Raw genomic sequence first — 72,089 nt, 5'->3', positions numbered from 1 at the left:
ATATTTTAATAATTTGGTTAAAATTTCAAAATTTCAAAACTTTAACACAATTTGAAATTTTGATATTTTAAAACTTTGATCAAAATTCCAAAAATCTAAAATTTCAAAACTTTTTAAAACTTTGAATTGATAAGTGTTACACGGACCGTAACTACATGGTTGTTGGGTGCTATCCTTTTGAGCTCACTTGGCGTCCGTCGTCGTCTGTCGTCGTTAACTTTTACAAAAATCTTCTCCTCTGAAACTACTGGGCCAAAGTTAACCAAACTTGGCCACAATCATCATTGGGGTATCTAGTTTAAAAATGTGTCGACGATCCAGGCAAACCATCCAAGATGGCCGCCATGGCTAAAAATAGAACATAGGGGTAAAATGCAGTTTTTGGCTTATAACTAAGAAACCAAAGCATTCAGAGCAAATCTGACATGGAGTAAAATTGTTATTCAGGTCAAGATCTATCTGCCCCGAAATTTTCAGATGAATCGGACAACCTGTTGTTAGGTTGCTGCCCCTGAATTGGTAATTTTAAGGAAATTTTGCTGTTTTTGGTTAATATCTTGAATATTATTATAGATAGAGATGAACTGCAAACAGCAATAATGTTCAGCAAAGTAAGAATTACAAATAAGTCAACATGATCGAAATGGTCAGTTGACCCCTTTAGGAGTTATTGCCCTTTATAGTCAATTTTTAACCATTTTTCGTAGATCTTAGTAATCTTTTAGAAAAATCTTCTCCTCTGAAACTACTGGGCCAAAGTTAATCAAACTTGGTCACAATCATCATTGGGGTATCTAGTTTGAAAAATGTGTCCGATGACCTGACCAACCATCCAAGATGGCCACCATGGCTAAAAATAGATCATAGGGGTAAAATGCAGTTTTAGCTTAAAACTCAAAAACCAAAGCATTTAGAGCAAATCTGACATGGGGTAACATTGTTATTCATGTCATGATCTATCTGCTCTCAATTTTTCCGATGAATAGGACAACCTGTTGTTAGGTTGCTGCCCTTGAATTTGTAATTTTAAGGAAATTTTGCTGTTTTTGGTTAATATCTTGAATATTATTATAGATAGAGATAAACTGTAAACAGCAATATTGTTCAGCTGAGTAAGATTTACAAATAAGTCAAATGACCAAAATGGTCAACTGACCTACTAAAGAGTTATTGCCCTTTATCACTGGGGTAAAGCGGATGACCGTAACTGCATTCACGGTCATCCCAAGATGTCGGACGAAAAATTAGGTCAGTATTTTTATCGCCTGTTAAGGTGTTTCTACATCATTTTCGTTACAAATCATACATTGGTACGATGTAAATTTATAAAAGATTCACACAGAAGTCACAAATCTCTACCGAGGAACGTGTATAAAACGGGAAATTGGATTTGAAAAATTCGCTAAGATGACCGTAAATCATCTTTTAAATATTTTCAAGATGACCGTAACATATAATAAGGATGACCGTAATTGGTAAAATGATGACCGTAATTTCGAAAGGATGACCGTAATTTATAAAGGATGACCGTAATTTATAAAGGATGACCGTACCTTTCATAGTATAACCGTCATTTCTAAGAAATATCCGTATTTGTATTACCTTTTGTGTATCAAATAATTAATCGTGTTGGTGTAAGACGTATTTATAAGACAACATTAGTTTAAACAATATTTTTTCAGATCATTCATCATGATACGATATTATATCAAGGAAATAATATTCAGGATTCAGAAACAAGCAATTTGCTTTTACAAATCTGTCTCCTTTACAAAAATAATACACTTATTGAACAATACATAAATATAAATAGTGGCATGCTCTGTAATAAATATATAAATATGAAAAAGGTGAAAGAAGGAGAAGAAAAAATGTAATGATAAAAAAATTAAATAACAAACAAACATGGATTGTTGTCATGAATACAGCGTGAAATGCTTTGGTTCCTATTGAGTGATGAAGCATTAACATCAAGGGTTAAAACGTTTACTTTTAATAATATATTTCTGCACCAAACTAAATAAAAGACTATTTTGCTCATCTGAGAGTACCTTTGATCCAAAAAGCAAAGTTTTTGTGTTAACTTGGACAGGAAGAACTGAAACAGAATACAATAGTTCTTGTCTTAAATTAGTATATATAGGACAAGATAACAGGAAGTGATAATTTGTTTCTACATCACCACACCGACAATTTAGAGAGTCTACTAAGTTACGAAGGAGAAGGTGATTTCCTATATAATAATACGCTGGGATCTTACTATTTTGGGTACTAATTTGTTTTTTGAATAATGATAAAGATTCACATTTTCTTATGTTTACGTTAAGAGTGTTCCATAGTTTTGTTGTTGCAGGGATGAAATATTCAGAATATAAACGGGTCCGTGTGTTGACTTGTGAAATATTATTTCTCTGTATTGTATAATGAATATGCCTACTGCCTACTGAATCAGGCAATAAGTCTTTTATTCTGTGATTGCGTCGTCTTTCAGATATTTTTCCCCATCGAGTTTCAACATATAAATTGTTTATACTGGTAAGTTTAGTACCCCCCGTGACGATGCGCGCTGCGTCAAGCTGAATACTTTCAAGTTTAGCAATCCAATTCTGATTTTGAGAGTCCCAAACGATATCGGCATATTCAAGAATTGGGCAAACAAATATGTAAACTTTTTCAAGTCAAAATCTATCAAGAACATTTTTCATTTTTCTCATTATATTTATTCTTTTATAAGATTTAGAAACTATATATTCAATATGGTCTTTCCATGATCCGTAGTTAGAAAAAAAAGACACCTAGATGTTTGTGTTTACTTACTGTTTATAGCTCTTTGGTGTTCATATTTAATGGAGGATGAAAGGGTCTATTTTTTTTGTTGAAATTATCATACTTTCAGTTTTCTGGGCATTAAAATTAACAAGCCATTTGTTTTTACCAATTATAAATCTTATCTAGATTGTCATTTACAATTTTAGCTGTTTCTATTGGATTGTCAACCATAATATATAATGAAGATCAATGAAGTGTCATCTGCGAATAGCTTAATTTGAGCTTGAATGTCTTCTACAATATCGTGTATTAATACAATGTATCAAAAACAAAAGGAGAGGGCCTAGAATAGACCCTTGTGGGACGCCTGCATTTACAGGTAACCATTCGGAACTTGAACCGTTAATAACCACCCGCTGGACTCTATTTGTAAGATATTTTTTAAACCATCTTAGTAAAGAACCCGGTATGCCTGCTTGTCGAAGTTTAAATAGCAGTCCCTTATGCCAGACTCGATCAAACGCTTAATACTTATATCACAGAATACTACCCTGATTTATTTACCGCTATCTAAAGCCTTCCCAAAATAAATGTTTATATACACATCGTTCCATACACATTGATATTACACTCAACAAGGAAATAGGTCTATTAGTGTTTAACATCATTCAGTCTATTAAAAATTTACTGCATTTGCAGGTAACCATTCGGAACTTGAACCGTTAATAACCACCCGCTGGACTCTATTTATAAGATAATTTTTAAACCATCTTAGTATTCTTGTTGTTATAATCATCCTTCGATTTTCTTATTAAACTAGTAACTTCATTTCGTATTTTCTTAAATTTTGACCACTCTGATGGGTTATCATATTTTTTAGCCTTTCTGTGGATTCTTTTTTTTTTTCCTTATCTTTTTTTTAACAACATTTGACTTGTTAGCCATGGAGGTTCATTTTTGCCAACAGTTATTATTTTATTTGGAATACATTTTTCAGCAGCTTCTATGATAGTTTTTGTTATTTCGGTTGTAAATTGTTCAACGTTATTTAAGTTAATTACGGAATCCCAATTTCTTTCAGATAAATTGTTACGATTTCTGTCATAGTCTCCTCGATCATATAGCCAAATTTTCCGCTTAAAAGTTTTTTGACGACATTTTGGAAAGTTCAAAAGACTAATTATAGGACAGTGAGAACGTATTTGGTCTAATAAAGGTGGCCCGACTCCACAGTAATTTATTATGTGAGCATCATTTGTTATAAAAAGGTCTAACAATGATGACCACGATTCAGTAAAATGAGTAGGTTCATCTCTCATTTGTGTACGACTAATTTGGCTTAACAAAGGTGTAATTTTTGAAGACAACATTATCATGAAGGTAGACAAAAATAAGACGTGCTTCAAATACATGGTTCGTCATATGTAGCATCCAACTACAAACCAAAAAGTTAAAAAGAACTAACCGAGCCCCTATTGTGACAAACTCAACTAAAAACAATGCATACAAATATGGATATTTCTTTCAATTGACGGTAATCCTTTTAAATTTAGTCATTCTTTATAAATTACGGTCATCCTTAACAATTTACGGTCATCTTTTAACCAATTACGGTCAGCCTTGTTATGAATCGCTAATCCTGTTACGGTCATCTCGATTACGATTTACGGTCATCCTCGCGTATTTTTCAAATCCAAATTCCCGTTTTCTACACGTTCCTCGGTAGAGATTTGTGACTTCCGTGTGAATCTTTTATATATTTACATCGTATCAAAGTATGCTTTGTAAAGAAAATGATGTAGAAACACCTTAACAGACAATAAAAAAACTGACCTAATTTTTCATCCGACATCTTGGGATGACCGTGAATGCAGTTACGGTCATCAGCTTTACCCCAGTGCTTTATAGTCAATTTTTGACAATTTTTATAAAATTTGTAAATTTTCACCATCATTTTCCACTGAAACTAACTGGACCAATTTCATTATAGATACAGATAATTGTAAGCAGCCAGAATGTTTAGTAAAGTAAGATCTACAAACACATCACCATCACCAAAACACAATTTTGTCATGAATCCATCTGTGTCCTTTGTTTAATATTCACATAGACCAAGGTGAGCGACATAGGCTCTTTAGAGCCTCTAGTTCGTGATTGTTTTGACCATTTATAAGGCTGTAACTACATGGTTGTTGGGTGCTATCCTTTTTTCATGAATTGTTTTGACCATTAATCAGGCTGTAACTACATGGTTGTTGGGTGCTATTCTTTTACGCGATTGTTTTGACCATTTATAAGGCTGTAACTACATGGTTGTTGGGTGCTATCCTTTTTTCATGAATTGTTTTGACCATTAATCAGGCTGTAACTACATGGTTGTTGGGTGCTATTCTTTTTTTCATGAATTGTTTTGACCATTAATCAGGCTGTAACTTCATGGTTGTTGGGTGCTATCCTTTTTTCATGAATTGTTTTTACCATTAATCAGGCTGCAACTACATGGTTGTTGGGTGCTATCCTTTTTTCATGAATTGTTTTGACCATTAATCAGGCTGTAACTACATGGTTGTTGGGTGCTATCCTTTTTTCATGATTGTTTTGACCATTATTATCAGGCTGTAACTACATGGTTGTTGGGCAATATCCTTTTTTCTTGAATTGTTTTGATTATTCAGGCTGTAGGTTTTCTCTTTTAAATCATTTTCCATTTTTTTTGGTGTCTGGCCTTACTCTTCTCTATGTTATGAGTTTTGCTCATTGGTAAAGGCTTATAGGTGCTTATGTTAACATGATTGGGTATATTGATACTATAGCAGCTAGGTAGATTCTATGTTAAGATTTGTTTCAGGAATAATTGTTAAATAATCCTGATATGATCAGCAGACTTATTTTACTACTTACTAACTCTTCTGGTTATAAAAGATAATCCTTCAGGCAAACATGCCATTAGAAGCATTTTGCTTAGAAAACAAGAGGTCAAATTGGTAAAATTTTATTCACAAGTTTTCTTTACATTTTATTGTGATGCATGATGATGATCAAACATTCTGGTTTTTCATAATTCATAATAAACTTAACAAATTTAATTTCTCAATAAAAACATTAAAGATTAATTCAAGTTTTGTATGCTGTATTAAAATACATTGTACACATTTTTACAATTATGACTTTTAAACCATTTCAAACTCTTGAACTCATCCTGATCGTTATGTTGTGTTTTTTTCCCACTTCCCTATATAGTTTATGTAAATACAAGCATAACACAATTGAAGTGTTAAGTTTGCATGGAAATATCAAGTCTTTAAGAAATAAGTCTCAATTGCTGTTTTAAAGTACAAATGTAAGTCCATCACTTCTACTACTGAAGCAGAGTCAAATTTAATATTCATACTTTAATGTTACAACCCCACATCATCTTACATGATAAATGTTCAATCCTGCAAATAAATTTATCATATTGCTGTTCCAATATATCATGATATATATAGCAAGATGCGAATTTATATACTAAAATAAATGATTGATGCATTTAAAAACTGAATGAAATAAGAACAAAATAATGAATAATATTCAACAATGAAGTAGTATATGTAGAGTAAAATTTCTAAAATGCACAAAAAAAGTGCAGTTTCTGATGATAAAAAAATTGAGAAAAAAATCTAGATTTCCACTCACTCAGTCTTGTAGATCATCTTTCTATTTGTGATAACTCTAAAAGATTCATTTTATCAAATAGATGAATTCATTCCAAAGTCCTTCCAAAAAAAATCTTTGAACGCTCAGTTTTTAGTAATGGTAAAATCACCATAAACACAATATATCAGACAAGTCAGTCATGTTGTACATGAATTCAAGTAGTAATAGTATGCATGTCTGGCATGTCTGTTATAGGAAATAAAATGGTATAGTAAAATTTTATTAGGTGTTTTGATGTATGTTCTTAAACAATACACATGAACACATGAGTCTGTACAGTAAGATCTTTTAACAGTACTGTCTTTTAAAAGTTCCTTTCTTAAACACAATTGATCTTGGTAAAGGTCTTCAGAATAGGACTTGTATTGTTTATATCTGTCGCTGTCATTATCATTTCTTTGGAGGTCTAAAAAGATAAATAAAATTTATGCATTAATTCATTAAAACTAACTTTGATTGAACAAAGACATTTTATATAACTAACAAATGTGTTTTTTTCCTTTATAGAATAACATTTAATTTCGTTAATTTAATAGAAATTTATCATCAATTAAGTCATGAAAGTACTATAAATCTTCAAAAATAAATTACTAGTATCACTCATGTTCAATTACATTGTTTATTTTGCAAATTCCATCTACTACAGAAAAATCATTTAAAAATTACTGTAAATTTCAACCACTTCAAAACATCGTCTTAAAGATTCCTGTCAACTGCAACCATTAGAGAACATTGATTTAAAGATTCCTGTCAATTACAACCAATAGTGAACATTGATATAAATATACCTGCCACTATATTAGTTCTAACCACTACAGAACATTGTTAAAGAAGCATTCTGAGAGTATTGCATTGTAATCTATAGACCCAAGCAGTTAAAAATTCATGTTCTAGAACTTAATCATTATGATAACTTGTCATAGTTAAAGTTATATGAAAAATATATATTTTCCCTAAAAAAAGGAAAATTGATGTTGCGTAAAATTTTCAGTGATGACCATAATTCTGCACAAAATCATCAGACCAGACCAAAATAAAAACTCAATCTGTAACTGTGCATGTTATTACTATATACCAAATATCAACTCGATTTCTTCAAGCATGAAGGAAAAAGTGTGAAAAACTGATATGCCTAACTGACAGTCTGTTTGACAGAAGACTTTCAAATCTTAATTCCTTTCGTCTTTGATGAAAATGGACTACTAAATCATTAAATTCTGACCACGTAAGAAAACTTTAAAAAACATACCTGTACATTCCAACCACTACAGCATGGTCTCTCTCGTAAGGCTCCAACGTTAACTGTTCCTGTGGTTTGATCTTCTCTGACTTCAACTTGTTTAATTCTCCTGCAAATACGGCTTCAGGTTCAGCTGTTGAGTCAATACAATTAGCCTTAAAAATAAAATGAATTGTTAAAATTGAGAATAACAAGAATGTGTCCTCAGTACACGAATGCCCCACTCGCACTATCATTTTCCATGTCCGATGGACCGTGAAATTGGGGTAAAAACTCTAGTTTGGCAAAAAAATTAGAAAGATCATATCATAGGGAACATGTGTACTAAGATTGAAGTCGATTGGACTTCAATTTCAGCAAAAACTACCTTGACCAAAAACTTTAACCTGGAGCGGGACAGACGGAGGAATGAACAGACGCACAGACCAGAAAACATAATGCCCCTCTACTATCGTAGGTGGGGCATAAAAATAAGGAATGTGCCAAAGAGACAACAACCCGACCATAGAGCAGACAACAGTTCTTTTTTTCAAATATAGCTTTCTATTTTCTTTTTTTTTCCGAAATGATTTGTAACCTATGAACAAACTATGTCAAATATACTGTCCACTTCTATGGTGTTCCCATAATCTACTAAATATAACATATTACAGCAATGTCGCTTCATTAATCTGTTTTTCTTATTTTTATTCATTTCAGTCCCTTTTCACACTCTTAACTTCTCTTAATTTAAGGATTTAATATAAAAAAAAAACAGGTAATTTACTTTTGATTCCTCATTCATGTAAGCTCGTTTGGAAACTGGACATACATGTATAATAACCATATACATGTATGGTGCTAAACTTAATAAAGGGCTGCACTTCAGCGCATGATACGCCCGTTGCTCTTTTAACGATGTGTTAGTTATTGTCCCAAAATTGGAAAATCCCCCTTTTTTTATGAATAAAGCCCCATTAATCCAAAACTTGAAATCTGAAATTTTTAAAAATTGAAAGGGAGCTTACATCAATAGATATAAACAATTCACTAAAGTTTCATGGACATTGGTGAAAGCCTTTTTGAGTTATTGTCCGAAGTGTTGAAAATCCCCCCTTTTTATGAATAAAGCCCCATGAATCCAAAACTTTAAATCTGAAATTAAAAAAAAACGAAAGGGAGCTTAAGTCAATAGATATTAACAATTCACTTAAGTTTCATGGAAATTGGTGAAAGTATTTTTGAGTTATTGTCTGAAGTGTTGAAAATCCCCCTTTTTTATGAATAAAGCCCCATAAAGCCAAAACTTAAAATTTGAAATTACAAAAAAATGAAAGGGAGCTTACGTCAATAGATATAAACAATTCACTTAAGTTTCATGGAAATTGGTGAAAGCGTTTTTGAGTTATTGTCCAAAGTGTGGACGACGGACGGACAGACAACGGTATACCATAATACGTCCCGTCTAAAAGACGGGCGTATAAAAATAAGAACTCTAGAGAATACCAAAATTCAGGTTTCAACATGACAGGATTTGTTTTCATTATTTTAGGCTCTAGACATTTGTGTCAGTCTTTGTCTAACAATACCTCTTATTTAAAGTAATACAGTATTAAAAGTGCTATATCTAAACAACATACCTTAACTTGGCACTCACAGATTCCAGCAATATAAACTATGACATTTTCCCCAAATCTTATTGTACTTATGCATGTTTATCAATGTATAGGAATACATTATGTATTTATAATTAAATATCATTGCATTTGTTGCTTATCAATATAGTCAGCTTTATTTAATCAACTTCTGCCCTAACATAATAGTTTTGGGGCATTGATTTTTTTGCATCATTTCGATATTGATAAGTTGGATGCTGAAATTACATAAAAAAAATCGGTCAAATTTACATAAAAAATTTACAATGAATTTAGTAAATAAACACACAAAAAAAAAACATTATTAGATTTGAAGTTAAAATTATCATCAGATATTTTCTCTTCATGTGTAAAAAATTCTGTTCAGAAAATGCATGGTTCTAATTTCAGAAAAGTTCATAATCTGTAAATTAAATAACTTTTCTAGCAAAGTTTTAAAATGTGTAATGTATCACTTAATGACATAAGTACTTTTCAACATATTATTCTACACGTTTGCGATTATTCAATATTCAAGGTCTAGAAAAAATGTTTATACTGTTTGTAAAGATTTGTACAACTATTGATTTTCTTCTGAAAGGTGGTAGCATAAAAAAAACTTTTTTGTAAACAAAATATACCTTGATTGAAATAACAATGTGACCAGTATTTTTGAGGAAATTGTGGGCATTGATGGCTACGATTCTGGCTTGGTCAGGCTGTGCTACATCAGCAAATATCGTATCTACCATACCTACAAATACAAATATATAGTTTACAAATCCAGAGTATTTACAATTCTAATCTTTGGTTGGTTGTACCACATTATAAACATATGGATTGATTGAATGATGTTTGTTTTAACATCCAGGAGTATTCTTTCTTTAAAAGAAATTATTCCTGTAAAGTTTGTGTATGAAAACATATGTGCAAGTATATAATTTATTTTTTCTTTGAAATTAAAGATCCAAAAAAGATGCATGAAATTAAGCATGATTTTAATTTTTTTTCATTAAGTATAAATACTATTTCCACTGACATGTTTGTGATATAATCATATAATTGACAAAAATCAATTAAAAAATTGTCATACATGTAACATTGATAATTTTAAGAGTGTCACAACCATCAACTTTCATGTGTGTGCACGTGGTGTAAATCTAAATATGGTGTTTTCCAGATTTTGTTGCTATAAAGATAATATTGCTTTCATTTTACAGTTTTGTGAATTTTAAGATTAAACATTGAATTATATCTAGCTAGGAAAATTATAGATAAGAGTTATCTTCCTTTATTCATGATTGTACATAAGATTCATACTAAGTGTTTTTGAAAAGTATGGGGGAGGGCAGGCCCATAGTTTTTTATCTGGAACAGAGTGATAAGCCTTGACAGATACAGCTAGTCAGTATTATAAGGGTTTTTATTTCATTTCAAGCAAAATTTACCCCAAGAACAGTTTAAAAAAAATATTTTGGCAAGTAAAACATCATTTCTGGTATGGATTTGAATAAAAGTCCAAAAGAACAAGTTAAGTTTTTCTGTGTAATAACTAATACATCAGTTTATGTTCTACTTACCAACCAACATCCTATATTTATGTGGATGTCTAGCGTCTTCTATGATAGGTATGATATTTGTTCTGTGTAATCACCAATACCTCAGTTTATGTTCTACTTACCAACCAACATCCTATATTTATGTGGATGTCTAGCGTCTTCTATGATAGGTATGATATTTGTTCTGTGTAATCACCAATACCTCAGTTTATGTTCTACTTACCAACCAACATCCTATATTTATGTGGATGTCTAGCGTCTTCTATGATAGGTATGATATTTGTTCTGTGTAATCACCAATACCTCAGTTTATGTTCTACTTACCAACCAACATCCTATATTTATGTGGATGTCTAGCGTCTTCTATGATAGGTATGATATTTGTTCTGTGTAATCACCAATACCTCAGTTTATGTTCTACTTACCAACCAACATCCTATATTTATGTGGATGTCTAGCGTCTTCTATGATAGGTATGATATTTGTTCTGTGTAATCACCAATACCTCAGTTTATGTTCTACTTACCAACCAACATCCTATATTTATGTGGATGTCTAGCATCTTTTATGATAGGTATGATATTTGTTCTGTGTAATCACCAATACCTCAGTTTATGTTCTACTTACCAACCAACATCCTATATTTATGTGGATGTCTAGCGTCTTCTATGATAGGTATGATATTTGTTCTGTGTAATCACCAATACCTCAGTTTATGTTCTACTTACCAACCAACATCCTATATTTATGTGGGTGTCTAGCATCTTCTATGATAGGTATGATATTTGTTCTCTTTTTAGCCACATTAATCAGATCTCTACCACTTCTGTGTGAAAACTCTACTGCATAAACCAAACCTTCCTGTAAAACAAACACAACATAAATAATGATAATCTGTCAAATGTGCTAAAAGATGTCTATTTGATTCAAATCAAAGACACTTTCTAGACTTTCTTACAATTTTATAATAATTAGTTTGATTTGTGGACCAAACTTTGTATTTTGGAGGGTTTAAAAGGCACTTCTTAAAATGTTTAACAATCTTATGAATTCTTTAGCCAAGAATACTGAAGTTGATGTGACCGCATTACATACAGTAACATTAAACCAAAACTTGAACCTTTTGTACAATGGACATTTCAATGTCTAATATTCAACAATGGACTTTCAGATAACAAGCCCACTAAATATATGTCGGTTTCCTGCTGCCAAGGCAAATAAATCAGGGTCGGTAGGACGGGATTTTTTTATTATTATTAATATTTTTCTTTTTTGCACTCCCTGCAGTTGTTTCAATGCCATGTTTGGTTAGGTTCCTGTACTCAAAAGTGTGTAAATCTCTACAAAGAAGCTTTATTTGACTTCTCCTTCAAGTGCCAACATTTTTTAAACCTTAATTGTAGCACATTTGTGCTGGGAGCAGCCATTTTTATATATTGGACATAGTATAATACATATCTGAAACCAAAAAACGATTTTTCCTCAGAATTTAAAAAGTAGAGTCAGGGGCATTGATCCAGGGTCGGTCGAAAGCAGGAAACAGACATATATTATTTGTTGGCCTAAATAGTATGCAAACAAATCTGTTCTTGTATTATACATGAAGGTTTCCTCAGTCTCATTAAATCAGTATTTTGCCCTCATTTTGTTCAGGCAAAGTGTGATATCATCATTGAAAACCTTAGCATAAATTCAGGTGTTTAATTAGGTCTTTGGTTTAATCTTCACAACTTAAACAATTTGTGAAAAGACATTTCATAATTTTTCACATCTGTCTAAACATTGTAAAATATTCAACTAGTGACTAAAAACATATTACTTATGAAAGACCATAGTGATTTAACAGTGTTGCTCTGTCATTATATCATTACAACTATTGATATTACACATTTTTCAGTAGTTATTCTTTTTATAACAATAACTTTTGATAGAAAAGTCAAATGCAAGGAACTATACTTTAACTTTTGCGCTTGTGTTGATGCAACTACATGAACAACCTCATGTTGTATGAGATCAGAGTTATTGAAAAAATCTGATCTATTTCAAATGTGGACTCATTTTTTAGCTTTTTTTCAAATTTTTTTTTTTTTAGATATGTTGGAAAATAAAACATTAGCACAAACTTTCATTGATAATTTCTTTTATTTCAGTCAAACTGGAGTAAGCTTCAACCCATTAAATTAAATTGTTTTTATGGCTTCATACCCCATATAAAGTAACTATTTTTGGAAAAGTGCCAAGTTTCCTCAGTCTCATTAAATCAGTGTTTTTGCCCTCATAGATATATCAGGCAAAGTATGATATCATCATTGGAAACTATTTCAATAGCCATTTGGTTTACGGTAACAAAGGGACAAACAATTCTCATGTTAACTGCTGAAGTTTAGAGATCAATGAAGTGTCGTAACAAAAGGAGAGGAAAAATTTGATATACACCTCTTAAATCATATGCAATGATATAAATATTATTTTTCTGTGTGTGTAATTTCGATTCTGATAGCAAGGTAGTGTTACAGTTCTAGTTAAATTAAAACAAAATCCAGAAAAAACAGTCTTAATTGGGAGATTAAAGTTTTCACAACTCTTTTGTAAGCTAAAGTTACTCTCAAAATGACCACACAGCCAACATGTGTACTATGTCCCCTTTATTTTAGTAGATCTATATCAATATTCATGGATTGAAGAAAGATTGTAATTTTGTTGATATTTGATTCTATTTTTTTCACATCTGCATACATTCAACAAGCCAAAAGAAAATATGTATATTGTAGACATATAGTCCAGTCAAACTAAGATTTAACCTCAAACTAATTGCAACAGAAAGTATTTTAGTTCTAATCTATAGCATTATGCCCTTTATATACACAGAAAAAAGTCCCATAAAATCTAACTTGAGGAAAACTCAAAATCAGCATTTTTAATTTCCTATGGAAATTAACATTGGAAGGGGAGATAACTCTTACAAAAATTAGTCTTTTTTGGTCAGTTTTTGGTTGCTTTTCTTGAAATTTATGAAAGGTATGATACTTTGATGGGGTTATAAGTTTGTATTTGACTAAATTATATAATCTTCTGCTCATGAAATGTACAAAACTGAAGTGTTGTGGGTAGTTTTCTTTTTTTCATGTATTTTTCAATAAAGAAATTGCAAATTTGAAATTCTTTGACCATTTTAAAAAAATAATGTGAAAATTTGGTATTGTTTATATCTGTATAATATATTTTTTCAGCAACTTACTTATCTAAAGAATCTTTTAACCACAAAAAGAAGAATACATGCTTAATTATTTTTATTAAATTTGAGATTCTTTACCTGGACATGTTGAAAATTTCAATAAATGGTCAACTAATGAATTACAAAATCTAGATTATAGCTTGATAAAAGATATGAAAACACCTTTAGAGTTGTTTGTTATACTCTAAAGACAGCTAAAAAATCAAGAATCAATACATTCTGATGAATAGGAGCTGGAAAGTTTTAATTTTGCATCAATTTTTATTGATATTTCTGCCTTCTTTGCAAGAGTTATCTCCCTTTTCAATGCAAATCTCTATAGGAATTTTAAATGGTGATTTTTTTAGTCTTCCTCAAGTTAGATTTTATGGGACTTTTTCCTGTGGATATTTAGGGTATAATGCTAAAGATTAGAACTTAAAAATCTTCTGTTGCAATTACTTTCGGGTTAGGGTCAAATTTATGCTAGATTGACTGGACTAATATAAATTTGTGGTTAACATAAACCAACGAAATTCGCAATAAATTTCAATCAACAATTTAATAATGTATCTACAATTTTATTTTTCCAGCAGATTCCATTTAGTGTGTAGCCTAAGGAAATATCTTTGGTTAGCTTGCTTGTTAGCTGAACCGTCAAGTCATTGTTAGATTAGGTAAACTACACTACATTAAGAATAGACTATCTTTCTTTTGGACTATGCTATTTAAAAAGGAGGGTAGTATACCTGACCAAATAATGTCTTCACAGTTTAGCTAACCATCAAGCTAGATATTACCTTTGGCTACACACTCATTGGAATCCATTGTAAGGGTATAGCCTTAAAATTTCCTCAGCCTCATTAAATCAGTGTTTTGCCCTCAGGTTTTCAGGCAATGTATGATAACATCATTGGAAATTTTTTTTAAACTCCAGATTTATATATATGTACTTAAAAAATGTCAAGAAATACTTTCCATCAAATATAAACAATGATCAAGTATGCAATGTTTATATTTCTGTTCGTAAAATCAAAATTATGGTTTTGTATGTTTACTTGTCATGTTAAAAGAAAGAAATAGTTGTGAACCAAAAAAGGTTCCAACAATAGACAATTTAAGGTTTCCTGCACTGTGTGGACAAGTTAAAACAAAGAAACCCCTATGCTGTAGTGTACTATTCCTGTACATACTGGTTTGTCCTGGATTGGAACACTTACTGGGCGGGCCTGAGACATGACTAACTGTGGTTCAAGAGGCTGCACCGAGGTCTTAAACTTGGAACCTGGGTTTTATGTGTATGTTGGATTGGAATACTTACTGGGCCTACAATATCTGAGACTTGACTGACTGTGGTTCCAGAGGCTGCACCGAGGTAAAAAAAATTGGACTCAGGTTTCACGTGTATGTTAGATGGTTATACTTACTGGGCCTACAATATCTGAGACATGACTAACTGTGGTACCAGAGGCTGCTCCGAGGTATAAAACTTTGGACCCTGGTTTTATGTGTATGTTGTCTACTCCACCCAATATGGCTGCTGCCAATTTAGATCTGAAAGGATTCCATGCTCTATACTCAATCTTCTTCTCTCCCTCCTGAAAGATACATTATAATTAGATTTAAATTAGGTAGCTTTTAATTCAAATATTTATTTGATAACCTATACTAGAAAGAGTGACTGAACTTTACCATTGCTTTACAAAAGTTTCAATTGATTATCCTGTAGAGATTATCCTATAGATTTTATCCTGAAATAATTATGTAACTTTTTTTTTGTGTGTTATGGTAGCTGTCTCATTGACATATATCCAGTATGTTCAACACCAACATTCATTCATACATATATACACGGTATAAAATTACATGATATGACACAAGTTTAAAAAATTGCACATCTTGCTACATATGAGATGAGGTACTGCCTCAGTCTCTCAGTCTGCACTGTATGCCACTAGTCTGGGGCCCCAGATTAGTAAAATTTCATTTGGACAAGCAAGTTTTTGCAAAACTTTGTTTGGATCAAGTTTTTTGTACAGACTGCTGCCCATTACCTTAATCTTCAACTCAAGTTTCAAAAACACTTTAATCATTAAACTAAACCCAAATTTAGCCTCTTAATACCATTAATTTTATGTCAATTTTAAATTTATTGTTTACTCTATACATGATATAGATTTTTTTCAGACACAGATTTCACATCTCCTTCACTCCAAAATACTTGAATCCTAAATCTTAACCAGAAGTAGACACATAGTTTTGATTATTGATTTGTAGCTGGTTGCCCTACAGCCAAAAATCCTGCACATTCATGCATGATGATATCTACATGATCTAGTATACACAATGTAAAAACATGACCTAGCTTTGACCAGGCCATAAAAAGAACAGGTTTATTTACCCTAACCCTACCTACCCAGAAAAAAGCTAACTACTCAAGTTCTTTTATTGTGCAGATTTAAAGAAGTTATTTCTTAATCAGATAGGCATGAAGACTAATAAACATCCACTACTTCAATTTCTTTTTTGGAAAAAAAAGGAAAGAAAATGCCTACCTACCTACCCACTGTCTTAACCTAAGGGTAGGGTATTAGGCAAATCAAAATATTTTCAAGTGTGGACCCAGTAAAACACAATTTTATACCTCTACAGATATTTTCTTCTCTCCATATACAGTTTCACCTGGAACCAAATTCAAGGTTACCAATGAATCTTCTTTTCCTCTAGCAATAAATACACCTACAAATTGAAACAAACAAATTATTACTGCAGGAAAACTTGAACAACATATACATTGGAGTATATTATGCACTCCTTCAGACAGTGTTCTACAACTTTGTAAGGATTTATCAATTTCTACTACATGTACAGTACTAAGTAGTATAATTAGTAAGAGCTTTACTTAAAAATAACAAGAAGACTTGTCATCATATAAAATATCAAATTTATTCTCAAACCTGTGAGTTAGTTATAAGATGAGAGCTGTGTACTGTCATAGCTAGGTTATATGATAATCCCATTTCCTAGTGTAACTTTTTTTGAAAGGAGTGCTCAAATATGAAGCATTGTTTCTTTTTTATGGTCAAGTATTGAATGTTTGAATAAAATTCACATCATCTGTCATTTAGTAAGGTAGCAATGGTATTTGCCTGGTCTTTCCCACAAATCAATTTTAGCAAATTGAAATATTTCAACATATATTCAATTTAAATCTTAAACCACTTTTATATTTCTACCCCTTCCACCTACTGAAATAATTAGTCAGGTAAAACTACCCATAATAATTAGTCAGGTGAAATTACCCTAATAATTAGTCATGTGAAACTACCCATAATAATTAGTCATGTGAAATTACCCATAAAAGGCACAACATATTGTTTGTCTAAATGATGTGGCGTAAAGCAATTACCAATCAATCAATGTTCGTCCCGACCATGCAGAACTTATCACATAATTTTTTCACTAGGAAGTGGTAAACCAGATTTGACTTTGCTTCCCTGAAAATTGGTTATATCTGAATTAGATGGCTGATTCCAACATTTTAGATTAATTATCCCTAAACGATCTTACCTTCGTGTCTGTGAGGTTCTACAACAACTTTCTTTCCACCAGCAAACCCTCCTCTGCCACCTACAATCATTAAATCAGCATACAATGTAGGACAAAATTTATAATTTTAAATTGTTTACATTGAAACCAGAAGTGTTACCTTTTAACTTAAAGAAACTGAAAACCCTTTTACTATGAAAGTACTGTAATTCGTGGGATACCATTCTTTAAGGTTTTTAATGGGTGGCTTTATTCACGAATTTTAGTGTAATGAAATATTACAATAATTCAATTCTTACCCAAATCAAGCCATGGAAAGATTCCCATATATATTTAGATTTGATATTAAATCTAGAGAGAAAATTGAATATCAACAAACTCTATATACAGCAATGTTTTTAGTTTGTAGTTGATTTGTTTTTGCCTAGTCAATTATGGCTATTGATCAGCAGTATATTACTGTTGCCTTTATTTATAACATATTTACCTCTTCCTCCACCTCTACCTACAAAAGAAAAAGGTTTCTCATTATTATCCATTGATTGCTAAGTGAATTAATTTAACTCAACACTTATACTAATCTAATATGGAATGAAAATTAACAAACATATGAAAATTTATAACATTGCAGAAAAATAATAAATTTATTTGAAAGAAATTTTTCTTTATATATTTTTTTCTTTCTTCCAAAAACAGCAAACAAAGCAAAGATCACATATTGTTTTCCAAGTATAAAAGCCTCGCAGTCACAATGAATCACAAATTTTACCTAGCCCCCAAAATTGACCAGTTTGTAGGTAATTTTGATAAGGTGACAAATGTTTGTTTTTATCCAATTCCTCAAAGGAAGTTAGCAATTGAATACTGTTAATATGATGACAGGAAAAATATATTCAAACCTCAAATTGAAAAGCAAAATTGGTTTATGATATTATTGAGCAAAATTTTCGACTAAAAGTATGTATTACCTCCTCTACCACCTCTGAATCCACCTCCACGTCCTCCTCGGTCACCACCACCTCTTCCACCTCTAAAACCACCACCTCGTCCTCCCCTGTCACCACCACCTCTGCCTCCTCTGAAGCCACCACGTCCACCTCCTCGATCACCGCCTCCTCTACCACGACCTCCTCTTGGTGAAAATGCTAGAAAGAAATCAGATTATCACATTTTCAGTCAATGGTTTAATAATGATAGACTTGTCTTTTTTAATAAATGTCAGAAAAATTGCAGAATGCTCAAACATGTTAACATTTTTTTCTGTTTTACTCTTTACTTGAAATCAATGTAGACAAGTAAAATCATATCTTAAATTTAAACAATTTCACGTACTAAATACTCATGCAAAGTTACTTTTGGAGTTTTGAGAGCAAATCAACATATTAAAACAAAATAAATATTAACCCACCCAAAATGGAATCATAGCTTTATTATTTCTTTTGGATATTTGTGGAAATATTTTACATCAATAAGCACAAAAAAGGTAGGACTTTGTAACTTTGTAAAAATTTCTAACTGGCAATGAAAATAATGAAAATTTCATGTCAATTTTTAGTGTCAAAGTCCCCCCCCCCCCACAAAAAAAAATTTGCTCTCAAACTCCAGACGTAAAATATGGCTTCAGCGTTGACATCTCAGGAAGGCATCCTAGAAAAAAATTAAAATAGCCTTGGCCTTGCTAGACATCATCATTATTTGGACTATTGTACAAATGTAACTAGAGGTATAACGTGCTGGGAGATGTTTAAATGTAGGTTTTCATTAAAAACAATGTTCAAGTAAATAAGGCTGAAACATATGTACATTAGTTGCAGAAAAGTTTTCAAAGACCACAACCTGTGGTAAAATTTTTCAGTCAAGGCTTCAATCTTCTTTTAAAATTGAAGTAATCTGTGTTTATTTTATTTTTTCTTTGACTTTTTTTTTTAAATAAGACCATTCTTTTAGACAATTGTTCAATATATCATCAATTCTACCCTTTTCAGATAAAAAGACCGATTTTGTTGGTCTGACTCTTTTCTACAAAAAGCAAAATAACCCCTCGTCGGCTCGTGTGAGCAAGGATTTGTATAGTTACATCTAACTATACAAATCCTTGGTGTGAGCGACAATTAATCTTTTCTATATAACGTCTTTATTCACATTTAGCGACATGCATTAAATGTAATATAAAACAGAAATATAAAATCTACAGTTTGTAATAAAACTGCTTAAAATCTTTAACATGTTTAACATTTGAAACCACGTGGTGATGAGCCCCCCTTTTTTCATTTTTCCAAATCCTATTGAAACAGTGAACACTATGACAAATTCGCATGTTTTTAAAGGTTGCCACTGCCAAAGTTATGATTATGCAGTTTCGAATCAAGGTGCAAGAATACATTTGTGCTGAATTGTTAACTAATTCGTACCTGGAAATCCCATTTTGATAGCACGTGTTCGTCGTTGTTGTCGTTTAGTCTACCCAGAATGCATTTGAAAAGCTGTTTCCGCCTGGACGGAGTCGGCAAGCCCCGAGTGTTTTCGCTACAAAATAGTGAACGGAATTGGCCGAGTATTGACGAGTGTCTGGATGAAACTTTGTCTAAACCATTACAATTCATAACCGACCAAGGGTTACAACGTACCTTGAATAAACGACGCCTTTGATGGGATGCTAACTAAATTTGATTATAATTAGACACTACTAAATCATAAACATCGTCATTTTAAAATTAAACAGAAACTTAGGTTTTCATCTCCCTCAGGGAAAGTTGACCTTTGATGAATTTGGCTGTTTTTGTAGACAATATTTTATTGGCACAAACGCATTTCAAGAGTAACAATAAATGGTAATGACCGAATGGTTAAACAATTTACATGGTAGTAAAATACAAACATATATAGACCTATATGTGAATAAAAAGATTAAAGGTATAATAAAAAATCTAATTGCAATAATTTTAAAAAAGATTTTATATCATGGATCATGAATATTCCATATCCTTTTGGTTTTTTTATTAAATAAATAATGCTTCATTCATAGTACTTTTCTCTTATAATTTGCTGCTATAACTGGTTATATGTTTTGAAGTGCTTTATATATGCTTTGAATAAGTTAGGAATATATAGTTAGGAATCTGATGTTCAGTAGTTGTCCGGTTTGTTGATGTGGTTTATAAGTGTTTCTCATTTCTTTTTTCTTTTTTTTAAATAGATTAAACCGTTTATTTTTCCGTTTGAAACGGCGTTTTACGTTTCCGCAAATTGACATTACTTTTCCGCGAAAAAAAGATGACGTTTCCGGAAAAAAAAGTTTACGTTTCCGCAAATAAATATATTACTTTTCCGGAAAAAAGTAACGATTCCGTAAAAAAAAAATCAATCATTACTTTTCCGCAAATAATTAAGGTTCATGTGGACCCTATGGCTAAAATGGCCGTATTATCACCTCAAAATTTACTCTGAGTACAGACAAATCAGCGCATCTGTAAAAAAAATTCAGGCATAGCATGCCCTAGATAAATGAATTTTAAGTATGTTTTATGTTTTAGAAAAATAAAAACTTACCAGGATTTTGCCGTGCACTTTTTTTCATTCCTACAGAAGGTGCCAAAATAAACTAAGTTGGGAAACTGGTTTGAGAACTTCCCCACAGGTAATAATTAAAGTGAGCATTTTTAATTGACATGGACATTAGATGGACAATAGATACCTGACAATAATTGGTTATTTAAACTGTGTACCTGAGTGGACCATATCAAGGTAAACTCAACTGTTTGTTAATTTTATCATCTTCTGCAGAGACGAAAAAAAGTGTACGGCAAAATCCAGTTAAGTTATGAATTTTCTAAATCATACAATGCATTTGAATTCTATTTATCTTGGGCATGTATGGCACGCCTGAACCACTTTTATAGATAATCCTAAATGATCTCAGATAAACCAGGATTTTCTCAGATAAAGTAGGATTATCTCATTTTTTTACATTAAGCTCAGATAAACCGGGATTATCTCGATTTTTTCCAGATAATGCCGGTTTATCTCAGAATTTTCAGATAAACCGGGATTTTCTCCAATTAATGGATTTTCTATATTTTCTCAGATAAACTAGATTTTTTTCGAATTTGAATTAAGCTGAGATAATCTTAGTTTATCTGAGATAAACCGGGATTATCTGAAAATTCTGAGAAATTTGATTAACTGAAAAAAAGGAGCCAATAGAAAGTCACGACACATTGGAAGAAAATTTCATGGTCATAAGGGATAAGGTATAGAGACCATGGAGCATCTATACAGACAGAATAATGAAAGATAAGGCTCTTACGGGAAACGTTTTAGAACGTTTATTTTTTTCTAAATTTTATAAAAAATAACAAGTGATTTATTCAGGATGTACATGTATTACAAGTATATCGATATAATGAAGATCAGAGGGAAGATGTCTTGAAAAGTTTCTTTTAAGAGAATTTGAATGTAATATCCGTTTTTATTTTTCCTTATGAAGATAGTGAAATGTGTTACATAAATCTGACATCCGCACAATTAACCAGGGCCGTGTTCACATTGACCTAAATTCGGTGTTGTGTCAGTGTAACTCACACGTAAACTAAACACAATTGCGTTCCCATTGATAAAACTCAATGTTTACATGTAGTTTAAATCATGTTTTATCTACACACAGTCGATAGTCAATGTAGGCCTTGTGTAGGTCAAGTGTACACAAAACTAGGCATTTAGGACATTAGTTTTATCGTGTATATATTTAAGGAGGAAACTATTTTTGATAATTATTAGTTGTCTAAATTTTACAGATTATTTTTTGTTAAAAAAAAAAATAACGTACTTTATTAACCCCTAATCCAGACTCAAAGCAGCATCATTGCCGAACCCATAAGGCAGCAACTAATTGATTTTCGGGGGGGGGGCTATATTAGTTGAGTATAAAACATAAAAGCAAGGGGGTGGGGGTAGTGGGCTATGGATGTTTTGGAAACAAAAAATGTTTCCAGTTTTTGGCCCTGAAAAAAAATTGTTTGTTTCACCCTCAGCTGTCACTATATATAATGCTAATAATTTCGACTTGTCACCAAAATTTGTCCTGAAAAAAATTAATAGCTCACGCCCACCTCCCCCTCCACAAAAAATGAAGTAAAATAGTTGTTGCCTTATTCATTTGAAAAGGTCTTCCCGAATCGACTTGACGTACACAGAAATATTCGCCACTGGTCTTTACTCAAAAAACGATTCACGCATAAATGCATGACTAAAAAAAGTGTGAGGTAAATGATATGTTTGTCTAGTATCTCAGATCCGTTAAATAACACGTGAAATAAATTAAAAAATCGTTACCCTATTCCTTTACCAAATACTCCTTGGAGAATAAATACCATTTGAAACGAACAGAAAAGATAAAAATGTAGATTTCCCTAATATCTCAATCCTTTTTTCTCGGCTGTAAGAATGCTGTTGCATCTAACGTTTTCTAATGCGTTATCGAGACATCTCTAGTATATTCAAACTGCAAATTATAAAAATGGCTTTCATGAAGTAGCAACCACTAAACTTAAAAAATGGGGGAGGGTTATTATTTTTATCTGAGTCAGATTTTTTTTCGCGCGTACGTTTTTATTCTTTTTTTTCGATGCTGGTGATCAAATACTTTTTTTTCAATATTTAACACTATAATGTATGGGGAAACTCTCGATTCAGAATATTTTTTTTTATCATCTGTATGACCATTTTTTTTTTATTTATCAAATTGGGGATCGGAATATTTCCATTCCCAACCCCCACCCCCTGTTGAAGTCAAATGGTTGTTACCTTACCACTAGAAAAAATTTCCAAAAATTTTGAATTCAGTTCTACGTAATGAACATTTAAATGACATATAGTTTACAAGTGGAAACAAATCTTATGTACAGGTAGCTAAACAAGGTGTATAGATGTGAACAAATGTAATGTGAAACCAGTGTACACTACACTAAACTAATTGTAAACATGTTTACTCTACACGGCGTTTGGTGTGAACACGGCCCAGGACAAATAACTTTAATGTTCAAAATAAGTTTAGCACAGTTTCCTTTTAGAAAGTTATAATCTTAATCAAAAAAGATACCACGCTCCATTATCTTTCCGTAATTTTCTCTATTAAAACAGTGAAATATGGTATCATACATTTTATTGCTTAAATATACATTTTAGTACTTACATTTTGTGTTTAGTAAATTGAAATTTAAAATTTTAAGTGTTTTTTCACGGTGGGTATGGTTGTCCTGCGAGAGAACGTACTGTGCTGGTGATTCGGTCCTGACTGGTGCTGGTGATCAATGAAAAAATGTAAACAAAGACGAAAATGATGATTTTTGACGTTTTCACTCATAAAAAATGGAAGAAAACAGTTGAGATTTTTCAATTTCGTTTCTTATGGGTTCATATATAAACCATTAAAAAAATGACCCTCTAAACTGTTTCAGTAAGCGTAACACAAAAATGCTCATTTTCCGAAAATCTCGAACTGAAAAAATAAAACAAAAATGCTCATAGAGTCCGCTTTCTATGCCGCAATCCACACGACAAAACAATTTTGTGAAAAAAACATTGCAATTTATTAAAATTTAGCATTTTCTCAATTTATTCATGTCCTGATACTGTGCTGGTGGGTCCTGTCATTGTGCTGGTGGGTCCTGATACGGTGCTGGTGATTTTGGATAAGAAGTTGGTCATATTTGAAACAAATGTTACAAAATCAATAAAATTAGCCAGATAATTGTTGCAAACAGGATCTATGAGTCCTATTTTAGCTCTTGTGCATCCATTTGGCTGTTTAATATGTGTTTTCAAATGATCTGAATTTGTATTACATAATAACATAAAAGGGCAACATCTTTCGTCCAATATCAGATAACAATATATAGTTGGACGAGGACGAGGACGTGGGCGTGATTATGATTGATTTTTATTGACTTGTGATCATCATCAGAACTCTCAACAAGTGATCTGATATTATACTATATATAGCTATTTTTCATTGAAATTGTATTTTTATTGCTTGATCACTACTATCAGAGATACTTATATAAGTATACATTATATCTAAGATCATATTAACAAATTACCTTCAGAGCTATATTTTTGTCAATTATAAGCAAGCTCCAAGAAAGAGGTCTTCGTTAGTTTATAGATTATTTTGTACAAAGGTCTGTGAATTTTCTACAAAAATAGTGATATTTTCACTAAATTCTCCTTTTCTACTAAATACAATAATGAACTATAAGTAATAATGCTTTGCAAGAAGTTTCCCCTTGATATATGTACAAAATTATATCTCTATTATTCATTGTCTGTGCTATTTTGATACTATTGCAAATTGCACATTTCGGAATTGACAGGCCACAGGAGGGGTCATAAACCGTACACGAAAAGATAAGATATTGATATAAGTACTTAATTTGCATCTTTGAACCCCGGCTTGTTTTTTTTTTGGAGCCTGGGGTGTCTAAAATGGTCGATTACAGACAGCCGAGTACTCATTTTACTTTCCAGGCGTGTTATTGTTGATTGTTAAAGTCCTGAAAACGGATAGATGGAAACAAAAATGTTTGATATATCTGGTTTTAGATTCAGTTTTTTTTAAATATAAATTAAGGCTACATTTTAATATAATAATTCTATGAATTCACAATATAAAAAAAAGCAGAAAAAAAAATGAATGAAGTGAAATATCTTAGAAAGGAGTCATTTCTACAGAGATGGTGTGTTTGACACACAAAACTTAAAAGCTTAGTGATATTACCAATATTGGAATAAGTGTATTTTAGTTGGGTAGTTTTTCCATTTACTCATTTTCAATTATAATCAAGGCACATTTTATTTTTATTCATGAAAATATTTATATATAGAAAAGAAGGACACATTGTTCACTTCCTCCCCCTTAATTCAAAAATATTTATTTTGAAATGAAAAAAGCTAAGAAATCTTAATTTTATTAGTGTTCTCTAGGTTATCTCGTCTTCATTCTCTGACATATTCTAGCCTGCCTTTTCATAAAATAGTGATTTTTTTTAGTGTTCTGTCGAACTTTCGAAAAAAAAAATACCTGATAACCGTTTCGACCAAAAAAATTGTGTTGGAAAAATCTTACAGCAAGTGATTCTTAATAGCTATAAGATACATTTTTCTTTTACAATACAACTTTTAAATCTTACGGGAAACTGTTCCAAGCTTTCACTGTAACCTCGCTCTAACTTATCCCCACCCCCCTAAAAAAAAACCCACACCAAACAAACAAACCCGCAATACTATTGTCATTCTTATAGTCAGTACTCAATTGTTCACAAACAAATGTGGTTTAAGCTGCTAAAGACATGATTCAAACGCTCAGAAAGTCCTTTGTTCTATATTTTTGCTCTCCATCTTTATGCAAAACCTTTTACATTTTTATTTATGGGTTATTGTTGAAGGTCGTACGATGACGTATGGTTGTTAACACATACTTCCTTTGGTTTCTTATGGAAATTTGTCCATTGACAACAAACATACCACATCATCTACTTTATATAAGTATTGTATAAATTACAACGTATTTTGGTGATCTTGCAAAATGATCGTAATCCCGAAAATCGTAAACATATTTTCTTATCTTAAAAGGGTTCCATTAACAGGCCAATAAATGAGATTACAGTTAGTTTAAAAAAAAATTAGAAATAGGGGTATTTTTTCTTTCATAATAACAGTAAACAGATTCACAACAATGTCAATTTCAAGAAAGCAGACAACAGCTAATAAGTCAATAACAGTACAGCATCAATGATCTTGAATATATGCCACTTTTAACTAAAATATAAAAGCACAGAACCAGGACAAAGGAGCACAGAACCAGGACCGTTTTTCTTATCACCAGCACAGCGTCAGGACAATTCCGTTTAACGAACTTGGACGACTTTTGCAATATAATATTGTTGTAATATACTTTGCATGGTACTTATGACACATCAGAGAAAAATTAAGCAACAAAACAGTCGTTTTATTGCCGTTCTGATATAATGTAAACAAACCCACCAGCACAGAATCAGGACCCACCAGCACCCGTCAGGACCAAATCACCAGCACAGTACGTTCTCTCGCAGGACAACCATACCCACCGTGTTTTTTGTCAATTAGATAATCTAATCATGATGATGGCAACTGCCCAATACCTGAAAAATTTATTACCTTACAACTTCATTATATTGTTTATTTGTTTGTTATTTAACGACACGTGCGACTGCCCAGTGCAATGTTAACCATTAAACAAACGCTGTTGGGTGTTTGATCGGTTCATTTTTATTTATCCAACTTTTTAAAAACTATATGTAGTACAGGTAAAAAAAGTTGGATAGATGAGATCAAAGGTAATCAAGAACAAAGTTTTTTTTTAAATTAGAGTTTGGGTTGAAAAATAAGAGTGAAAATTATACCCGGATTAAATTTTCTGTAGTATTATTTAGCATAGCATGTTAAAATGTGCAACTGACATTTAATTTTCATCCTCGTTGAAGTAGGTGGAATACTGCATCAGTGTTGTGATATACATTGATCTGTCCTTGCTGTAGTCTATCCTTAAGTTGGGTCAGTCTGTTGTCTATGTAGCTGCGGAACCGTAGCTCATAGGTCCTTATGTTATTTTTTGACTATTTGCGGACCATAGATGGTTCGGCAGCTATTGTCTATGTAGGTTTAGGGGCGTTTCCATGATATTTGAAAGAGGGGGCGGGGAATGAAAAAAAAACGGCAATTATTTTTCTCTGCCGAACTTCCTCCATTAATTGTCTATGGTTTGTTAAAATGGTTGGATTGATCTTAAAAGCAGAAGACCAATAACGAGAAATTCCAAACATACGGTATAAGGCGTAACTAAACATTTCAATAGTCCTAGGCCAGGATTTTATGAATGAAAGGCGTAATTATGGTTGTCCTGGTAGAGGGTCCATGAGGAAGCTCAAAAGCTCCTGGGTTTCAACAATTAGCATCAAATTATGAAGAAGCTATACTTATAAATATCTCTCTATTTTAGATAAGATTCTGGTTTCTTTGAACAATTATACATGATACAAGACAAACAAACACTGAAGTATAAAGTTCGTTCGTTTTAAATATTGTCGGATTTGATATGGAATACACGATTGAATATGGAAAATTGACTTTAATGTACAACAGTGCTAAATTAAAGCAATCGTGTCACTGTCTAGTTCCGATAGGTGGTACCAACTAATGGATATTGAAACAATATGATACTACCAAAGGCTATCAAAATTTGGAAGTAAAAATGCTGCTTTTCTGTAAGTCGTCGAACCCCTGATTTGTGGGTTTCTTCTGTATAAAAGATGAAATATTTATTTATTATCTAAAATATACTATAAAACTTTATTTAAAAATAGCTTACTATCGCCTATTTTATATATTTTTTTAAATAGTACAAGTGTGGACACAGATGAGTGTGGATAGTATGTTTGGATGTTTGACAGTGTCTTATGACAATAAAGTTCTATGTTTTTCCTATATGGTGTTAATAACTGTGTTGCACGGTGACAACCGATCTGAGCATTAGGAGTGTTATTTATTTGATATTTTTTTATGTTCAATACAGACATGGGGAGACAGTAATTACATTAGTTACCAAATGATTATGATAGAACATGTTCTACATCTTTGGTTTTGGATACATTTTGTAGCTGGGAATTGTTAATTTCTGTGTCCATTTGGTCTCTTGTGGAGAATTGTCTCATTGGCAATCATACCTCATCTTTTTTTATATGTATTTGCTTACTATTGGTATGGTTCTATTTACATTACTTTGTGGTGGATCGTCAGTATCATTAGTAAAAAAAAATTAAAATGTCGAATTTCTTCCTCAGATTAGAATACATTTATTGGTTTTAAGTAATGACAATGGCTTAAGTCTGACATGATTATTGGGGCTAAATAAGATCGGAAGTAAACCTCTGTGCTGATTTATATCAATTCTTTATATCTCCTCCAAAGCTGGTCGAAGCAAAGACAAATTTTTACCAAAATAAAAATGATTTCACCAAAAGAACCTATGTGAGCATGCTTCAAAGACTCATAACTGCTCCAAAAGTAATCTGATCGAATTTGAAGCATGTCAAGCAGATATCATCAACATCTACTTGAATAAGTCTTAAAATATGTCTAAATACCTAAAAAGCTATTTAGTACTCAAAAGGTATTGCAAAATTATTCCTTTTCATTTTTTGTTTTGTTATATGGATACAAATATAAGTGATACATGTACCAATACAGTATTTGTTGTGGTATGCAAGTGTAGTAATTGGCATTTACTGTAACAATGTTAATTCACACAAATTAAGAAAAAACAAATGAATGGAACAGATACTCCGCAGGGTGCTGCTTTATACGACTGCAGAGGTGGAAACCTGAACGGTTGGGGCTAGTATGGACACAACATTCAAGCTAGATACAGCTCTGAATTTTGATTGTGGTTAAATAGTTGACACAACATAGGTTTCTGACACAGATTGAATGTGGTCTATAAAGAACTTCAACTTAAAAAATTTAAATTGGACATTTACCTATTTTGGTCCAATATCCAAAATCTAAATACATGGTTAAATTCAGAATATCATAGAACCCGAAGAATTCAATTTTTGATCGGACCAACTTGAAAACTGGGCCCATAATCAAAAATCTAAGTACATGTTAAGACTCACCATATCAAAGAACCCCAAAAATTAATTTTTTGTTAAAATCAAGCTGATTTTAAATTTGGACCCTTTGGACCTTAATGTAGATCAATTTAAAAACAGGACCAAAAATTAAGAATCTTAACACGGTTAGATTTGGCATATCAAAGAAGCACAATAATTCATTTTTTTGATGAAAGCAAACAAAGTTTAATTTTGGCCCCTTATTCCTTGGGACCAAAACTCCCAAAAATAATCCAAACCTTCCTTTTGTGGTCATAAACCTTTATAGATTTCTATTAACTTATGCTAAATGTATTGTTAAAAAAACCAAGAAAAATGCTTATTTGGGACCTGTTTTTGGTTCCTAAATCCTACCCTGTTGGGACTAAAACTACCAAAATCTATTCCCACCCTCCTTGTGTGGCCATAGACCTTATGTTAAAATATCATAGATTTCTGTTTACTAATACTTGAGTTATAGAGCAAAAACCAAGAACAATGCTAAATTTGGGCCCTTTTTCCTAAACTGTCGAGACCAAAATACCCAAAATCAATCCCAGCCTTCCTTTCATGGTCATAAACCTTGTGTCTAAATTTCATATATTTCTATTGACTTTTACTTAAGTTAGAGTGCTAAAACCAAATGTCTTTGGATGAAGACGATGACGCCAACGTGATACAAATGTACAACCAAAAAGTTTTCAATTTTTGTGGTGGTATAAAAATGATCTCAAATCAAATTTCTAATGGAGTTTGCAACAATAATTATTCAACTACTCATTTTAATAAAACATTAAGTATTAAAATATAAATGTCATACAGTCATGGTGATGATGCCCCCGCTAGCATATAACGTTAAAAAGGTACATAAAGTGAAGCTGCCAAAAATTGAACTTAAACTGAGTTTAGAGGTAATAAGCATTATATACATGTTTCACTAAATTTAGTTGAGACAAACTTGAGAAATTTTTCCATTTGTGAAAGGGCATAACCCTAGAATGATAATCAAAGTGCTTGTAATCACTGAATGGCTATTAAAGACTGCTTAAATTTATCAGTTGGTAGTAAAGTGAATTTTGCATTGTATAGTGTATATACATGTATAGCATTACTTTAAGTTGATTCAACTACTATTATGGACAGAGAAATCTAAACTCCAATTTTTAAAGAAGATTTCATAAACATGATAAAGCATTGGTTTTAGGTAATTCAACAACCATTCTGGACAAAGAAATAACTCAAATTTATTGTCTGGAATCTACAAAAATGTTTGTTTTTGGCCCTTAATTCCTAGACTGTTTGACCCATAACCCACAAAATAGACCTCAACCTTCTACTTATGGTATTCAATATTATGGTACAATTTCAGAACAATTGAAATACTTATACACAACTTTTTGTACGGACACTAGATTAATGCTTGTTTTGGTCACCTTTGGAACCCTTATTCCTAAACCTTAGGGACTATATATATATAACCACCCAAAACAATCCCAGGCTTCCTTTTATGATTATAAATATTACTGTGGATGCATTATTATTCTTTGGGTACCAATTTTCGTGGCTTTTGTGGCTAGAGTCTTACCACGAAATTAAATGTTCAACGATTAACAAATTTTCTATAGGCTTGTATGCAGACTTCGGCAAAACCACGAAATTAAATATCCACGAAAATGCAAACTTTCTTTAATCCACGAAAATTGGTACCCACGAAAATAAATGAATCCACAGTATGTTATAATCTTAAGGCTTCCTTTTTACTTATACTGAAGTTATTATCTGGAAACCATCCGTCTTGGGAAGACAACGACAGGATACATACATGTATTTCAACTGCAAAAATTTCTGTGGTTGTTTAAAAATTTCAAACATGTACGATGAAATATTGTTTTAGAAATTGATAAGCCTAGATATGCCTTATAATTTTTCCCTGCATAGCATTTACACTCAGAACCGAGTCATCAGTAGGCAGCTAGTAAAGGTGTATTAAAACAACCTAGCATCATATTGCTAGTAGTGGTAGTAGCATTCTCGGGTAAATTTGTTCTTTTTTTTTTAAATATATTTGGTTCAAATCAATATAGAATGCTTTTATCTCCCTAATACTTACATTGTAAATAGAGGTGATACTACTTTGACAAATCCTTGTACATGAGAGTTTTCTGTCAAATCTTTATTTCACAAAGAATGATTTGCATAACAATGAACTGAGCTCAAAGCAAAGTATTCAATAATACACTTAGACAAAGAGCTAAATTCAGTGATATACTTTGTACTACAGGTCCTTCATTAACATCCATCGACCAAAACCACATCTCAAAAACATTCCATACTACATGGTTGGATTCAGAAGTCCTGAAAAAGACATGATTTTTTTTATCATATTTTAAGTATATACACACAGGTTTAAACTTTCTTGTGGTACAATCATTCCGTATCTAGCAACTATCAATTTGCTTCATGCACATATTGATATGTGTTGAGTTTACCTCTGTTGGAAATAAGAACACACAAACCTCCACCTAATTTTAGTCAACGGACAAAACATTCAAAACTATAAAATATTATCTAAGACTTGTCAGTGTCTATTTACCATTGCCACTGAATCAGTGATATATGTACACATAATTATGTACATGCAAGACTAAAATTATAAAGTACACTAGAACAGACACGTGGTATTGCAGGTACATGACTGAGTTAACGTATATAACTATGTGCAAGCCTTATTTTAGTATTAGTATTTTTATCTGATAAAGTTATGCCGATTAAACGATACACAGTTTTCTCTGCTTTCAAATCTTTCTGATTGAAACCGTCGAACTGGAACTTATCAATTATTGGTAATATTAATTATTTGAAAAACAAAAGTTCCTGGAATGGAGTATTTTTTTAATCAACAGCATTGTCATATACATACATGTATTAGTTGTAAATAAAATTGAATTCTTTGATTCGCTGTTTTACGTCATGCCGGCTAACAAATTGAAAACTGTACCTATACGCCTTATTTTTAGTCCAGATTTTAGTATTTGTATTGTTACAATGTATCTTAGAAAGTCTAAACTGATTAAAATTTGACAATTTAGTAGTTTCAACCCTGTGGATACGACCCGTGTATTTAGCATATTAATCCTGAATACACCGTTTGGTGGTGCACCTGTCAGACGCGGAACGTACAAATAAGGTAATCGGTAACAGGTGAATATACTATTAATTTTTTGTATCGGTATCGGACTCGATCCAGAACTTCTTAATTATTGGCAATATTAATTACGTGGAAAAAAAAGGGCCTGGAGTGGTGTAATTTTTAATCTACACCTTTGTACTATATTAGTTATATATAAAGTCGAATTCTTTGATTCGTCGTATTTACGCGATGACAGCTGACAAATTGGACCTCGTAATTTTAGTATTATAGATATATAAGACTAAAACTGACATTCAGTCTTTACCATATCTTCATTCCCAAAGTCATTTTCAAATCTGACTTCATGGTAAAATAAGATTCCATATCTACAAACAATGAAAAATCCCTCTAATAGACTAGCATTTAAATCACAGTTTTCGAAAATGGAAGCTAGGTCACCGTGGAACCTAGAACAAAAAAAAAGGGAAACAATATATCTTAAATATTTCAAATGCATGTACCAGAAATAATATCAATCTCTAAAATTCACCATATTGTTCCCTTTTTTATCTTCTGTTCGATACTGTATATCCAGTGGCGAATCCAGAAATTTTCTAAAGTGGGAGCCCACTGACTGACCTAAGAGGGGGCTCGCTCCAGTCACGATTCAGTGATTCCCTATATAAGCAACCAAATTTTTTCTCAAAAGGCAGGGGCCAACCCCCCCCCCCCCCCCCCCCCCTTAATCCACCTCTGATATCAACCTCTAGATGTCTTTCAATTACATTCAGTTTAGTGTGGGTTGATGTTTGATTGTTGTACATGTTACAATTACATTCAGTTTAGTGTGGGTTGATGTTTGATTGTTGTACATGTTACAATGAGCAAAGCCCATACCGCAGTCAGCTATAAAAGGCCCTGATAAAACAATGTAAAACAATTCAAACGAGAAAACTAACATGTCTGTTTAAGGTTACATCATCAAAATATGTAGGGTAGGTAGGTAGGTCGGTACTTTCTTTTTATTATTTTGTCCATTTTATTTTTTGTGCCATGATTTTGAATTGTGTGGTCCGAGTTGTCCATGGGGCGAGAGTTCCCCTATTTATAATGATTGGATTATTTCTTACGACGGCAATAAAATGGCTTAGGGAGGGTGCTCAAAATAGGATCGGTCAGGTACCCATAATCAAACATATATTTTTTTGGCCTTACCGAGAGCACCATTGAAATATATACAAATCACGGATCGGATACGCATCAACTATTTCAACACCCCTAAACAGTGAATATTTTTATCGCAAACAGTAGAATTTTATTACATAATGTGAAATGTGTGGCCTTCAGTTTTGATTATAGACTAGAGAAGAGACTAAATGCGTACAAACCTGATGTCAAATGAAGATATACGGAATTTAAATAACGTTGATCCTTTAAATGTATGAAAAACAAAAACATATGACAATTGTTCACATAAAATAGATAGTAAAATTTTCCAAATGAACGTCCATTAAAATTATTAAAGTCTCTGATGAATATTTCCCGCGCAAATGTCATGGAATAGACCAAAACGAATTTTAGGTGTGTATTGTCATTAAAAAAATCGGGTCAATGAACACAGTTAGATTAAATATATAAATATGTTAACTATATTTATATTGGTTTTTCAGAAAAGTGACTTTACCAGATTTTTTTTGTGGCAAACAACGGTAAATAGCCTATATCATCTTGACATGACATATGAAAACCCCTTAAGCATAATGGTGTGTGTATGGAATAGTCCATGGAATTGTCCAAACCGATACAGGTGAAATACGTAGAATAATATTGCTGTGTCTATTGTGGACACAGCAATAAAATCAGATTTAAGATCCTTATGAGCCCGTAGTAAAGTAAAAAAGACTGTAAAAAGCCTTATTAAATAAAAATTGCTCGATTAACCTTGAAGTGAAGACTAATAAAAATTTGCGTGTATAGTGAACCCCCTAAATAAAATAATACTGTGTTCTAGACCACTTCCCCTTTCGGTGATCTACAGAAATGATTTTTTACTATATAGTATGTTAATAAAAACATACAGGAACAAATTTACTGTCAAATTTTAGAAAGACACCTTACTATCACTAAACAAACAACCCAATAATTAACAAAAATAAAAAGTTGGCTAAATGAGAATACCTTATTTTAAAAAGTTGGACAAATGAGAAGACATCGTTTGATCGCCACATTTTGCATAGAATTAGATCTAAATTTTTTGCAACTTGTATCTTTATTTTTGTTCTAAGAACACATTTCGCACTGAGTGCAATCAGGAGGTCCAGGACGGTTTAAAGACTTTCTGGAAAATTATTACTTAAAATATTTGTCTGACTGTTAAATAAAATACATGTAAATTCATGGAGTGTCAGTGAGTTTTAATTTTTTATACAAATGAGACCCCAACTTTGGTAGTCCAGATTGAACACATTGGGCAATCGTATATATGCAATAAGGAACAGATGTATCCACAAAATTATGATAACATTTTATGAACTTTCTTGCTTTAATAAATCATTTTTTATACACTTTTAATGTAATACTATTTATAAATCAGTGTTTAAAAGTCACCAATATATGCTAATTAAGATTAAAACTTCATATAACATTGTTATACTTAATCTTGTAAAAAAAATCATTAATAAATACTGTTTAAACTAAGATTAAAATTGCATGTGTCATTGGGTCATTTCATGTGTTATTCAATCATTCGTGTTACGTATCTCTAGTACTTATCTATGGATAAGAGCTAACACTACCAAAAACAAATTCAATAGAATCATGGAAGTATTATATTGACTTCCATGCTAGAATTAATCGAAAAATTCTAGAAAAAAACTACCTCTAGGCTTATACTTTCATCAACAACTTATGTAGCAGATGTAACAATCATCATCCTATAAACGGAATACTTCCAATAGAAGCCCAACTTCATATTAGACTATTGAACAACACCTTTTGCGCAAGAAATCGAGTGGCGCTATGTTAAAAAACCTGAAACTATAAGGCTAAAAATTTGAAGAAAAAAACGGAAAAAAGTGGGATTGGCCTATTTGATGGCTTCTAAGAAAAAATAATGAGGGGAGTCACCGGGTATAACTATATAGGTCTTGTAGAGGAGAAACAGGTGCATCTTTTGCGCAAGGTATCGAGTGGCACTATGTTAAAAAAAAAATTGAAAAAGGGGGATGGTTTTCATAGCCTCTATAGAAAAATAATTAGGGGTGTCACGGGGTATATCGTGGTGATAGATACAGTATACAGAGTGATTGTAGATATACAGAGCTGTGATTAAATTCTTAATTCGACGTCCAATTGTTTGATACTCAAATCCACGCCCAATGACAATGTTCCGTCATGTATTGCCAAAACGACGTCCGATTACCTTTATAGTATCTATAGTAGTCTTCTCTTACCGATCTCCAATATCAATGAATAATAGAATAACAAATTGCTGCACTTACACTTATACATGTAAATGCATATTGATAAATGGCATGCGAGTATACTTAAATCAGAACCCAACGACAAAGAAAACTAAACGAAATATATATATAGGGCAACACTCAGTCTTCAACAGTAGACGAAATAAAGAAGTATAAATGCCAACTGTTAGAGTATTATAATTTGGACTAGCTCTGTAAGAAGTTTGTCAACAATTTATTGTTTTACACCTGGAGTGAAAAATATACAAAATAAATTGGCATTATGTTTTTATGTTGTGCTGTTACACCACTGTCTCAGACTATAGGAAGATTAAGCGCTCACAAACATGTTAAACCCAGTCAAATATTTTATGTGCCTGTAGTATAGTGGTTGTCGTTAATTTATGTCTTGAATATTTGTTGTTCAGATTGTTTTGTTTTGAAGTTATTTTTTAGTTGTATAATAATTATTTTATATGTTACATGTCGTGACCTTTAATTGCTCAATGATTCCTTGTTGAAGGACGTTAAGTTAATTCCCTATGGATATAAGAAAATGTGGTTTGAGTGCCAATGAGACAATTCTTCATCCAAGTCTCAGTTTATAAAAGAAACCCACTATAGGTCAAAATACGGTCTTTAATACGGATCCGTGGCTCACACCGAACAACAAGCTGTAAAAGGTAAAGGACTATATAATTGCTTACATCCACCTTATTTGAATTCTGGTGTATAGTTGTCTGATTAGCAATATCTACACGTTTCATTGTTTTAATAAGCTTTTAAATTACATACAAATGGATATTGCAACCTGTATCATCGGTTAAACATTAAAAGAGAAAAAAACAATATATTTTATTTGTTACATACACTATGTTTAGGTTGTAAAAATATTGATCGAGAACTGTCTTTACTTCTTTTTTATCTTTATTCTTCTCCGACAATCCAAGTTTCAGTTCTGTTATAAACTTTTTTGTCCCAATTTCCACAGTTTTGTTCATTTTTAAAGTATATTTAATGCACAATACGGCATAATGGCAAAAAATGTCTCGGCGTTTGGATATTTCCATAGGTCCATTAAAACGGACAACTATTAGAGAAGCTAAAAAATTGGACGTCGATTAGAGGAGCCAAGGAGCCAAAAATTGGACCTCAATTAGAGGGTGATTGAATTGGCCGCCGATTTGAAATATTATTTTATTGTGACGTCAGCTTTGGACCTCGATTTGCGGAACAACCGTCGGAAAAAGACTGATGGTAGATAAACAGAGTGGTGATATGTGTACAGAGTGATGAAAGATATACAAAGTGGTGGTAGATACACAGAGTGGTGGTAGATACACAGAGGCATAGGACATAAACTTAATTGTCACAAATTTGATAGGACAAAAATCAAAGGACAAAAAGTCACAATTAATTTGTTGAGAATTTTTTGAATATATAAGAGAAAGATCTTAAAATATTTCTTTTCGTTACATATTTTCATTTCTAGGCTTTGAATATTTGTTCATAATAGATATAGGTAGATGTGGTGCGAGTGCCAATGAGACAACTTTCCTTAAGCCTTGATAAATTAAAATTCATTAAATTTTGATCATGAAAATGATATATTCCTTGGTACATATCAATTATTTTATTTAATCAATACATTTAAATAACAAAGTTGTTTATATAGAATACTTCAAGTAAAACTTTAAAAAAAATGTTTTTAAAATTAGTGTTTTTCTTATTCAAACACTTTTTTTCTAAAAAAAATGTATTTTGACCTTTTTGTCTGCGACTTTTTGTCCTGTGACTTTCTACATTCGTTTTAAATACTAGTACATTCAAACAGAGTCTCAGAGGACTATCAACTTCCTTAGTTTACTATTGTCATGTCAATTGACTGTCTGAAAAAAAAAAATTAAACTTGAAGAATGAAATTTAAAAAAAACATGTTATTCATTTACCTTAAAAAGAAACAAAGTGAAAGTGAGATTTTTTCATATAAGAATCTTGACTTTCAATCTTGTAACGAGTGCCTAAGTTGTAATAAATTATCTTGTCTTGTTGGTAAACGGACAAAAAGTCACAGGACATAAAGTCACACATTTGATAGGACATAAAGTCACAAATATGTTTTTGACAATTGTTCAAATATCTTTTGAAATATTTTCTTTAAGTTTTTATACCATATAATCCTTTTTAAGTTAAAAAAAAAAAGCTCATAAACCTTGATAATTGAAGATGTATTAAATTTTAATCATGCAAAGGATATTTATATTGGCAAAATGAAGCCATTTAGGTTCCAAGTCACTTTGACATTTTATTTTCATAACAATTACTTGAACGTTATTGACATTTATTGAGAAGATTTTTATTACAAAAATGCTTGAAACATAAAACTTCAAGAAAAATGTGAAAAAAATTATTTTAAAATAAATGTAATCTTGTTCAAACAAAAGTAATCTCAAAACTGAATTGTGAGTGACTTTTTGTCTGTGACTTTTTGTCTGTGACTTTTTGTCTGTGACTTTTTATCTTGTGACTTTCTGTCATGATACATTCGTCTTGTCTTACCAGTTTGATGAATCTATCTTGTCTTGCTAAACTTCTGAATTTATTTATTTTTACTTATAAATCGACTAAATAATTGAATTCGCTCCTCCATTATTCATGCTTAGGACCAACATTTTAAAACTTGATAGAGTTATTTTAATTCTGTACAAAATATGCTGACACATCTGTGTTTGTTTCAATACCGCGACAATACCAATATCATCAAGAGGTATGTGAAATTCAGATGGATTTTTGGTTGAACTGGATGAAGTTCCCTTCTTTCTTTGTACACGGATTGACGAACACATTTTAGATTTCTTTTCATTCTTTTCTATATGTTCTTCGACAATTTTGAAGAGCTCTGAATTAATTATTATAGAAGGGTATTTCCTGTGAGAAGGATCTAATTCAAGAAAAAAAATTCATCACTCGATTGTGATTTTGTGTCTTGTGTGTTAAAATATGCTAGTTTTCGAGTCAGAAGCAATAATCTAATTTAGAATAAAAGATAAGAGAAAAATATAAAACAGAAACCTTAGGAATGTTAATCTTTCAAAATATCTTTTTCGTGCATGAGTTATTTTTGGTTTTGTTTTGAGCAGTCTTAAAAGAAACTTTTATTACTTTTTTCCTGTTATGTCAACATGTATTGGGGGAAGTTGTATATTTATTATCCATATTACAGGCAGAGGTTTGACAATCATGCATGTCACCCGTAATTACATTTACATGTAAAAATTTCCCTTTTTGGATCCAGATTTAAAAACAGAATGAAGAGGGTTTCTCCTGTTTCTTAGCGAGTAAGCAAACATTTAGTATTTCCGACAATATACATGTATTGTTTATATCCTACAATTTAAATCTGGGTCTTTAAAATGTTTAAGGTTTAGGGTATTTAAACTCTGACTTATGTATTAAATTATTTTGAAAGCAAAATGAAAAGTATGTGATTGTCTTATCAATAACCATGATGAAATAATTGTTTTTCCATAATTGAATTGTGCATTATTTGTTTATTGGATTACTCGATTTTCATCTCTATTTTGTTTACTGACACATGACGAAATAGTTAAATTTAAATATTTTACAAAAACGTTGTCATTATTAAAAGATTAAAATCGACTGAATAAATGAATATGAGAGTTCAATATTATTATCGGCGATGTCGAAATTAGCCGTCAGTAATAAACAGTCAGTTGGCGTCAAAACAGCTAACAAATGTGTTTATTAAGTATGTTTAAAGTATATGATGTATATTGTATCTAATCAGCCCTTCTGTATTTCACTGGTCTTTTTTTTAATTTATTCAACAAATTTCGCTTGTCCAGGTGTCAATAACGGTGATGTCCACACCATGAGTAGTTTGTTAATTGCGTGCCGTGTGCCGAATGTCGCCCCTCCTCTAAAAAAGGACGGTATAAAAACTATTTTTCATATACAATCTTGCTAACGATTGTCGTCCAATTATAACACTCGTTACATTGTTCTTTGGTATATTTAGAATCCGTAATAAACCTTAATTATCTGGAAAATGAGATAATGAATTATCTGACGGTATTCTTCAGTAAATATAATCTGGCAAACGATTGTCGTCCAATCAGAACACTCGTTACATTGTTCTTTTGTATATTTATCGGTCAATATCAGCCCTCGAGCCATGCGGCTCTTGGGCTGATAATACCGGCACGGGACATTTGCGCTTTTTCATAGGACATTTGCGCTTTTTTATGTTGACACTTGCGCTTCAAAACATAGGACATTTGCGCTTTTTAAAAATGGACATTTGCGCTTTTCACATAGGACATTTGCGCTTTTTATATATATATATCTATGACTTCCCTTTTCTTTTATCCGGGCTTGGGACCGGCAGGTTTGACCGGGCAGAGTTAAAGTCATTCTTTATGGTTAAAAGTTTAAAAATCATTTCATAGCACAAACATGTCATATTGTTGATATTTGTTTAAAAGTTTATGTACAGCTAAAAGTACACATTCTTATGAAATAAAACCATGCATGTACTGTCATCACAATTACAGGTCAGTTATAGCTTGATATTCGAAGCCCAATGAGTGAACACATCTTGCTCTTGTTATCTGTCCTGATTGGTACTTAAATAAATGATCGAGTTTCTACTTCTCAATTCTTGTTTGGGGAGCCTGTTCATTAATGTACCTAATCATAAACATTTTTTTCATTTACTAGTCTCTATAACTTTAAACTCCATGTTCAAGACTGTGTAAATGTGAACTAACTATAATGACAAATATAAGTTTTTTTTTTTAACTTAATGATTACTTCTCATTAAGATTACAGGTAGACCACTTTAGGTAAAAAGCGCAAATGTCCGGTCAATTTAATACAGGTGAATCAAAAGTAAAAGCGCAAATGTCCATAGTATTTGAAGCGCAAATGTCCTATCGTTTTACAGGTAAAAAAGCGCAAACGTCCTGTGCCCGATAATACATGCGATATGAAAAATGCTTGTAATAATCTGATAATACGATTCGAACAATGCTCTTTTCAAGTTAGCTGTAGTCAAGTCCTACGGTTTCTCAAAATTAAATTGTCCACAGAGCTTAGAATGTAACGCGCTTAATTCTTCTCTGAAAATTCAATCTTTTAGTCGTGGATTATTATTTTTATAATAGAAAGAATTGAAAATACTGTCACTCATTCAGCAAGCTGTTTTACTTTAATTGAAAACAAATAAGATGCAAAAGATATCATAGGGATATTCAAACTAACAAGTCGAAAATAAACTGACAACACCATGGAGAAAAGAAAAAATTACCAACAAACAAAAGTACACAGAACACACAACTATAAACTTAAGACTGATCAACACGAACCCTACAAAAAAACTGAAGTTGTTCCGTATCTAGAGTGCATTTCTTTCTAACAAAAAACGATAAAAACGGTTCAGCGAGCACACGGTTATATCCTTTGTTTCTAACATACGTTTGCAAAGTTTGCAATAACCCTTACAAACTATAAATTCGCGAAAAATGCGTCTACAGTTTAACTGTTGACAAGCGGATGATGGTTACTGTAGTTTTTGCCTGAATAGAACTTATCACCCTGTTAGTAAAATTGTATAAGATACCGTGAAAAAAACAAGTGTTTTTTCTAAGTGGTCTTGATTTATTTTCGATTGTCTTCTTACTAGAACATTTGTGGATATCCAAGTGTGTATGTGTTGAACAATCTAGCTTTAGAGGCAGTTATTTAATTGTGCTTTAAATTCAAATAGAAAAAAATGCTCCTGCTCTATCTATAAGTTCATTATATTTTATGCAATTATTCTCTTCTTTTCCTCCAATATTATTATCTATTCATTTTTGTCCATTCTGTCTTCTTTTTCTGTTATTTTCTGTTATATCAACAACCCATCCAGACCTTCATGCATGTGTATGACAGGCACCATTGTTTGTCTAATTAGAACGAGGTTTACATTTTTGTCTTTAAGTTGTTGTTTACATATATTATTCTCTATTGTTATCCTATTGTTTTTAATTTCCTTTTTGTGTCCATTCTGTTGTCTTTTTCTATTATTCTCTAATATATATATATAAACATCCCTTCCAGAACTTCATGCATCATATGACAGGTCAGGCATTGTTATTGGTGAGTTATATGAAAAATATTAAGAACGAAAATTAAATCTTATTCTTTTAGCTTATAGTTTACATATTATTTAAATCTAAAGGAGATACTACAAAGTATTTATTCAAATTAATTCCGACAAAACAATTTAAATTAACTTAAAATGAGAAGAAAATAGTTGTAAATTAGATCTGTTTGTGAAAATACACATTTGTGGATATATTTTATTAAGTTTAAAAACGGTTGTGGAAGAACACAATGTGGTTTTTTTTGGCAATTAGTTAAATTATATCAATAATAGTTTTTTCTCTGAAAACTTAAGACACTGTGCAAAGGGAGGCAAATCAAATTTTCCCAAAAAGGTGCCGTATCGCCAGCTGATGGTGCTATATCAGCAGGTAAGTGATCTAGACCTTACTGGTCTGGGTTGGTTGGCCAGGTCACACCACACATTTTTTAAACTAAATACCTCAATCAGTGGCGTAGCTTGCATGTATGCTCAGATGCTCAAGCATCCACATCATTTTGACCAAAAAAATAAAATAGCAGACTTCAACTCAGAAGTATCCAAATGTATCAAGGCTGAGGTTAATATCCAGTCATTTTCGAAGCAGTATGCCTGCATGGTCTTTCATTCAGGATAAATTAGAATATGTAAACAAGATAGTCCAATCGCAGAATAGTGTTTCAAGTTAACTTTTGTTCGTCAAAAAAAATCTACGTTATCGGCTAATTAAGGTAAGCGGAGAGGATGATGAAACGCAGACCCTTGGACATGTTTCCTCTGAAATTGAACCTAGTGAAGTGATGTCTTCTCATCTGACTATAGCAACTAACAACTAAAACACCATATCCTGACTTGTTATGTCGTTTTTGTGACATGGAAAACGACGTGATAAAAAAAATCAATTTGTAATATACCGTGAAAATTCCTAGGCTTATGAATTCCCGTTTCTATCTAGGTTCAAATACAAGTTTTATTTTCAATTAAAGAAAAGGTCCAATGTTCCCCGCCATGCACATCACAAATGTTCATGTCATGTTTTATCTATCAAAGGGCAAGGAACAAGGGAATAACTAAAAAAGCACTTGTTTTCTTTTTCTTTTCTCTTTTCAATATCTTCAGAGAAATTAAAGCTTACAGCAAATGAAATGGGATTTCCATTACCATTTATATTTCAAAGGGTCATAACTGGTTAAAAATATTTGAATATTACTTATTTTTGAAAGTGTCAAAGACATTGCTGATGATATGAGTTTCACTTAATCTGACAAAAATTGTACACATGAGAGTGCTAAGACGACCGGTTGGTCGGAGGCCCGGTATTTTTTTGTCTCCTGCAACGCGTTTAGCTAAATACTAGTAATCAAAAATCAAAAACCTAAGGTTGTAGACGCAAATTCCTGGAATGAAGAGTCACTTCAGTTCCTATATTCCGAAGTTCCTTAATTATACAAATATGTTTCACTATTTCGAAAAATGTTGAAGGCTATAGCAAAATTAAGACCACTTGTAAGTAATATACAAAAAAACAGGAAATAAATTTTTACAAAATTTCCATCTGAATATTAGCTTGATTGTAAACAAACTTCTGTTCATGTTTAGTACAGAGTTATTAAAATTTCAAAAACTGAGTGAATATTTGTAGAAGACTACAAAAGAAATGTAGGATGGCTTAGATAGTCTTGCTTTTGCCACTAAAGTTGCAGGCGCTATAAAAACATGAAAATAAGTTCATGGTCAGATGTACCTCATAAGACAAACATGTTTACCTTTATATAATCATTCTGTATACCAAATATAGTTGACCCTTTTTTGAATATCTCTTATAACTTTTACTTATAGTATCCAAGAAATAGTCCTTATCACAAAATTTAAATATGAACAAATATCCATGAAAATAAGGTCAAGGTCAGAAGAACCTTGTTAGACAGACATGTGCACCATACAATCATTCCATCCATTAAAACATAAATAAACATGAAGAATTACCTTGTTTCAGAGAAACAAATACATAATCACAAAACTGAACATTAATCACTGAACTTGTTTAGGCTAGGCATTCCCTCAGGATGGTAATAATGAATTGCTGTTTAAAGTCCTGTGGCAATTAAATGCATATTCAGGACAGGTTCATGAATATTAAGCCTACTTTGTGCAATCCACAAATAGAGCAGCAGCAAATGCCATTTTTTAAATCATTGGTTTTAACATGCCAGAGGGTCCAACTTGAGACCAACGCAATAACACAAGACCACTGGTGTAATCTTTGTATGAAGGACATGTATACCTTTTTTATAATTTTATAATATACCAAATATATAGTCAGCCATATTACACATAAGGTTGCAACCATTTGATTTTCTGGGGGGGGGGGGGGCTATGTTTTTTTTTTCCTGTGCAAACTTTTTTTTTCGCCTTTGGCAAAAACCATATATTTTTTTAGCGACAAACCAAAAACATTTTTTTTCTTTCAATTTTAGCTTTACATAGTGGCAGCTGAGGGTGAAACCAAAATTTTTTTTTCTCATGGTCCAAAACAAATTATTTTTTCACCAAAACCTGGAAACAAACTTTTTTTCCAAAAAAAACCATAGCCCCTAAGTTTCAAGTTGATTGGACTTCAACTTCATCAAAAACTACCTCGACTAAAAACTTTAACCTGAAACTTGCACTTTCCTTTTCTATTTTAATTGGACCGTGAAATTGGGGTTAAAAGTCTAATTTGGCTGTAAAATTAGAAAGATCATATCATAAGGAACATACATACTAAATTTCATGTTGATTGCACTTCAGCTTAAAAAAAAACCTACCTTGACCAAAAACTTTAACCTGAAGCGGGACAGACGGACGAACGGTACGATAAACGGACGAACAGACCAGAAAACATAATGCCCCTCTACTATCATAGATGGGGCATAAAAACACCCTGGTTATTGAACCTGAAATATAGGGTAAAATGTATAATGAAACACCATGAGGCATCTGCATACAGATATGGAGCTATCTAGCCTCTTCTACAGTTTGCATAATTATGATTTTACATAAATTCTTTTAGCATTATAGTCACCTATTAACAGCATTGGTAGCTATATGATGGTAATCAGCAAACACAATGATCAATTCTGTAAGGTAGTGCTTAAAGCATCGTTTATTTTAGGTCTTATTCAAACCAGCAAAGAAATTACACAAAAAATTCTTAAAAAAGTTGAATGATGATGATCGACACCTAATGGAAATATAAATCATCTGCATGTGTGTCATACCGTGGACCGCAGAAATCTCTTCCCCCTTTACTTATCCAAATTCAAATGAAATGAGGCTGGTTTTTCAAATATATTTTATTTACCAATTAAAATTATTATGATATATCACAATGATACAAAATATCCAAATGAAACCAAACACAATCTGCTTTTGTTAGGTGTGTACGAATATCAAAAAACAAATTGATTCTAGGGATATGATTTTGGACACGTCTGTAAATTATCTCTACAATAAAAAGGAGGAAAAGGATCTGCATCATGGTTTTTGTATCATTAGCATAATATTACATTTATACAAAATAAATGTTGACATTACTGAGGATTCTATTTATTTTCCGGGTTGTTTTTATAATATTGTTTTGAATACTAATTAGGGGGAGATAATCCTAATGTAATTTCCAATTAAATAAGCATTATGAATTAAATTAAATCATGTCTAATTTTTGATACATGTATTAAATTCTGTAAACAGAGTAATTATTCTTTGTTTAATAAAAAAAACCTTTTTATTCCTAACCAAACTTATAAAAGAATTCCATAAACAACAGAATCCTCAATTAGTGCCAACTTTTAAAAATGACATTAAAAAAACATTACAATTCTTAAACAAAGGAAATTAAAGCTATGTTTATGCTACAATAAAAAATACATGAATCAAATTATTTTTTGAGAACAAACTCAACTTATTTACTGGGTTATAAAAAAACAAAATAGCAGAGACGTGGATTAAGAGGATTTTTCCGAGGGCCCCCTTCAGTGGGAAAAATTTGGTTTAATATTTAGGGAATCACTAAAACATGACTGGAGCAGGGCCCCGCTGAAGCAGTCAGTGCCCCCCATATTCCTGGAAAATTTCTGGATCCACCATTGACTAAATATCTTGATCTGTGCAAAAAATTATTAGATCACCAAGGATATGTTTAACAATTCATTTCATATTTTTAATCACATGCTGTTTTAAAATAAAAAGTAAAGTTTATTTACTCACACCAAATTTCTAAGCATATTAATCTTTATTAAATATCCCCCCCCAAACCCCTTTCGGAGGAAAAATTTGGTTGATTGTACAGGAAATGACTGGTGTTGGGCCCCTTTATGTTAAGTTCTGGATTCGCAAATAGGTAAAGTGAGTAAGTGTATGATATGTTTGTTTATCCATCTACAACTTTAACCCACAATTATCAAGATTAAATGGGACTTTCTCTTAACTTTCAAATAATCTTCAGTATCTGCCAACACTGTGTTCCATTGTTTTCACTTCAAAAAGGTTGGGAAAACCCAAAATTTCATTATAATAAATTAAAAAACATACTGCCTTTAGTACAGAAAATCAGCTGAAAGTTTCAATGAAAATCTACCAAGCTGTGGATGAGAGCTGATGATGGACAAACAAACAAACAATACAAATCTTCTTTAACACCCCATTTCAAAGGCATATTTATGGGGATGTCTCCTCTCCCTGTTGCGGGAAAAATTTTGTTTAATCAATTGCGCTGGCCCCCTCTAAGAAAGTCCTTTAGGACCCCGAAAAATTTAAGTTTTAATGATTCATCAATTAAAAAAACAATAATTGAATGCAAATAATATAAATAAAAAATATCCAATTTGAAACTCAATACAGGAATAAAAACAATTTGTTTACAACTCATTCTGCCACAAGATTACTGTCTAAGGATTCTACTTAAAAAAGATAACAGTTCAGCCACGGTTTGCAGGATATTGTCTGAAGATTGTACCACACAAGGCAGCAAAGGTGACACTTTCAACTGAAAAGAAATAAAGTCAAGTTTTAATTATTGTTTGATTTCGAATTAATTATTATTCTGGAATATAATAACATTTAATGTGCAATTTTTCAAATAAAAAAAGAACCTGATATCACTGAATGTGAAATATAAAAAATAGAAGATGTGGTATGATTGCCAATGAGACAACTCTCCACAAGAGACCAAATGATACAGAAAGGAGTAGGTCCGGTAAGGACTCATTTTGGCCTCAAATTTCAGTTTCATCTGACGAAAGATTTTGACCACTTTTTAAACACTTAAGTGTCTACTTCACTTGATTCAATTAGGTTTTGTGAAAGATTTTAAATAATTTAGTCATTAAAAACGATCCGATTCAAGCTCAAATATGAAAAATCTCTCAAATATGCCCAAAAACGTCACTTTTCAGATGTTTTTTGTCAAAAATGAAAGTGGCCGCATCCGTGTTCATCCATAACCTTTATATATGTTATGTATTCTCATAAAATACAACTTACATTTCAATATTAAGGATGAACACGAATGCGGCCACTTTCATTTTACATGGAAACCATATAAAATTTAACTAAAATGATAGAATTTTGAAGATTTCAGTAATTAAGCATGAATTAATGGTGCTACAACCCGATATATGTGCATCATATTGTCAAAAACAGCCCATATTTATGTAGCAGAAGCATTCAAGTGTCCAATAAATAACTAAAAGTGTATATTTTAACAATTTTGTAAAACTGTTATATTTTGGGGCCAAAAGGGGGTCTTACCGGACCTACTCCTTTAAAACAACTATAGACTGTATGACCGTCGACAATGAGCAATGCCCATAAACCATTATCAAGTCAACTATAAAAGATTCCCAAAATGACATCTGTAAAACAATTCAATCAAGATAACTATAATGGCCTCATTTATGTACAAAAAATGAACAAAAAACAAATATGTAACACATCAACATACAACCCCAGAAACAGGCTCCTGAAGACAAAAATAAACTTTCCAAACTTATCTGAGACTTAAGGTGGTACCTTACACTACAGGGAAATAACTCTGTAAAATCAGCTAAACGTTTTAATTACGTTGTGTTATTTAGGGAGGATTAAGCTTTTTAATGATCAAAAGTAGTGTTTGTAAAACTGCTATATAATCAGTGTAATTTATCTGATAAAATAGTTCGTTCAACGTTTTTGAAATTTTTATATTTTTGTTAAAGGGTCAAAAGTAATACTTTGTCAAAATTTTATGAAAATATAAACGAGCCAAATTAATTTTAGTGAAAGTGTTGGGTACCACCTTAACATCAATTTTCCATGAGTAATTATTTGAAATATTCAACATGATGAATGCAGAAGCTGCTGATAAATTCACTAAACAAAAAGTTAAAATAATTGAATATGGTATGTTATTTGTTGTTTAGTTGACACTTACTCCACACAAAATTTATGTTAAAAATGTAGGAATAAAATTCTTTTGAAAGTTGAAACGAATATATGAACCACTGAATGTAAGGCAGTTATTATGCATCTTTTTATAAAAGCTATTTTTTTACTTGATATCAGGTTATATCCCCTTCATATTTCTTGTTCAGGAAAGGGACAAAAAATCAGTAAAAATGGATACATAGATATCTAGGGCATAGATACATGTATAATTAAAATTTAAATTGTTTGTTGATTAATAAATTCTCACCTTAAACAGCTCTCTTTACTCCTCAAGCAAGTTACCCAAAGGAAACTTGTGATGCTAACCTGTAAAACAAAGTTCAAGGTCAGTTATTCGCAACTTTAAAAAATATATATAGATCATAATAATCGATTAAAAGTTCTCGAACAATATACAAAATTCTGTGAGAAAATAATTGGTATTTAAAATCAAACTAATGGTTATGTTTTCTGCTCTTTCTATGTTTTTTTTTATCTCTCCAACTCATTCTCGATTGCTATTTTCAATTCTATTAAGTTTGCAATACAAAAATAAACTTGTACTTTATCATATAGTATAGTATTTCAAACCTTTAAAAAAACAATTGATATCAATTACTATTAAATTATGAAAAAAACTAAAAGCTTGTATACCTACCATCATGTTAACAATATACAATTATGGCCCTTAGGAAAGGTGAATATCCAAAATTGTCAACCCTTAAAAGGTTATTTCCCTAAGGGCGAAGATTTTTTTAAAAAGTGTAACAAAATTATGCCTTGTCACATTTCATATGAATTTGTCTTATACTATCATTTTCTGTATGTTAACTTGATACCTTAGGTACAAAACAATTCAATTGAATACAAGTTGTTGTTCACATCCATTTGTATTTTTGTGCATCTGATGAGTTGAGCCTTTTTCAACTGATTTTTATAGTTCGTTCTTATGTTGTACTGTTATACCACTGTCCCAGGTTAGGGGAGGGTTGGGATCCTGCTAACATGTTTAACCCCGCCACATTATTTATGTACATGCTTGTCCCAAGTCAGGAGCCTGTAATTCAGTGGTTGTCTTTTTTTTATGTGTTACATATTTGTTTTTCGTTCATTTTTTTTACATAAATAAGGCCGTTAGTTTTCTTGTTTGAATTGTTTTACATTGTCTTATCTTAACCTTTTATAGTTGACTATGCAGTATGGGCTTTGCTCATTGTTGAAGGCTGTACAGTGACCTATATTTGTTAATGTCTGTCATTTTGGTCTTTTGTGGATAGTTGTCTCAATGGCAATCATACCACATCTTTTTAATGTGTTATAAAATTGTTCAGCATTGATGTAGATGTCCTCAAAATCAAACCCATTATAAACAAATAATTTAAAATGCCTATAATAATATGATCATTAGTTTTGTGGAATATTTCAACTCACCACATATTTTTCATGGTAAGGCCTCAGACTGGGTTGAAGATTTAATTGACCATCTTCCTTAAGAGCTGCTATCCTAACCTGGAAGGTGGTTTATGTCCTCATCTTATTGTCCATTTGCTTTCAGAAATAACATTATGTAAAAATAAATATCAGATGCACTTTTTAAGTCTTTTGAAATTTCACCAATCAATTGTAGTTACCCACAATTTCTCCCACCCTCCAAATCTATTATCTATAGCTAGAGCTCTGCTTACATTTATTTTTATTTACAGAACTCTAAATAATAGTAATTTTAGCAAGTATACATCTGATATTTAAAGAAAATGTGTATAAAAGTGAATATTTTAATTAAAAAAGTTATATTCCATATAAACACTCATGAAATTTCAAGTATAATGAGTATAACAAAGGAATTACCTCCCTTTTGTCCTGAAAATTTCACCCTGTTGAGACTCCACACCCTTTAAATATTTAACAATACAAAATTTGTATAATTAAAATAAAGAAATAATAATATGTAAAAACTACAACACATTTCAATAAAGGGATGCGCTTTAGCACATGATACGGCCGTTGCTCTTTTAAGTTTCACCAAAACTGCATAAAATCCCCCTTTTTTAAGTATAAAAATTCATTACTTAAGAAAACGTAAAATCTAAAATTAATAAAAAGGGAAAGGGAGCTTATGTCAATAGATATAAACAATTCACCAAAGTTTCATGGACATTGGTGAAAGCCTTTTTGAGTTATTGTCCAGGTGTGAAAAATCCCCTTTTTTTATGAGTAAAGCCCCATAAATCCAAAACTTAAAATCTGGAATTTATAAAAATTGAAAGGGAGCAATAACAAAATGTATATAAAAATTCAGGAAACTAAAAAAAAACACTTTACATATTTTTTTTTAGATTCTCCATTCTAAACCAACTGGAGGCCTTTTGACTAGACAGACCATTATTAAGTTGACAAGTAAAATTTGTCTGTTCCATTTCATTTTCAAAGTAAAAATGAAATAGAGATACAGGGGGTGGGGGAATAACGAAAAAGATCTAACAATTGTAAATACAAGCTTCCAATCTAATTGAAAATGGAGAATCTTTACACCTTTTTTTTTTTTTTTTTTTTTTTAATAAAAATTACATTTTTTGAAATATATACAAAAAAATTTTGAATAACATTCTTCAGTTTTATCACATAATCATTGCTGCAGCCACAGCTTCCTGAAATAGAAATAAACATTCTTAAACATATTTGTCAAAACAAGATCAAACCGATATACCGATATATACAATTATTAGCAAAAAAGGATGATAAAATCAATGGTTGATGTGCATCATGTTTATTTTCCTTTATTAGTTGTATGAATTAATGCATTGGTTTTCTAGTTTAAAACTGTTTCACATTTTGTTATGTTCAGACAGGGCCTTTAAAACTGGTACTGTAAAACCAGAAATTATTGCATGCTATTCTTGTGATTTTTCAACAAATGGACAAATATGCAAGATAAATAATCCCAAGATTTCAGAAAAATCTGGCCTCAAAGTTTTGCATTAGAGATTAGATTTATAAATACAAGTTCCTATTGTGATATTCAACCAGTTGCATTATTTACATTCATATAAGTTTTGCTCATTGCTGAAGGTCCTACAGTGATTGTAATTTGCTTCTCTTATTGATAGTTGAGTAGTTGGCAATCTTATAACATCTCTTTATTCTTAAATACCCAATCCAGATTACCAGTATAATTAAAACTATTAATTTGGAAAATATTTCAAAATACATGTGTTCATAAAAAAATACATGGTGAATTTAAAAGTTCATTAATCAATATTTTAGTTTCTTACCATAAAATTCAGCTCCAATGCCGTTTCCCAGCTTCAATCCTTGCAGACAAGCTGTGGTGCTAACCTGAAATATAAAATACAAAATTGTTTTAAAGGATACCTTCTGAAATACTGTATCTATGATATATAAAATGGGTTATATATGCGATAGGTTTTGAGAACATTGGTTAGACATCAATCCAACAACACAATTCAATCCTAAAAGGAGTAGGCTTAAAAGGGTAAAGTTGGCCCTAAGATTTTTTTTTTTTTTTAAATCAAGCCCAAATACTACAAATTTAACATATATATTGTTCTGGTATCATTATTGATACAAAATAAACACTTCATTTTGGCACCTGACACTATAAACTATTAAGTTATGACATCTTGATTATGCAATTCTGGTGTATTCGCAAAAGCGCCAATTAAGGTCCAATTTTTCACAATTCAGAACAGTTTTTAGCATATCCAGTAATAGTTTACGTCTTTTTATTTAAATACATGTATTACCCTTGGTTCCTATAAGTTACGAAACATTTTGCATCAAAGGTATTCTTTAAGCTTTTAGGTAAGAAAATTCACAAAATTATAGCATTTTGATAATATCTCCCAATATAGCTAATTATGGAGACTACAATGTATTATAAAGAAGCGATTTATTTTAAGTCACATTAAGTTTCTTGAAATATATCTATTCAAGATCCAAATTGGGGCCCCTTTGATATTCTATGATAAAAGTTGAAATTTAAAATCTATTATAAGGCCATACTTTGCCAAGAGACCATTGTCATATGATACTGATAAACTAAAGAGTATATACTGTTGACCAAACTCTTATAAACCTTCAACCCTAAAAAAGTCAGTATTCATTTTAAAATAATCTTATTTATAGATTATTTTTTTTTAAACAGGATTAACAATACTGGTACCTACCTACATATTAGCTGTATTTGACCACCAAGTCTTATTCCCACACCATGAAAACATGCCACAGAAAGTACCTAAAAAGAAATTAACACATTTATTAGTTTTACAAACCAATTTCTATGTCAACCTAAAGATTGATTTACACATTTTTCTGATTTCTTACTTCAAGTACCAATAGTATAAAATCTACATATTTTGTAAAGATTGAAAAACAAACAAAGGTAGTCAAGGTTTATGATTTGAATTCTGCACTCAACTAATTTGAATAATGAAAATGAGTTGTCTCCCATTGAATGAACAAATCTTGCTGTTAATTGTGCTAGTCTCCCCTTGAAAGTTAATTCCTATCTTAGAATTTACTCCTGCAATTGTAATAGAAATTCTTGTTAATGTACAATCAAGGGGTACAATCAAAATTACGTGATGGATATACACACACCGGAAGTTACAGTCGAACTCGCCGCTTGAAAGGTTAGTAGTTGCATTTTCTTGTTTATATCAATTAAATTTTGATTAATAAGTTGGCACACCGAATGTCGGATAGTATGTAGTTTTAAAATACACAATTGTTTTTGCTAGAAAGCGTGCAGTTATTGAAAACACTTCGACACAGTTCCAAATTTTCAACGAATTTTTGTGTCGAAGTGTTAGCATTAACTGCACGATTTCCAGCAATGATAATTGTGTATTTCAAAACTAGATAGTATCCGACATTCCGTGAACTACCTTATGTATTAAATTTTATTGATATAAACAAGTAAATACGACTACTTACCTTTCAAGCGGTCTGCTCGACTGTTACTTCCGGTGTGTGTATATCCATCACGTGATTTTGATTGTACCCCTTGACAATGGTATCCCAAAATATTAAACTGGTAAATAAATTATTGAAAGATGTTTTTCATGCAGAAAATAAGGATGAATATGTACATTTGACAAATATTTCTAGAAAATGTATAGAAATTGTTCGACTTCAATAAACTTGCCTTCTCAATTTCATGGTAAAGCCTCAGACTTGGTTGAAAATTTTATTGACCATCTTCCTTAGAGCTGCTCTCCTGGCTGCCAGAGTGGCTGTCATCATTATCTTAATTGCAATCTTTTCGTTTTTGGTCCATTATTTATAGAAATAAATAAAAAAAATATCAGATGCACTCTCAATTAATCACGTATCTTGAAAATTTCACCAAATCAATTCTACCGATAGTGTCCCATAATTTCTCCCACCCTTAAATCTATTATCTGGAGCTCTGTTTACATTTTTTTTTATTTACAGAACTCTGAATAATAGTCATTGTTAGCTAGTATACATCTGATATTAAACAAAAAACTTATACATATGAATATTTAAGTAAAATAATAAATTTAAAAGAATGAGGAGTTAAACAGGGGAATAATTTATTACCTCCCTTTGCCAAAAATTTCACCTGTTTAGACTCCACATCATTGCTATATCTAACAAAAATACAAGATGGTATAGCTATAATAAATAATAAATAATTTGATATAAATTATTTAAATAATAAACAAAAATATTTAGTACATCATTGTTCACCTAGGTGGTTCACTTCCATTACTCCGATTTTCTCAACCAATTGAAAAAATGGACACCAAGATATATAACAAATCTTGCTTATTGTGGCATTTAACACTAAAAATCTGAATTAATCTTTTCTCACCAAGATGTGTTTTTTTCTATGCTTCTTGTGAAATAATCTTTTTTATAGCTAAAAACATTGCAAAAAATAACAAACTAATAAAGAAAAAAAGAGATACATCCAACAAATCAGAAAACCAAAATGTACATTTTAACAAAATAACATTATTTTTCTTTTTTTTTTTTAGATTCTCCATTTTTAACCTTCTGGAAATGTTTGATAACACATTGACCATAATTAACATATCAAGAGTAGGTCTAAAAGTAAAATCGGAAAATTATGAAGTATCAATTTAGCCAACAACTTCCAGCTTTGTTGAAAATGGAGAATCTTTACAATTTTTAAATTTTTTTTTTGGTAAAAAAATATGAACATTTTTTAAAACATACACAAAAATAGTCTGAATTACATTCTTTTTGGTTTCAGTTGTATTGCACAATAATTTCCTGCAGCCACAGTTGAAGTCACCTGAAAAAGAAATATACATTCTTATATCTTTCAGAACAATATTCAATGCAAAGGAATAAGTAACTAGTTAATAAATGCACTTATGATGCATAGAACAATAGAACATTGCTTTTACTTTGCTTTGAAGTGATTCTGTAGACTGAATTTACAAACAACCAGTCTTCAGTAGCAAACAAGGGATGACAAGTAGTTGGTTGTTGTTCGACGTATTTATAGATTATCGTTGAGATGACCAATGATAATCTGTTTATCGCTATTTTACATATGACGACCTTGTCAATTTCAATGTCAATTTTGTTAGCAACGCAACATGGTCTCCTTAGTTTCTAGCGATAATTTTTCCATCTCAAGCGAGAAGCATGATATGAAAATTATCACAAAAAAGATCAAAGGAAAAATGCACAAAATAGCGATAATTGTTATTATTTAATGGTTTCATTATAAATCAAGCTGTTGGTTTTCTTGTTTGAATTGTTTCACATTTTGCCATGTTTCTAACTTTTAAAGTTAACTGTAAGGTATATGTTTGGCTCATTGTTGAAGGCCATAGTGACCATTTGTTGCTTACATATCATTTGGTCTCTGGGAGATAGTTGTTTCAGTGGCAATCATACCACATGATGGTCCACATCCCATTCATTATACAATGTATATACGGGAACAATTTTAGAAAACTTACAGATAGTAAGATTTTCTAAGTAACTGAATATTTTTTTTATTTCCTTTATTTATCTTGATACCTCCCTTTAGATTATATCACAGTTATAGTTCAAGAAAAATTAAAGTTTACTACGTCTCAAGATCTGCATAATTAAAATATAATACTTCTTTGCATAACATTCTAGGGTATTTACATGTTCTTGGCTAAATGACTCATTAATTTATGTATTGGTTCTTACCATATTAGTCAGCTCCAATGGCCATTCTCAGCCTCAATCCTTACAGACAAGCTGATGCTAATCTGAAATATAAAGTGTTAAGTCTTACCAGAATGGTTTCAAAAGATCACTGTTACCATATGAAATTATAAATAAATAGGTTATATATGTGTAATAGAGGCTGAGAACATATATTAACTAGATAGCAATCCAACAAACTAAATAATAAGGTTCGATACTCAAAATTACGTCATGTTTGTACTGATAAAAAAAAAAATGCGTAAACTAGAAACCAAACTCTTACAAACTTTCAAGCCTGAACCACATAAAATTTAAAAAGAATATTTATAAAACATTTATTTTATTCGAAACTGTATACTGGCACCTACCTATATACTAGCTGTATTAGACCTCCAAGTCTTATTCCCACACCATGAAAAAATCTCACAAAAAAAACCTGAAATATATGAAAATTTACAATTTATATACTTTATATTTCAATTTCCCTGACATTTACCAAACATTATTCCAATTTCTTACTATAACATAAATAACTGTAAAATCAATATAAAAGATTAAAATCAAAAACAGTAAGTCTTAAGTTTATTGATTGAATTTTCAACTCCACAAAAATAATAATTTAAATATATTCCATTGTTTATAAAGGTAAATTATGAGTTATCTCCCATTGAATGGCAAAAATAACATTTTACATTAGCAACATCAACTCTATCATATGCCCTTAATATACAATTTTTATCAAATTACTGATTGTATAGAAAATGTTTGGCTTAATTAAACTTGCCTTCTTATTTTCTTGGTGAAGCCTCAGACTTGGTTGAAGATTTATGTAACCATATTCCTTGGAGCTGCTGCCATGGCTACTTTTCATGCTTTTCAACATAATTCTTTGTGATAACCAGTTCACTGAATCCATTTTAATATTCCAATGTCCTTTCCGTTGTATATAATCCAATATACAATTGTCCAAAGAATGTTCCAAAGCATCTCACAATATTTTCTTTTTACATTCATGGCAGCATGGAATTAATTCTCAATATAAAAAATAATTGTTTGAACTCATACATAAAACAGTAAAAATGTCAGATGTGCTTTTATACATGTAACTTGAATTTTGAAAATTGACCAAATGTTTTTTTTTAAATACCCACAATTTCTCTCTTTCCATTTTTATTTAGAACTATGTTTACATTTTTTTATTTACATAGCTCAAATTATTGCTCTTATATTAGTTAGCAGACATCTGACATGTAAATACCTAAAAAAAGAGGTTATAAAAAAAGAACAGAATATGTATTGGCTAACACCTATAAATCACTAACATTTTTTTAATATTTTGGAGCATAGTTTAATAAAATTTCCCTTGTTTTGAGTTTCTCTTTACACACATCATAAGTATGAAAATAATTCTACAAAAATTGATCATAGCCTGAAGTAGCTCAGTTGTGCAAGTTCATATTTTCCATCAACAAAGGAGAATGGTCTTTACTGAAATTTAAATATATGGAAATATAAAAGGTCAAACATTTGTGATGACGATTAACCTTAATCAATTTGCATGCTCATCATGTGAGTTCTAAACAAAAATTGTTACATTCTTACAAAGGTTTAAATAAAAATCTCCTAATTCAAGAATAGAAAAAATTATAACTGCAGGAGTTGATTACACAAACGAGTACTGTCTGTAAATTTTAATAAAATTTCACAAATTTCGGGAAAATGGGGGGAAATTTCTCAACCAGTTTCATACTAGGAATAACACAACTTCAACGTGAGTGCAATCTTCCTTTGAAGTTTCAATGGTAAAAGAAACGCTGATAATATAAAATACAAATATAATACAAAATAGTGGTATGTTGTAAGAAATCTTTACATTTAGGATAAAATTTAGGATGAAATATTGTAAACTCAAAAAATCCTGTTTCTTTAAATTAAAAAATAATTGTCCAAATTCAAATTCCATGTAATAAAATCATTAAACTAGAATTGTTGAAGGAAATAGTTTCAAAATTTACAATTCAAAAGTAACATTTTTGTTCCCAAATTAAGTTTGATACATGAACCATATTAATCGGTGATGTCAAAATTTGTTTTTCATAAGAATGCTTCCAAAAAACTTAAGAGAAGAGAAATCACTGATATCTTGACATAAATAGAGATGGACTGACACAAGGTAAACTTTGGGAATGACTGGTTCCTTAAATGGAGGATAACAGTCAGAACTAGCTCCTGTCAATACACAAGACAGGAAACACCTCTTTTCTGCCATTTGGAAACAAATCCTGTGTAATAACGTAAATAGTTTTTTCCATCTTCAAATGATAAAAAAGCAATTATTCTCCCCCAGGGGTGGTTCCAGCCATTTTTAAAGAGATGGGGCTCCCACCCAGGATAAAAGGCAGGGTTCAAACTAGGTTCTGTTCTCATTTAATTGCAACCAAAAAATGTGTACAGGTTCTGCAGATCCCAGTGTCTCGCTTACTTTTGCTGTTAATCCCAGGCTCAACAAAAATGAGGGGGGGGGGGGGGGAATATCAATAAAAATATTCCTCTCAGACTATCATTTGAAGATGATTGTAAGAAGCTTCTGTCCAAGTTTGGTAAAAATCCAGAATAGTTTATGAATCTAATAATTGTTTTAAAAACTTTAACTTCAGAATATAAGGTTATTAACTAAGTCCATTAATAAGCAAAATACGGAAAAACAGGAAATAAGTTTTAACTATTTTTTGTCTAGATACTAGCTTTTGATCATAAACAAGCTTCTGTCTAAGTTTGTTACAAATCCAGAATATTTGAAGAAAGTTATTAAAATTTTAAAAACTTTAGTGAATGTATTGTATCCTGGCATTTATAAGTAGAATATGGAAAAATTAATTTGTTTCATTTACAAAATTTACTTCTGGGTACTATCTTATGATCATATACAAGCTTCGGTGGAGGTTTTAGAAATCCAGAATAGTTTTAGAAAGTTATAAAAATTTCAAAAAACTTAAACTGAAGAGTGAATTTTTGTGATCGCCAATGATGACGCTGCTGACAGAATGTAGGATGGCTAAGTCTCATGTTTTTTTCAATTAAAGTTGAAGGCTCGACAAAAAGTATTAATGGTTTAAAAAGAATGTTAAATAAAATTTTTGAATAGTGTTTAATCAAATTTTGCAGAGGTACATGCTTCCAATTGGCTTCCCTCAGAGTTACATGCCTCTAATTGGGACCGCGCTGCCAGGGGTACTGCTTCTAATTAGCTTTAGCAGACAGAGGTATATATGTACTGCTTCAAATCAGCTTCGCAACAAGACAGAGGGTATGTGCTCCCAATTAGCTTCACTAAGAGGTACATGCTTCCAATTGGCTTCGCTCAGACAAACGTACTGCTTCCAGTGTCGAAATGGTACGGTATGCAAGTCTGTACTATATCCAGCCTAGTAAATGGTACATAATTGCAAGTCGAATGTCGTCCAAATATACAAAAACATATTTTATTTAACATTCTTGATCTAGTTTATTTTCGCATCAACCTTCACTCTCCTATTTATAATTTATCCTGATGGTGACATTGTGAAATGCAAATTATCATTACAGGATTCTGCAGTTCCCTATAGTTTCAATCCTGATGAAGGTGCCATAGGATCCAAAATATGGCTATCTTATCAAATTCACTTTAGCAATCCCTTAATTTTTTTTATTATCTTTTGATTAAAAGAAGCATGTCCTAGTTCTGTCAAAGTTTGGTAAAAATCCAGAATAGTTTATGAATTTAATAAATATTTTAAAAACTTTAACAGCAGACTGAATGTTATGTTAACTTGAAGAAAAACTAAGTCAGTTATAAGTGAAAAATACAGAAAAATGGAATTTTATTTTTACAAAATTTACTTCTGGGTACATGTACTATCTTATCTTCATAAACAAGCTTTGGTCCAAGCTTGGTACAAATCCAGGAGAGTTTAAGGAAGTTATCAAAGTTTTTAAAACTTTAACCACAGAGTGAATGTAATATTTCCCAGGAGAAAAACTAAGTCCAGTTACAAGTAAAATACAAAGAAATGGAATTTTATTTTTACAATATTTACTTCTGAATACTATCTTATGATCATTTACAAACTTCTGTCCAAGTTTGGTATAAATCCAGGATAGTTTAAGAAAGCTATTAAAATTTTAAAAACGTTAACCACAGAGTGAATATTTGTGGACGATGCCAATGACGGAATGTAGGATCGCTATGCGTCACTTTTTCAACTTAAGTCAAAGGCTCGACAAAAGGAGGATCCAACCTCTCCAGAACTTCCACCCTCTGAATCTACCACTGCCCCTAAAGTATGGTACATGATCTAATTTTAACCTGCTTAGTTATAAAAAAGAAGATGAGGTATGATTGCCAATGAGACAACTATCCACTATCCACTAAAGACCAAAATGACACAAACATTAACAATTATAATATGTTTAAAGTGAATATTGTATGCAATTTTTAAAAGAAATATAAGGGGAATTTCGAAAAGAAATGTCAAAATCTTGTCATGATGAGTAATTGTTAAATGTGACGAAAAAGTTAAAATTAAAAATAGTTGTTAATTATGTATTGATAATTATAAACCAAATAGTTATACCAAACATTTTTAAGAATTACACTGATTTTAGAAAAATATGATGCCGAATGGACAAATGTCATTTTTAGAAATTTCTTAAATAAATTAAATTTGAAACAAGTATTCTCCCTTGCTTAAAAGTAAAAGTTTTCAGCTGTGTAAAGACAAAGCAAAGAAACAAACAACTATTTCGCTTAAATACAACATTCGAGGCTAATTGATGAAACTTGATTACAAATATTTTTCAAGCAAAATGTGAATACTGTGGATTCCTTATTATTGACAGTTTTTTTTATTATTATTATTCATGTGAATGACAAATTTTAGGTTTTCACAAAATTATTTTTTGGGGGATTTGTATGGAGAATTTGTAAAATGTCTGAATGAAAGCATATTATTGGGGGTTAGAGTTAAAAATGAACCCAAGAATGATATATTTGAAGCAAAATAATTAGATACTTCTGTTTAATACTAGGGATTTTTATCTAAATAACTCTGGGAAATGATGATAGTTTCAGATAAATAAGAATGAAGGTTTAAGGGGGGGAATTGAAATGATTTAAATACTTGTTCTTCCCACTTGGTCAAAACATTAAGTGAATTTAATTTAAAAGGTAGATTATAATTTTGAAATGTTACTTTTACTTCACCATTATCTTGTTAGCAATCAGTGCTATTAAGAAACAGATACCCTGAAATAATTTTGATGATGCTTAAGTATATAACATTTTGGGTAATTTTTCACAATAAGGTATTTGAATTCAATCTAAGATACAAATATATTTTTAATATTTTGGTTTCCAATACATCATAATATGTCAAATATAATTTAGAGTTTGATTAAAGACCTTTGTTTTTGACATTGTTTCGAAAATTATAAAACTTTTTTACAGATTTAAGCTCAAAATTATAATTTTTTTAATACTTAAATTACCAAACAAATATCAAATATTTTCATTTCAGAATTACATATAAAGATTCCCTCAAAAGCAGAACACCATATCCTGAACACTTGAAAACCATGACACCATTCAAAGAACCAATGAAAAAACAAAAGAAACAACCAGACCCTAGCAACTGCAAGCTACTCCAAAGAGAAACTATGTTAGTAATAGATAAGAAACGCAGCGCTCTGAGCTCAATGTATTTCTGAAATGGTCATTTGATATTTGCTTAGTCTTCAAAAAAAAAATCAAGATGAACATTAATGTTCAGCTATGAAACTTTAAATGCAGATGACAAACTTTAATTTAGTTTCAAGTACAAATGTACTGTTATTCTCCAATTTGACAATCAAGATGTATTGAAAACAGTAAAATATTTAGGGAAGTTGTTAAATTACAAAACTGAAATTTCAGTTTTATCATTTAAACGAGTGTATCACCAAAAACTGCATGAATTGTTTTGAAAATTTCAACCACCCGAAAGCACTAACAATGCAAACAAGACAATGTTTAAAAATGTTTTATAAATATCTGTTGATCATTTGATCCAAGGACCTTAAACTGTTTTACAACCTAATAAACCTCATCCTAAGTTATTTCAACTATCACCCTTTCTGCATTGATCAATTTGATAAAGAAATTAAATAAATGGGCGTTCCACTCTGGGTTAATCTCCAACCTCTTTTTTAGCTTCAAATGTTGTTGCATATATAAGTATGGAGATTTGTCACATATTGAAATTGATGGGCAAACCATTTTGCTGCATTTCAAAAGAAAATCTTGTTCAATGGTTAAATAGTGTTGTAATCAAATTAAATCAATCTTCTTCCACGGTTTTATCATTTAATATCCAGTTTTTAATGTATATTATAATTTGTATGCCTGAATCTTTTTTTGAGTTTTTTTTGGTCAAATTTCTAACTTGGTTGTTCACATGAAATGCTTAATAAAAATCTCTGTCATTTATGTATTCAAGCTGAATATGTTCTCAAAAAAAATACTTTTTGGTAATTTTTAAATATGAAATGAAAATTATTCCAGAATCCATCGACAAGAATCAAATAAGTACCACTTGTATTTATATCGGCATATTTATCTCAATATTTTTAAATTATGAGAAGGTGTCCATGGCTTTAATTAATCAAATTATTATTTGGCTACAGTTATAAATTATTGGATGAAAACTTTTACAACAAAAAAAAATTGCTCGACATAATCTTCCAGAATCGTTGATGGTGAATGTTTGGGATAATCATAAATATTTTTTTTTATTACAATATCAACTAATTTCAGAAATTCAAAATCTTATTCAATTAATCTGAACCAAACCATATTTTCCCCAATTACTAAATACTTTGCAGACATATCTTAATTTTCAAGCAGTTTTTTACCACTTCCCAAGGGTAAAATATGCATGAATTTGATCTTGGCATAGTGTACCTGAATTTTACTTCACAAATTTAGAGCAAAATTGCATCATTTGTTGAAATACCATATCCTATTGATACCCTTATTTTATACAACTTGCCTCCCCTTCTAATTTAGTGAATTTTTATTTCGCTACTCCAGTGGCAGAATCCAGAACTTTTCATGAGGGGGCCCCCTCTAGTCATACTACAGTAGTTCCTTATATAATCAACCAAAAGGAGTATGTTCGATAAGGTCCTAAAATGGCCCCCTTTTTAGCGTAAATTTCAAATTCAGATTAATCGACCAATATCACGATAAATTACAGCTAATCCATTGACTAGCTAGGATATACACCATTTTGTTGAAAATTTTACGTTTCTGCGTTTCATTATGACGTCACAAGTTGAACTCATATTGATTTTCACGAAAAAATCAATGAAAATGGGTAAATTTCCATAGGTTAATGGACAGGAAATATAGAGCGCATACATCGACAACAAAGATCTTTTAAAATAATGTTTGTGAAGACATTTCACACGTCTTATTTGAATCTTAAGCTTGTCGACACCTGCGCTCTATGTTTCCTGGTCCTTCATTTGGTTGCAATCTGGCTTATTTTGACAAATTTCACCAAAATCCCTTATTTTGACCTTTTTGGGATGTAAAAATTAACGTGTTAGAAGTAAACTTTGACAAAAACAGTTCTGTGCAACTTTCTAACATGTCTTTAAGGCAACTTGAAACAGTTATTGTCTTGTTACTATGAACTTTATAATTGGGGCCAAATATGGCTCTTACCGAACTTACTCCTTTACCCACAAAAGGGGGGGGGCAAGGCTCCCTTGAGCCACCTATGCTACTGTCATTCAAGATATCAGTGTTTTCATGTAAACCCAAATCATAATTTGTCATTTTACCTTATATTTTCTGTAAAAAACAATACATTATTATATTCTGGAACAGTTCAATTGTAAAAACTCTTAGAAGCATATCTTAATTTTCTAAAAAAAAATATAGAATTTTTTTATTTGTAATCTTTTATTTAACACATTTATTAATTTGGTTATGCATGAAAAAGGTTTGAACATTTATTTTCATATTCGTTGATTAAAGTAAATTAACATTTCCAATAAAAAAAAAATTATTCAAGAAATTATTTACTAATTATTTTTGATAGTCCAATGGAATTTTCAAAAAATTTCAATATGTAAAACATTTTGAAGAAAGAGATGAAAAACACATAAAAATTTCATGTTGCATTTTGACAATTTTTGATAGAATAAATGCAGCACAGAATGAAAAAAAAACATTTTACTTACACAAGTAGTAGATAATTTAACATATCAAATACTTGCTAACATTCTGTGGTGTCTGAGATCACCCTTTTTTTTGTTTTGGTTGGTGCTTGGTGTCAGATCATTCCTGGTCTTTGGTAAGGTTGTTGTGCCTGAAAGCATCCCTGATCTTTGGAAAGGTTGGTGCATGGTGTCTGAGATCATCCCTGGCTATTTAGTTTAGTTGGTTGCATGGTGCCTGAAAACCTCTTAGGTCTTTGGGTGGGTTGGTGCTTTTTGCCCTAGTTCATGTCTGTTCTTTGTTTTGGTTGGTGCTCAGTGCTGGAGTTCATCCCTGGTCTTTGGTTGAATTGGTGCTTGAGAATCTCTCAGGTCTTTGAATGGGTTGTTGCTGTATAATATTTTGTTGTCAGTGTAGACAATTTTCCGTCACTTTTTTTGGTTATGTGTTGTCTTTTTTCACCACATGGTTTGAGATTGTACCTCTTGTTGATCAAAATATCTGACTGTTTTGTTTGAATTTTGATGATAGTAGTAAAAATACTATTAGAGATATGCTATTCCCAGATGTTCCAGGACATGGATACCTCCATGATTACACTGTGTGTGCTGCTTCCTTGAAAAAAGGTGAAAACAAGATGTCTCATGTTAAATTTTGTGAGGTAGGATATTTCTCGTGTTCCAGGGTGTTCTCAAATTACACCAGTTAATACTTCTGATTGATTTGTTCTGTGGTTTTACCTCATTGACAAAAATACACAGAGACAAAAATAATAAATACTGCATACCTATACATCTTCGTAAGAACTCTGAAATAGATATGAAGAAGAAAGATTAGTTATTTGCACTTCCATAAAAGAAATCTACATGCCACTCTTCTTCTGTCACAACATAGCCAAACTCTAGGGTGTATGACTGAGGTTGCATCTACAACAAAAACAAATTTGTAAATTATTAGTGTTTGAGAATGTTGGTGCCACTTCCATCAAATGAGTCCATGACTGAAACATCCTCTCGGCTGCATCTGCAAAAACAAATCTGTAGTGTTGTGGAGAACGTTGGTGTCACTTTCATCAAACGGGCCCTTTAACAAGCTCATGGTAGAGTGATCTTGTTACTATTGTATAGTGCTGCGGAAACTCTGCGCTACCCTCCCTGGCCTAGTACAACGGAGTCTATCCAACGTCTATGACTGTAACATCCCACTGCTGCAATCTGCGAAAAACAAAATAATAGAATTAATAATCTGTTGTTGAACTCTGAAATGAAATAAAAATACATATACAACATTACACATATAAGAAAAAAATCAATTAAACTTTATTTTATTTTCTTTGAGGTAAATTTCAAAAATTAAATACATATTTTTTTAATTTAACTTTGGTATCTTCCTTTTTTTTATGTAGCTCTTGTTGACCATTATACCAGACTGTTTTAACTATTAGAGGTATTGTATTTCTAGAAGTTCAAGGACATGCATACATTCTTGACTACACTGTGTGCTGCTTCAATGAAAAAAGGTGAAAATAAGATGTCGTGTTAAATTTTTATGAGATAGGATATTTTTTGTGTTCCAGAGTGTTCTCTCTCAAATTACACTAGTCAAACTTATTACTTCTGATCGATGTACTGTTCTTTGGGTTTTAACTCATTGACAAAAATACACCAAAAGACAAAAAATAATAAATATTTTATACCTATGCATCTTTGTAAGAACTCTGAAATGGATATAAGAAGAAAGATTAGTAATTTGTCACTTCCATAAAAATGGACATACAGAAGTCTATATGCCACTCTTCTTCTGTCACAACATAGCCAAACTCTAGGGTGTATGACTGAGGTTGCATCTACAACAAAAACAAATTTGTAAATTATTAGTGTTTGAGAATGTTGGTGCCACTTCCATCAAATGAGTCCATGACTGAAACATCCTCTCGGCTGCATCTGCAAAAACAAATCTGTAGTGTTGTGGAGAACGTTGGTGTCACTTTCATCAAACGGGCCCTTTAACAAGCTCATGGTAGAGTGATCTTGCTACTATTGTATAGTGCTGCGGAAACTCTGCGCTACCCTCCCTGGCCTAGTACAACGGAGTCTATCCAACGTCTATGACTGTAACATCCCACTGCTGCAATCTGCAAAAATCCAAATTATAGAATTAATAATCTGTTGTTGAACTCTGAAATGAAATATAAATACATATACAACATTACACATATAAGAATAAAATCAATTAAACTTTATTTTCTTTCCTTTGAAGTAAATTTCAAAATTAAATATTTCTTTTTTAATTTAACTTTTACTTTATTTTCCCACAAAATTTAGCTTTGTAAATGTTGTAAAAATACACAAATTATTAGTCTGTTTCTTTTGTTACCTTTTCTGAAGTTGGACACAGACTTCTTTTTAATGAGTTTTACGGTGCAAATTGCTGTGTTTGTTTTTTCTACATTGGCTCATAGAGGTATAAGAGTGGGTTGAGATCTCTCAAAACATGTTTAACCCACTGCATTTTTGCACCTGTCCCTTGTTAGAAGCCTCTGGACCTTGTTAGTCTCGTAGGTTTTTTAATTTCAGTTCATTTTAATATATGTTTGAGTTTAGTATGACATCCACTTTCACTGACCTAGTGAACATTTTTGTGTAGGGGTCAGCTGAAGCCTGCCTCAAGATGCTGGATTTTCTTGCTGAGTTGAAGAGTCATTAGTTGATTCGGCTGTTTTTTGCTCTTTGGTTGGGTTGTTGTCTCAGACATAATTTTTTTGTATAAGATTTGTACTTTGCAAATAATTGCACTCAAGTGAGTAAAAAATTGAAGCAAAAACATTTGAGTTTTACCACTGAAATAATATTTTTTGTTGGCAAAACCGTTTTATTTTGACATTCTGTTCTTTTTATTATCTGACCAAGCTGAGCAACCATCTACTACAATGGTTCTTATTAAATGTTGTATGCATACAGACCAAAATGAGGTTGAATTGTGGTTTTGGAAAAAAATATGAAATCAGCAATGCTTTTCAGATCATTTTTACCAATTTAACTATAATAATGACTGTTAATAATTACAAGTCATTTCTTCATTATGCCACTTTTATTAATATTCATAAAAAAACAAAGTGCTGTTATTTTTTATTTAAATCATTGCAAATGCCTCTTTAAGTGATAAATTATCTAAATGTATTTTTTTTTAAGCAGAAGGTGGCTAAAATACACAAGATAATGATAGTAAAGTAATTTTTATAACAATTTGAAGCTCCTACCTAAGCTTAGGAATTTGATGGTTTCTTTAATGTTTTTTGAGTGAAAGTGACAAGCTCCAGGGGAGGATCCAGCCATTTTAAAAAGGGGTGTTCCCAACCCAGAGTAAAGGGGGGGAGGGGTGGGGGAGTCAAACTATATGCTCCCATTCAAATGCATTGATAGGCCCCAAAAAAGGGGGGTTCCCAACCCAGATTAAAAGGGGGGGTCCAACTATATGCTCCCATTCAAATGCATTGATGGGCCAAAAAAAAGTGGGGTTCCAAATTCCAGACCCCCCCTCTGGATTCACCACTGAGCTCATTGTGTAAAAGGCATATTCTATTGTGCAAACCATAAGCCTTGCTATCAACAATAAATTTGGTGAAAACTTTATCAAAAATGAAAGTCAAATCTTCTTATCACTCAAAAAAGGTTATATTGCCTTTTGTTCAAACTCATTTACACTCTGACGAAACTAAAAAAAAATCAGTCAAAGTCAATCAAATGTTTAGCATTGACAATGCATATAACATTTCAATGGAACTAACGTACATAAGGTTCTTTGTGACTCAAGAGGTGAAAGCCCATAAAACTACTAACAATGACGAAATGCTTTCCATGTCTCCAACAAAGTTGTCACTAGTACCATTCAACTTCAATCAACATTGTGTTTGTCTTAGTCAAAGTCAAAGTGCAGTGCTAGTGAAATTGTCTCAACAGAGTAGAAATGAGTAAAAAATGTTTTTGAAGATACTTGAACATTTATAAAATTATATTTATTTCAAGATGTAGGACACACGTTTGGACATTTTAGTGTGCTGATTAGGGTCTCCATGCTGTGGTATTTTGTTAGAAGAATGGCATCCTACATCTTAGTCTTGGAATTTATTTTGAAAAATGAAGAAAAAAATCTTTTGTTGATTGTAAGCATGGCAAAAGGCAAAACAATTTCTGTATTTCTTTTATCTTAGTTATCAATTATATATGTGAGGGGGATAGGACCTATATTGGGACTCAGGAATCTGGTATTTTAAAGCACAGGATTTAGGGATTGACCCCTTCAGGATAAAGTTTTTTTTTTTTAATTTCTTGATGTCAGGATCTAAATTTATTTAAATTTCGGGAGCTCAGGATTTTGTGTTTTTAAGCCCGGGATTTCGGGATCAGGACCCCTCTTTAAGTGTTCAGAATTATTCCATGTGGTCAGAGTTATCTCCCATTGATCAAACAACTCCATATTTACTTACATTGTTAAATTTTGAAAAATGACCAGAGCAACTGAATTAATTCTAAAGACCATTCAGGTAGTGGCCATTTTCCTCAATGATAAGAGTGACATTTTTCTCTTGTTGGGGAGTCAAGATTTCCATTATTTTTTTAAACCATAAATTGGCTTATTTAAAATTTGAAACCCCTCAATTTGAAAAGTTTTCTGTATGAAATTTTGTCGTTAAATGGTTAGGCATTGCACAAAACAGGCTCAAGCTTTATTTAAAAAAAAAATTTCACCCTGCAACATGCTCATGTGCTTAGGTCAGATATTTGTGTGTATGTAAGTTATTTGTCAGTCTGTTCATTTTATTCACAAATATTTTAGACTTTGGATGATTTACAAGTTCACGTATTGTATATGCATCAGACTATAGTTGAAACCTCTAGATGGTTTTGGTTATTTATTTTCCTTTGGTCACTGTCTTGTTGGTGTATACCCTTGATCCCCCATTTTCCATAATGATGCTTAATATTTAACCAACAATAAGAATACTCACCAAGTATAATTTAAGATGAGGTTCTTACCATACTCTTTGGTAACCCCAAATATACTTAATACATTGCTTACTCTTCAAGGTCATACGGTTCTTCTTTCTACTCAGTTGTTTGGTCCCTACAAAATATCATTTTATTTTAATATATGAAAGGATTGAAACTCAAAACTGTATTGTTCATCCTTTTTTAATAAAATGTTTATTCAGTCACATGTTTTCCTTGGTACATCTCCTTTAATCAATGCCATATTTCACCTCATTTCTAATATATTTATTTCAAGAAAGATAAAAATTAAACACCACTATTATCCTATAAAACAAACCTCAAAATTTTAACCAATACATACCTGAGTAATCATTTCCAATGCTGTAAAGCTTCATCATAAACTGATTGATGAAATGCAGCTGGCTGATTTTCTAATCATTGTAATGTTGACTATAGTCTGATTCTCTAATCATTGTAATGTTGACTCTAGTCTGATTTTCTAATCATTGTAATGTTCACTGTAGTCTGATTCTCTAATCATTGTTATGTTGACTATACAGTCTAGGTGTCTGTAAGTCTTCACATTTCTCTGGTTCAACAATTCATCAAAATAAGACTGTTGCATTTTGTGGATAATAGTCTTGTAAATTCTCTGAAAAACCAAATGTAATTAACTTTTATATAAAAAATGTATTCAGAAGGTATTGCCAACAAATTCAGTTGGTACACTGTCAGTCTCCTAGACATATACATGAATGTGTCCCCTATTCCTGTTGTTGTAGGTAGATACTATTTGGAAGCAATACCTGGTCAAGTTACATGGATCTTTCAACTTGAAATGCATGATATATTTGCCACAGGGGGTTATGCACCCACAATCAATCATGAATTTTACCATGGTTACAGAACTTATAGTTTCAGTTCGATGATGTTTATACAAGAGTAAAAGCTTGAAAACATAACAACTCTAATAAATCAATAAACTTAAAGAAATGGGGTAAAGTCATCATATTGTAATTTCACATGCAACATGAAAAATTAGTGAAATCATTCAATTCTCCAAAAGTAATTTTCTGGAACTTTTAAAATCTAAAATCCAACACAGATCACATTGAATCAATTAATTGCCTTAAAATTCTTTCAAACATATTTCATGTCCCCTAATATTCTAATGAAACAAGAATGTGTCCATAGTACACGGATGCCCCACTCACACTATAATTTTCCATGTTCAGTGGACCGTGTAATTGGGGTCAAAACTTTAATTTGAAATTAAAATTAATAAGATCATATCATAGGGAACATGTGTACTAAGTTTCAAGTAGATGTGACTTTAACTTCATCAAAAACTACCTTGACTAAAAACTTTAACCTGAACTTTGCACTTTCATTTTCTATGTTCAGTGGACCATGAAATTGGGATCAAAACTATAATTTGGCATTAAAACTAGAAAGATCATATCATAGGGAACATGTGTACTAAGTTTCAAGTAGATGTGACTCAGTTGAACTTCATCAAAAACTACCTTGACCAAAAACTTTAACCTGAACTTTGCACTTTCATTTTCTATGTTCAGTGGACCATCGTAGGTTGGGCATTAAATACCTAGGTCTTTGTCCAAGTAAAAATCAATTTAAATTGATTTGGCTTCTAATTCTAACCTATTGATGACACGACCATATATCGGTTCAAATTCTAACCTTTTGATCACATGACCATATAGGTGTTACACAACAATCTACTCATTTCACACTTTAGTAACTGGCTGTGCAGAAAAATATCTACTGACAAAGGACATACTGCAAATAAATTATGTAACTGAACTTTACTCAGATCAATAACAAAAACGTGAAAAAAGTGTTAAAACAATTGAGATTAAACCATGTACATAATATTTATCACCACCAAAACGGCTGTAAGTAAATCGAGGATCAAGGACAATATAATGGAGAATCAAGTCTTCTACTTTTTGAATTATGGCTTTATCATCTTTATAAAATACAAATAGACTGCATCTACTATAAACTTGAAAACTGTAAACTTGAAATATAATTCCATGTATCAGTAAAATACGAAAAAGTAAAATAAATATTTTCAAATCTTTGCTATCGATAGTTGAGCAAAAATATGCCATCTGCATTTTCAGTTGGTGCAACCTTTTCAAACATCACGATACTCTACAGTATCGACTCAGGCACTTGTTTTGTAGTAACCAGTGCATGCTCTAGTTTTTTATTTTTTTTATTTATTCCGATGTCAATGAACACGATTGATTGTTGGTTACTTGGTGTCCAGTGGCAAATATTTCATGCATATTCAGGACGATCAATGAACACGAGCCAACTTATTAAATTTCATCAGATAGTCTTCTATATCATATCTTAATTTTTCGAAAAAGATTTCAAATGTCGTGTTTTGATCCATATTTTTAATAATGAAAATAATCTGGGAAAATACCAAGGGGTTAATATCTACCTTGAGTATGTGTGGTTTCACGAACAGTTCAAATCAAATCTTTTGCTTCTGTAAACTGCATGTGTCCATCTTGTTCGTTTGAAGACAAAGTGCTATTTGAAACACTTCGGCGGGAAGTTTTCCACTGGTCAACAATGAAGGGTCTAAAAACTCCAAACCAATGAAAACTCACAAAATAAGACACACCCTCGGTATTAAAACTGCTCACAAAATTTATTTGACAACAGCTAGCCTTTTTTAACAATAAAATTTAGATCTCAAATCGAGCATAAAAAGGTGTGATAATACATTTGATATAAAAATGACTTGTAAAGATCTTTTTTATCCTAAAGACTCATGAAATTAAGAGACCGTGGCATTTATTTTTATACATAAACAGTTACAAATAATAAATAAGAAACAACACGAACTCCATTAAAAAAGTTACAATTAAATATGTATCATAATCTAGTTGTTCTTTATCACTTAGATCACATTTTTTTCCCCAGATCCATCAATAGAACAAACACTACCAGCTTCAATTGGCAACTTGTGACTTCCACATCTAAATTTATTAATAGCAGTGGCGGATTCAGAGGGGGGCGTAGAGGGCGTACGCCCCCCCCCCCCCTTTGCTCGCATTTTTTTTTTTTTTTTTTTTTTTGTAAAATTATTAATCAGCACTAGA

The 72,089-nt window shown here is 31.4% G+C and overlaps 1 protein-coding gene, 5 long non-coding RNA genes and 1 other non-coding gene across 12 annotated transcripts; 1 reads left to right on the top strand and 6 right to left on the bottom strand.

The window, feature by feature from the left end:
- Positions 1–5,745: 5,745 nt before the first annotated feature.
- Positions 5,746–20,279, bottom strand: LOC134721661 (rRNA 2'-O-methyltransferase fibrillarin-like). Of its 2 annotated transcripts, XR_010107903.1 has the most exons (11): positions 20,052–20,079; positions 18,609–18,785; positions 18,128–18,145; positions 17,662–17,721; positions 16,736–16,830; positions 15,519–15,689; positions 11,606–11,738; positions 9,960–10,072; positions 9,325–9,557; positions 7,715–7,860; positions 5,746–6,871 (listed from the first exon to the last, which is right to left on the bottom strand). XR_010107903.1 is itself a non-coding variant. In XM_063584798.1 (10 exons), the coding sequence occupies exons 1-10, from the start codon at positions 20,062–20,064 to the stop codon at positions 6,856–6,858; spliced, it is 942 nt and encodes a 313-aa protein (XP_063440868.1). In that variant the 5' UTR covers positions 20,065–20,279; the 3' UTR covers positions 5,746–6,855. The 2 variants fall into 2 exon arrangements, 1 of the variants encoding a protein (XP_063440868.1); XM_063584798.1 differs by lacking the exon at positions 9,325–9,557 and having other exon boundaries at positions 20,052–20,279.
- On the bottom strand, positions 13,121–13,192 carry LOC134724077 (small nucleolar RNA SNORD57). The gene has a single exon (XR_010108396.1). It is a non-coding gene; the product is annotated as a small nucleolar RNA SNORD57 (small nucleolar RNA).
- Positions 20,280–36,498: 16,219 nt separating the features above from the next.
- Positions 36,499–61,975, top strand: LOC134723640 (uncharacterized). Its single transcript, XR_010108141.1, has 3 exons — positions 36,499–36,598; positions 36,988–37,248; positions 61,269–61,975. It is a non-coding gene; the product is annotated as an uncharacterized LOC134723640 (long non-coding RNA).
- Positions 46,625–50,189, bottom strand: LOC134721660 (uncharacterized). The gene is made up of 3 exons (XR_010107902.1): positions 49,939–50,189; positions 48,776–48,834; positions 46,625–47,089 (listed from the first exon to the last, which is right to left on the bottom strand). It is a non-coding gene; the product is annotated as an uncharacterized LOC134721660 (long non-coding RNA).
- LOC134721659 (uncharacterized) lies at positions 51,115–52,765 on the bottom strand. Its single transcript, XR_010107901.1, has 3 exons — positions 52,695–52,765; positions 51,780–51,843; positions 51,115–51,155 (listed from the first exon to the last, which is right to left on the bottom strand). It is a non-coding gene; the product is annotated as an uncharacterized LOC134721659 (long non-coding RNA).
- On the bottom strand, positions 53,678–56,154 carry LOC134721658 (uncharacterized). Its single transcript, XR_010107900.1, has 3 exons — positions 56,082–56,154; positions 55,714–55,775; positions 53,678–54,814 (listed from the first exon to the last, which is right to left on the bottom strand). It is a non-coding gene; the product is annotated as an uncharacterized LOC134721658 (long non-coding RNA).
- A 2,625-nt stretch (positions 61,976–64,600) lies between the features above and the next one.
- Positions 64,601–71,637, bottom strand: LOC134721657 (uncharacterized). Of its 5 annotated transcripts, none has more exons than XR_010107898.1 (5): positions 71,423–71,637; positions 69,308–69,598; positions 68,964–69,079; positions 65,652–66,089; positions 64,601–64,763 (listed from the first exon to the last, which is right to left on the bottom strand). It is a non-coding gene; the product is annotated as an uncharacterized LOC134721657 (long non-coding RNA). The 5 variants fall into 5 exon arrangements; XR_010107897.1 differs by having other exon boundaries at positions 65,652–65,672; positions 71,423–71,591; XR_010107895.1 differs by having other exon boundaries at positions 64,601–66,089; positions 71,423–71,589.
- Positions 71,638–72,089: the final 452 nt, after the last annotated feature.

The sequence above is a fragment of the Mytilus trossulus genome, chromosome 6 (genome assembly GCF_036588685.1).
Source record: "Mytilus trossulus isolate FHL-02 chromosome 6, PNRI_Mtr1.1.1.hap1, whole genome shotgun sequence".
NCBI lineage: Eukaryota > Metazoa > Mollusca > Bivalvia > Mytilida > Mytilidae > Mytilus > Mytilus trossulus.
Note: the sequence above shows the minus strand (reverse complement) of the source record. Positions and strands in the feature narration are given on the sequence as shown.

Coding starts and splice junctions, on each gene's coding strand:
- LOC134721661 (XM_063584798.1), bottom strand. Junction 16,831..17,661: donor AGAACCTCACAGACACGAAG/GTAAGATCGTTT, acceptor TTCAATTTGTAG/GTGTATTTATTGCTAGAGGA. Junction 11,739..15,518: donor TCTCAGATATTGTAGGCCCA/GTAAGTATAACC, acceptor TTTGTTTTACAG/GAAGGTTTGGTTTATGCAGT.